Raw genomic sequence first — 63,465 nt, forward strand, 5'->3', positions numbered from 1 at the left:
TTGTGGGGTAGGGTAAGTGTTGTTTTTTAATTGGAGGGATAATGGTTAGGTGTCTATTTTTGTTTGGGTAGGTTGTTAGGATGAGATGTAAAGGGATTAAGATAGGATAGAATTTGTTAGGGAGTTTGTTATTATTATTTTTGTATTTTGTGAGGGTATAATAACATGGATGAGGGTACACGGTAGGATAAAGTAAAAATGGGTAAAAGTGAATAAAATTGAACTTTAAGAGGACAAAATCACGTGTCTACATCATGCCCCTTTTGGATGTAAACACATGGTGTTTTCATACAAAGCAGTAGACCACGAGACGGAATTTTGTCCTGACCTTTATTTAAAAGCACGGAGCAAGAGGAAGGAGGAAAATCAGGTCTTGACTTAGGACATCCTACCTACCCAAATTATCAGGGGATCAAGTGACAAGTATCTCAAAGGATTGGAAGGAGATAGACTATACCGAGTTGGAGAGTCGAGTGAGGTTCTATCGAAGTTCCGGTCCACGGCTCTGTCATTACATCAAAAAATGAAAATTACAAGTTAAAACATAAATGAAATTACAAAATCCTATCTCTACAGCTTCTGTTGGCTCTTGACTTGACTTTTATCACCCTATTCTTCAGGCAGGCTCCTGACTTGCAATTTCTTTCAGCTTGTTGCTTGGCTTTCAATTGCTTCGCTTTGTTGCTTGACTTTTCGTTTCTTCACCCTACTCTCCAGGCGTGCTCCTGACTTGCTATTTCATCACTTTGTTGCTTGACTTTTTATTTCTTCACCCTATTCTCGAGGTGGACTCTTGAAACCCAAAATTAAAACTAGAACGAAAATTATCCCGAAGAAAAATTATAGTAAGGTAGTATTTCATTTTTGAAAGCGTTGTCCCATTTTTCAGGAGGGTCCTGAACATAAGGTAAAATCTCGTTTTTCAAGAGGGTCCTGATCAAAAGGTAAAGTCCCATTTTTCAGGAGGGTCCTGAACATAAGGTAGAATCCCATTTTCCAGGAGGGTCCTGAGCATAAAGTAGAATCCCATTTTCCAGGAGGGTCCTAAACATAAAGTAAAATCTCATTTTTCAGGAGAGTCCTGATCAGAAGGTAAAGTCCCAATTTTCAGGAGGGTCCTGAACATAAAGTAAAATCCCATTTTTCAGGAGGGTCCTGATCAGAAGGTAAAGTCCCATTTTTCAGGAGGGTCCTGAGCATAAAGTAGAATCTCATTTTCCAGGAGGGTCCTGAACTGTAACACCCCGTATTCAAGTACATGTATTGGCGTATTCAAGTATGTGTATTGGTCTTATTTATATGGAATTAATTTTATTTTATTTTATTTATACCGGAATTTGCCCGTCGATGGTTCCATACGAAGGTTATTGAATAAGATTTCCAACGATATAAAGATTTCCAAAAACGGATAGGTTTCGGATATAATCGAGCACGTTCGAAACTATAAAATGGTGGCCGGGATAGTGGGAATAGTAAATGTGCAGGAAAATTTCCTGCACACAAACTACTGAGGCCAGCCAATTTTTTGGGTCAACTTTGAACGATCATAACTCCCTTAATATAATGAAATGGGAGAGCTGCGACCTATGAAAAGAAAGATCTTTGAGTATTCTTTCCAATGCAATTGGTTTCATCCAAATCCAACGTCTGAGTAAGGAGTTATACTCGTTTTACTTCAGCCTCTCAAAACAGATTTTTAGGGTCAACTTCAAATGATCATAACTCCTTGTACAGGACAAACTGGGTGGCCTACTTTATATGAAATGAAAGCCCTTTGAATTATATTTCCAACGATACCAATTTCACCCAAATATAATATCGAAGCAAAGATTTATGGTCGATCTACTTTAACTTATCAAAACAGTTTACCAAAGGACAGATTTGACATTATTTAAATTTTAAAGGCACTTTGGTCATTCCCTATGATATTATGGACGGGAATATGTGTATATATACATGTATTTGAGTTCAAAAACTCATCTTCATCATCAATCATTGAGAAAGAACAAACCCTAGCCAAATTTGACCTTTAAATTACTTTTGATTCAACTATGGAAATTTCAAAGTAATTCGATAGCTGCGTTTGTCATCTCGAGAGCTTCGAACGGCACCTATTATTTGTGCAAACAGGATTTCATAATCAAGAGGTGAATTCTAAGGTATGAATATTGTTTGCCTTTGTTCTCTTCCATATGTATATGTGGGATAGAGGATTATATGTATTGGTTGTCATTGAAAGGTGATGAAAATAGGGTTATGGACTATTTTGCATGGTTTGGTTGTATTGAATTGTGGAAGGTGGATATGGTAATTGAGTTATGGAAGGTGGATATGGTGATATACTATTGAATTGATGATTATTTATGTCTATGACTCAATTTGGTTTAATGGATTGGTTGGAAGGATAAATGAATCCAAACTTGATATTGGAGGATGTTGTATGAATATGCATGGCATGTGAATGTAATTGGAGTATAAGAGGGTTAAAGTGACACCCTTTAGGGTGTAATTAAGGCTTATTACTTAACCACTAGTTTGGTGAATTCAAATAATTGAATTGTGACGTTTGGTCGCTAATACTAGATTGCTATATATGTTCATTGTAGATAAGTAATCCAAAAAGACGAGAAGTCCATTTGGGACTAGTATTGAAGGTTGACAGTCAGGTATGTAAAGCATACTCTATACCATATCTTTGGCATGAAAGTGAATAATTGTTCTATTAAGAAAGTTTCCAAATTTATTCAGCAACATGTGATCCATAATGATTTTGTATGATGTCCTACGTTACCAATGAACTTGTTTCCACCCTACAAGATGTCAAGACATTCCAATACTTACTTGTTTTCCAAATCTTACATATTTATTGCACTAATGAATGTCAGAAGGTATCCGGTTACTCGAACAAGATCCATGTGCTATTAATGACTCCAAAACGTTTCATTGATATACCAATAAGTCCCTACTTCATTGTTATGGAATTGATGACTCCAAAACACTTTATTGATGTGCCAATGAGTTCTTACTTCATTGTTATTGCATTGATGGTCTATTCTTATTGATGTATCATTGTTTCAAAGTATCAAACATGTGGTGGCGACCGAAATAACAATCTCAAAGATTAATTAAACTAAGTGATGGGAGTTCTCTCTTATCGGGTGGTATCCCAGGGCCATAAGCCTATCATGGGTCGATCCCTATTTATGTGTTTATGGGTGGTATCCCAGGGGCATAAGCCTAGCATGGGTCGATCCCAGTTGATATGTACTAGAGGCAGCCTAATGGTCACAGTACAATACAGTAATGATTACAAAGATGATAAGAACGAAGGTAAAGTGATTGAATAAATACAATGTACAGGTTGTCACAAGTTCTAGTAAGTGTGGTCCACTCCTATTACGATTTATTCACTTGTTTCTGATTTCTATTGAGCTCCTATATCATATGTGATTATCTACAGCTTTACATACTCAGTACATATTTCGTACTGACGTCCCCCACGGGGGACCTGCATTTCATGCTGCAGGCACAAGTACCTCAGCTTATATACCGCACAAGTAGAAGCCAGGATACCCAGCTGCTTTTGGTGAGCTCCAGTTTGCTTCGGGGCTTTTCGTGTCATATCCAACCACTTTTGGTATTGTATAGAAGTTAGTTATATGAAGGGGTGTGTCCCGACCTTAGTTAAAATCTATGTATTGTCTAGAGGCTTTGTAGACCTAATGTACAGTCAAGGTGGTGTTTTGTTAATAGACGTAATGGCTCCAACGGCCAAGTATTGTATATACATATATATGTGTGCTCGAGCTTATACAGGTGATTATTTCCTTTTATATGCGACATGATGCTGTCCAAATTTTGGGTTGTCATAGAGGTATGCATGGGAAGTATAAAGTTATGAGCTGGTTCTCCCGGGCCTCCTCGGTTACGAGTGCCAGTCCGCCCCAATAGGATTTGAGGCGTGACATGAACATAAATTAAAATCCCATTTTTCAGGAGGGTCCTGAACATAAAGTAAAATCCCATTTTTCAGGAGGGTCCTGATCAGAAGGTAAAGTCCCATTTTTCAGGAGGGTCTTGAACATAAAGTAGAAACTCATTTTCCAGGAGGGTCCTGAACAGAAAGTAAAATCCCACGGATGTTCATTTCCAATGGTAGCTGAATTAAGTGAAGCGAATTTGCCCCTATTTCAACAAAGAAAATTTGTCAGTGAAAAACTTAGTGGTGGCTTGCAGCTCTTGGCTTCTCAGGTATCTGCCCCAGCACTCGTTCCTTTCATCTTTGTTCCAAATCACTAACACTTGCCCTGTCTTTCCACATTATTGACCCGGATCCAGATTGAGGAAAATGAATTCTGACTCAAACAATGGGTTTCTATTTTACCATGCCTCTGAGGTGCACCCTTTTCCCAAATCTGAATGTTTTCACGAATCCAACAGCCTGTCGTTTGACAGACTTCCTTTGTTTCGTGTTGAATTACGATCATTTTTCTTTCCTGTGCTATTCCTTGGCTTTTCCTCATATAATTGGAAAGACTGGTAGTAAATTTTGAAATCTTTTCTCGCTTGTTTTGACACAGACTTGACTTAAAATGTAAAGAAATGATGGTGACTTTTATTTTGATAAATTACAATAAAAAGACAAAAAGCATGAATATGTAAATGAAAGAAAAGGGCAATGTTCCATATTCAAAAAAAAAAAACTTATCTGAATACGGCAACCAACTCCAATGAGTATGACATGCATTTTGGATTCAGCTGCCTGATCTTCCTATCCAAACTCCCCATTAGTTGTTGAGTTCGTGTCTTTGCCGCTGAGCCGCTTCTTCAAATCCATTGGACTCATACATCACATTAGATTGATGATATCTTAAAAGACTTTCGCCAACAAATCTCTTTCTTTCTCTTGAACTCTCCATCGCCTTACGGTGCCTATGAGGGTTTTCACCAATAAGACTCTCTCCTTTTTATTTCTCTCCACTCACCATCGCCTGATGGTGCCTACGAAGGTTTTCACCAATAAGAATATCTCATTTTCATTTCTCTCAACTCACCATCGCCTTATGGTGCCTGCGACGGTTTTCACCAATAAGACTCTCTCATTTTGTATTTCTTTCCTGATCTCTTCTGCTGAGGGAGACAAGTGGTATCTCGCAATGTATCATCATATACATCGCATGCTTGGCCTTAACATTATCAACAATTGATCTGAAGGACTTTCTTTGGATGTAACTTGGCTTTTGGATAAGGTTAGAAAAGGATGGCAAGAGGTTCAAACGACACTTGAAGTGGGGGTGGGACTTACAACTTTTGGAATCGACTCAAACAACACATTAACTCATGCCCCAGTTTTGTTGACTGGGTGAATCTTAAATCTTTATTTGGTTGGACCGAGCCCGAAATAGGGCAGCCTACGTATCTCACTCCTGAGAGAGGAGAATCAGGTCGCACGTAGTTCCATCATCTTGTTCTTTGTTTTGATTGGATTTTTTTCTTTTTATTTTCGAACTCTTTCTTTTATTCTTATTTTCTTGACTTTTATCTTTAACTCTATTTTGATTCCAAAAGAGGGATATGAAAGAAAATTAAAATAAAGCTCAAACGGGTAAACAAAGGATGACACAATGTTTGGATAAAAGAATAAAATGTCTTCATCATATCAATCTTAAAAATGCAAGTACTAAACATGCAATAAAATCAACAAAGGATAAAATATCATACATATCTTTTGACTGCATCAGCATTGATAGCCATTTCTGCCGTTTTGCCTTCAGTATCTGTCAAATATAAGGCTCCATTGGGCAACACTTTCTTCATAACGAAGGGACCCTGCCAGTTAGGGGAGAACTTGCCTTTCGCTTTAACCTGGTGAGGAAGGATACGTCTCAATACCAACTGACCGACTTTAAAATTCCTGGGATGGACCTTTTTGTTATACGCTCGAGCCATCCTCCTTCTATACAACTGGCTATGACACACAGACGTTTGTCTTTTTTTCTCAATCAAACTTAAATATTCCAGTCGGGTTTTGACCCATTCGTCATCATCAATCTCTGCTTCTACAATGACTCGAAGAGAGGGAATTTCAACTTCTGTAGGGATGACTGCTTCTGTTCCATACACCAATAAATATGGAGTTGCCCCTGTTGAAGTGCGAACAGTGATGCGATAACCTAGCAATGCAAACGGCAACTTTTCATGCCACTGTCTAGACCTTTGTACCATTTTTCATAGTATCTTTTTTATATTCTTATTGGCGGCTTCTACAACACCATTGGCCTTTGGGCGATATGGAGTAGAATTTTGATGTGCGATCTTAAACTGTTGACATACTTCTTGCATCAAATGGCTATTGAGATTGGCAGCATTGTCTGTATTGATCATCTTAGGAATTCCAAATCTGCAAATGATATTGGCATGAACAAAATCTACCACAGCCTTCTTTGTCACTGACTTGAAAGTTACTGCTTGTACCCACTTTGTGAAATAATCAATGGCTACCAAAATGAATCTATGTCCATTTGATGCCTTCGGCTCAATCGGTCCAATCACATCCATTCCCCAAGCCACGAACGGCCATGGAGCGGCCATTGCATGCAACTCAACAGGAGGAGAACGTATCAGATCACCGTGCACCTGACATTGATGATACTTTCGAACAAATTAAATAGAATCCCTCTCCATAGTAAGCCAGTAATAACCTGCTCGAAGAATCTTCTTTGACCAAACATGACCGTTCATATGTGACCCGCATACTCCAGAGTGTATTTCAACCATGATTGCCGAGGCTTCTCTTGCATCTACACACCTCAAAAGTCCCAGATCTGGGGTTCTCTTATATAAGATTCTCTCACATAAGAAAAATCCACTAGCCAAACGCCTAATAGCCCTCTCTTGATCGTTGGTAGCATATGTTGGGTATTCTCCAGACTGCATGTATCGCTTGATATCCAAGAACCAAGGCTCTCCATCGAGCTCTTCTTCAACCGTATTACAGTAAGCATGCTGATCACGACTCTGTATATGCACTGGATCGATGTAGGCTTTATCAGAATGTTGGAGCATTGAAGACAGAGTGGCTAAAGCATCAGCAATTTCATTATGAATCCTTGGAATATGCCTAAATTTTACTAACACAAACCGTTGACATAGCTCCTGCAAGCATTGCCGATACGGGATGAGCTTCAAATCTCGCGTCTCCCAATCGCCTTGAATTTGATGGACGAGTAAATCCAAATCTCCCAACACCAATAATTCTTGGACTCCCATATCAACAGCTAACCTCAAACCAAGAATGCAGGCTTCATACTCTGCCATATTGTTAGTACAGTAGAATCGAAGTTGTGCTGTTACCGGGAAATGTTATCCCGATTCAGAGATAAGAACCGTACTTATTCCGACTCCTTTCATATTGACAGCTACATCAAAGAACAACTTCCAACCTGGATCAGCATCTATAACGACTTCATCGGCACACGACACTTCTTCGTCAGGAAAATATGTCTTCAATGGATCGTACTCTTCATCGATGGAATTCTCAGCAAGATGATCTGCCAAGTCTTGGGCTTTCATGGCGATTTGAGTCACATATACAATGTCGAACTAGGTAAGCAATATTTTCCACTTTGCCAATCGACTCGTCGGCATAGGCTTCTGAAAGATATACTTCAAAAGATCTATGCGGGAGATGAGATAAGTATTATAGGATGAGAGATAATACTTCAACTTCTGTGCTACCTAAGTTAGGGTACAACACGTCCTTTCAAGAAGAGTATACCTGGCCTCATATGTGGTGAACTTCTTGCTAAGATAATAAATAGCCTGCTTCTTTTTGCCCATGACATCATGTTGACCCAGGACACTACCAAAAGAATTGTCCATGACTGATAAATATAAGATCAAAGGCCTACCAGGCTTCGGGGGTACCAGCTCGGGCGTATTTGACAAATATCTTTTGATTCGATCGAACGCTTTCTGACATTCTTCAATCCATTTTACTGCAGCACTCTTTTTCAGCAACTTGAATATGGGCTCACAAGTGGTTGTGAGTTGAGCAATAAACCTGTTAATGTAGTTCAATCTACCAAGCAAACTCATCACCTCCGTACTATTCTTGGGTGGGGGCAAATCCTGAATGGCTTTGATTTTCGAGGGATCCAATTCAATTCCCCGACGGCTGACTACAAACCCCAGCAGCTTTCCAGACGGAACTCCAAATACACATTTTGTCAGGTTGAGTTTGAGATTATACCTGGGAAGCCTTTCAAAGAACTTTCTTAAATCTTTAACATGGTCGGCCAGACTTTTTGACTTAATAATCACATCATCCACGTATACCTCAATCTATTTATGTATCATATCATGAAACATAGTGGTCATGACTCTCATGTATGTTGCTCCAGCATTCTTCAAATCGAACGACATCACTCGATAACAATAGGTCCCCCATGGTGTGATAAAAGACGTCTTCTTTGCGTCTTCATCATCCATAATGATCTGGTGATATCCGGTATAGCGATCCACAAAAGAGGCAACCTCGTGTTTAGCACAGTTGTCTAATAAAATATGGATGTTGGGCAGTGGAAAATCATCTTTCGGACTTGCTCTGTTCAAATCACGGTAATCAACACACACTTGAATTTTGCCATCTTTCTTTGGTATGGGAACAACATTGGATAACCACATGGGATAACGAGCCACTCGAATTACTTTGGCTTCAAGTTATTTCATGATTTCCTCTTTGATTTTAATACTTACATCAGTTTTAAACTTCCTCAACTTCTGTTTGACAGGAGGGAACGCGGGATCAGTTGGTAATTTGTGAGCCACTAATTCAGTGCTCAAACCAGGCATATCATCATAAGACCATGCAAAAATATCCTTATAATCAATTACTGCTTGAATCATTCCATCTTTTAGCTGTGGCAAAGCATGTACACTGATTTTAGTTTCCCTAACATCTTCTTGATCCCCTAGATTTATTGGCTCAGTCTCATTCAAATTAGGATTCGGTTTGTCTTCAAACTATTCCAACTCTTTGCTTATTTCTTCTAGTGCTTCTTCTTCATCGTATTCCCCATCCTGCTTCATTACATCTTGATTAGTTTGGATTTTAAGATTAGGCTGAAACTTCCGCATGCATGTCATGTCATAGAATCAGCATAAAGAGAACTGTGTAAAAAAGAAAAACAAAATATATTAGACACGAAACAAAAGGGACATTGCATTTCATTAAATAAAAAGATAGAAGGGTTTAAACATAGATGCCAACATAACATAAACAAACTAAAATCCGAATTACAACCCTGAAATAACTCGGATAAATAGAAAGAAAAACAAAATAAACTACCAAAACTCCCTCCTGACGGGGAGAGGAGTGACTTCCCAATTATTGAGCCGGACAGCTGGACCTATGGATTGCACATCTGCCATACTGGTACCTTCTCCTGCTTCGACCATATCAACTTCAATAAAAAGGTTCTGGGAGTTATCAACCAATTCAACTTCAAATTCCACATGCTTCGTGACACCGCTCTTAACAAATGATTCACTGAGTAGTGGCATTGGGCGAGGGAATGACCATGTTTCCTTTTTCCTTCCCTTGGCTTTCTTCAGATCTTCATCCGTAGGCTCAAATCCCAGACCAAACGTGCCCATGTTCTCACTCGGACATATGGGATGAACTATACCGTGCAGAGACGCTCCCAAACCCTTTACTGGCTCAAATCCATATTTCCAAAGTTCACTCACCATCATGATAGAAGCGGAAGACAATTGCGGTCTTGGTATAACCTGCTATTCAAGGATACAATTCACTGGCACTATATAAAAAATTTGATAGACGAATGTCTCCTCTACGTTATTTGCTAAAATAAGAGACAAAGGAGAATCTTCGCCGACGGACAAATCTCCTTCACTACGAATAACCACTTCTTGCTTGTCATGCTCAAACTTAATCATTTGGTGCAGTGTAGATGCAACCGCCTTGGCCTTGTGGATCCACGGCCTTCCCAACAACAGATTGTAAGAGGAGTCTATATTTAATACTTAAAACTCTATGGCAAACTCGACAGGCCCAATGATCAATATTAGTTCTATTTCGCCAATGGAGTTTGATTTTGCACCATCGAAAGCCCTAACACATACATTGTTGGGCCTGATCCTCTCAGCACCAATATTCAACTTTTGCAAAGTAGAAATAGAACAGATATTTGCACCTGAACCTCCGTCAATCATAACATGAGTGACGTAGAACTCTTCGCACTTCATTGTAATGTAAAGGCCCCGGTTATGCCCTGTACCTTCAACAGGCAATTCATCATCAGAAAAGCTGATCCGATTCACCTCAAAGATTTTTCCAACCATTTTCTCAAGATGATTTACCGTAATCTCCCTAGGAACATATGCTTCATTTAATACCGTCAGTAAAATATCACGATCCTCCTTGGAGTGCAAAAACAAAGATAAGAGGGAAATTTGAGCAGGGGTTTTCTTCAACTGGTCTATTATTGAATACTCTGGCAATTTCGTCTTTTTCAAAAATTCTTCGGCTTCTTCTTGGGTGATAGGCTTTTTGATAGATGACGGTCCACTCACGATTGGCTTGGACTTTCTTAAAATTTCAGGCACGAAGCATCTTCCTGACCGAGTCAAACCCCTTACCTCATCTACATCTTTCACTACTTCTTTCCCGTGATAGGTCATCATAGTCCGTCCATAATTCCAGGAAACCTTTTTCATATCAACTATCAGAGGTTAGGTCACCAGTTTGAGAATAATAGGCGTTGCTAGTATTCCTTTCACAGTCAAGATGGGCTGACTCAGAGCTCCTACCACTGTCAACTTAGGTTTATCCTGACTTAAATCAACATACCTTCTGGCACCTTGTACCGTGATCAAGGGTTTCTTTGTGCTTTCTTGGGCTTTATCTTCTCTCATTCCTTCCTGGCTCAATGACATTGCTTTCAAAGACTCTGCTACATTCACGAATTTCTCCTCAATGGTCTGTATCTTGACAAAAGGCTTATAACACCTTGAAGACTCCTTCACATCATATATCAATTCTAACATATTGACTTCAGCATGGGTTGGCAGTGGATTCTGGTTAATGTTTGGACCCTCCGGGGCCTGGACCAGCATTTGATTGGTGTCAATTAAATCTTGGACAAATCTCTTTAAATGCCAGCATTTCTCGATATCATGGCCTGGCATATCAGAACAGTACGCACACCTTAAAGAATAATCGAGATTCCTCAGCGGTGGATTTGAAAGCCTTTCTTGAATTGGGCTTCAGACCTTCAACTTTCTTAACCTATCAAACAAGCTAGCATATGACTCCCCAAGAGGTGCGAATTAATTTTTGACCGCCTTCTCTTTCTTATACTCAGGCCTAGATTGAAAACCGGGTCTGGAGGGGTTTTGGTAATTTGGTGGAGCGAAGGGGCAATTTTATGAAGCTTGCGCGCGCCACTGCGAGTAAGAAGGGGTTGGGGCATATGGCTGCGCGTTGTATATTGGGTACGGGGGTGGTGGAATGGAATATAAAGGGTTTTGTGGAGGGTAGTAATGGTGGGGAGGAATATATAGAGCTTGGGTGTAGACTTGGGCTTGGGATTGGGGATAGGGGCAAGGTGGTCTTTTAGGATAGGAATGGGTTCCAGCTACGACAGTCGCCACATCCTCTTTCTTTTTTTTACCTCCAAATGCGCCAGATCCACCTTGAATCACTTGTGTGGTGGCTTTTAATGCGGCAAAACTCACTATTCGGACGATCTTGATTCTGTCCTCTATCATCTTCCCCATTTTGAGGACTTCAATAAAAGATTTTCCTATTACCGGAAGTAAGTGTTGAAAATAGGTCTCATCCTGTGCCTGAATGAAAACTTCTACCAACTTTCTTTCTTTAATTGGAGGCTTTACCCTAGCGGCCTGTTCACGCCATCTTATCGCGTATTCCCTAAAATCTTCAGTGCTCTTTTTCTTTATGTTGACCAAGGATTTTTCGTCCGAAATCAGGTCGATGTTATACTGAAAATGTTGAACAAATTCAGAAGCTAAGTCATCCCAGCTGTTCCATTTATCGATATCTCGATCGATAAACCATTCTGAGGCCAGATCAGAAAGACTCTCGCTAAAGAAGACCATGAGCAACTTTTCCCTTCCTTCTGTAACCCTCAACTGGTTGCAATAACGTCTCAAGTGTGCCACGGGATCATCGTGTCCTGCATACTTCTCGAATTTGGGCAGTTTAAAACCGAGGGGAAGGTTGATGTCTAGGAACATGCAAAGATCTTTATAGGAAACACTCCTATAATCTCCGATTCCTTGCAAATTCCTCATAGCCTGTTCTAAACTTTTCAATTTTCGGGCTACGATATCTTATTCCTCTGTTGCGACAGGTTTCTCCGTATCAAATGGAAATACAGGTGGCTGAGTGTACCCATACGATTTATTCATTTGCAAAGTAGGCTCCGGGGCATAATACTGACTATCTGAAACCTTCAGTACTGGCTCACTGGCAGACCTAGGAAGCCTCATTGTGGGACGCACAACATATATGGGAGTTTCATGTGGTGGCGGAGCCACGAATACCGGTATGATCGATGGCGCTGGCTAAGTAGCGGGTCTTGATTGGGGAGCTGCCAAGGGCACCCCAGAACTGCCTGGATAATAATGTCGCGGAGTGAATCTTGGCGCGTGCTCAGGTGACTCAGCAGGAGCAGAGAATTGCGCCTGAGAGAGCGGTGGGCAATTAGAGATATTCCCAAGACCTTCAGGGAGCGGAGGAGGAGGCATTCCAGTACCCCATGCCCGGTGCAAATCTATCAATTGTTGCCTGAGCCTTACTACCTCATCATTGTATTCTGAACTTTCTTCCCTGTGATCCTGATCCGGGTCAATGAGCGAATTTTCAATCTCCCTGCTAGCCATGGTGAGCTTTGCTTTGGATCTAGTGAAGTATGGGTGACTAGCCAGAGTGCTGCAAACCTACCACTGTTATCTGAAAGAACATGCTCATCAAAGACGACATCCGTTGGGATTAGGGCACACAACAAGCATGGGAATCACATTGGTAAAATTGTCCTAAATTCATGTTCATTTCTACCAGTTTTTGAGGGTAGCGAGGTCATTTCAACATCATTCCGATTTTTATCTACACTTTTTTTTTCGTATCCATCTCTATTTCTTCCACTTCTCTCGTTATCTATCTTTATTTTATCATTCTTTATGGCTTTTGTTTTTTTTCTTTAAAAGAGGAAAAATAATGAAAAACAACGAAACAAAATGATTAGATCGAACCCAAAAGTAGGTTGCCTACGTATATGTTGTACATGAATCAGATCTTGCGTAGTTCGGGCAGCTTATGCATAAACATCACACAATTGAAGGTTTTTTTTCACGAAAAACGAAAACAAGTAAATAAAAGAAAGACGTAACATCCTAACATTTCGATGAAAGACAGCAAAACACACAACGAATTCAGGACCACTTTGAAACTAAACAACAAATACAAAACAACATTCTAAGCCCCTAACGACATGCGTGCAATAAAGACCCGAATATCAAAAACAACTTGACTCCGACTTAACACAGACACCAACCTACAATGACAGAAACATAAAAGACTCAAAACAACATAAAGATAAGACATGCTCTTTCAAACTGGTGCTCTGTGTGACGTCCCCGGCTGAGATGAACCCATCTGTGAAGTCCCCACTTTTCCACTCAGACTTTACAACATATCCTGTAACGACGTTTTGATACCCAGAAATAAATTTCTTGCCCGTATCCCCGCCTCTTGGAGAGTATACCCTCAAAGGTTTCTCTGACACCCATCCACAGTTGTGATCAAACGTGACAACTGAACTCTCAAAAACTCCACCTTGGCGCCCGGATCTTCCTGCTCATCATCCTCTACCATGATTGCTTCTCGTATTCGCCCTCTAAGTTGGGCTGGTAAGGGTCTACTAATGCCACGAGGCAGAGATTGTAGCCAAATTTCATAGTTTCGAGTGCATCCTGGATCTTTCTCGAAAGTATCAACACCTAGCTTTATCGCGTTATTCCAGAATTGCTCATATTTGCTTTCCCCCACGGCTTGGTCTTTAAAGTACTCTACATCCTTTAGAAGGTCCATTATTGGGGGGACGTCTTGCATCCTACCCAACTGACGTATCACCCTTTTTGGACTGTAAGGCCTAGTACAGTTAAGTCCTATCAAAACTAGAAAGAGTTGCATTTGAGATCCAATCAAGATTTTCTTAGGATGAAACCACATATAGCACCAAAGAATGTTGTTCGGAGTTCTTGATTCGAGAAATTCGATCCAAGAATTGACTCCAATAGGAAAAGAAAATTTGTCAAAACGCATTCTTTCTTGCATGGCTTGCACTCGATCATTCAGGCAACGGTCGATCACATCTTCTCTAATCAAAGAAGGCGTATGCAAGTGCTCCATCATCCACAATTGCAATATCAGATTACTCCCCTCAAAAAATCATACCCCTCCTTTCACTTCAGTTAAAGCCTTATATATTTCTGTTAAGATCATTGGTACAATGATAACCTCATCTTTTTTCTTGAATAAAGCTATCACTACTAATTGTAGACGAGTATTGATACACCTGTCATCTAACGGGAACACTAAGATACCCAACAAAGTCAGACAGAAAACCTCAAGATGACGTTGTTCCCAGATTTTTTTGGTAGTACAGAATTCATCCCAAAAGCAGTCGAAACCCTCTAAAGACCCAAATCTAGCAAACAAATAGTCCAAGGAAATCCAAGATTGTTTGAGACATCCCAGATGCTTGTTATCTTTTAATCCACAGAGTCGAAGGAATTTCTTACGAGTATGATTGCGGGCTAAAATCATCTGTTGACCCATGTAAGTCAACCAAAACAAACGAGACACTTCTGCCAGGGTAGGAGTCAATTCACAACTTCCGAACCTAAACACCAAATTATTTGGATCCCAGAAAGTCAACACAGCTTCTATTACATCCGGACGAGGCGTGAGATCCATAAGTGCTACAAGATTGCCTAACACTTTCCTCACTTCGTGCTTTTCAGAGTAATTGAACGTGCCCCACCACTTGATCAACTTTTTGGGTACCTTGACAACCATAAGGACTCTAGACTTTGTGGACAGACCCATCCTGTAGTAGCAGATAAGAAATTATCTCAAAATTTGATAAGAGCAAAAGGTTCCCAACCAATGGGAATTTGATGCGGACATACGTCGATGGGACAGACCGCTTCATGACTCCAAATCGCCGAACAGTAACGCTGAGTAAAATCAGCCTACTTGGCTAATAACTCTAGGTTACGGGGTAAAAGACCTAGCCTAAGGCTAAGACGAAGGCCAAAATAAAGGTTACCGGACCCACTGAGGGTTGCCTACGTATCCCGCCCCGAGGGACGAGAATCAGGTATGCGTAGTTCGTCCAGATTTGACACTTAACAATTAGCTAATAGATTGACCCTAACTTAAGAGACAGCCAAAAAACGAACGAATGAAAACTTTTTGGATTTTCAACGAGACATTTCAACTAAGACTGACACCACCAATTATGAAAAAATCTTTTTGGTATTTTGTTTTTGACAAATAAGTAGAAAAGGCAAACAAAACCCTCTTTTTTTTTTCAATCTTTTTGAGTTTCGGATCGTGAAGAACAAAAGCCATAAAGAACTCTAAAATAAACTACGACACTCCTTTTGATTCATTTTTTTCGACTCACTTTTTTTCTTTTTCTTTTTTTCACACTTTACTTCTAACACATGTTTTCCCCAAATCGGTCCGTCAAATGACCACGTTACTCTCAAAGATGCAACATTTAGCACGTAGGGATGCTTTAAAGGTGAGTCTCCTACAAAGGACCGTGTGGGCCCCGCCAGGTCTCAATATGATGCACATAAGAATGACGTAAAGGCTGACCTACGTTTGTGGTTTACTAATAAGGCCGTTCGAGGGAGCATATGTCGATAGTGGCTGCTTTGCTTTCCACCTTCTCCATACATCCAACGGCTCCTCCCCCTAATATAAAGGTGACTCAACTAGAGTTCGTGCGCAAGACGTGCGCTCCGAGACTTGTTGCAGAAAGAATGATTCGGGTTATGCACATGATGTCAAATATAAAAACGGTAACACATAAGATAAATACTGTAAACAAAGAGCACGACAATACACAAAAGTGAAAACACAAACAAAAATCACAAACAACGCTTATACACTTGTAATGCCAAACAAAGCTGATACGACTCCAAAAAAAAAGCTCGAATTCTGAAACTTCCCCAGCAGAGTCGCCAGAGCTGTCACACCCCTTTTTTTCGCACTCCGAAAAGATTCTTTTTAAAGTTCAAAAGGGTTTTATTATTTAAGTGACAAGAAATGAAAATTTATTTCGGAAAAAAGATTATTTACATTTTTTATTCAGAGTCGCCACTTGGCATAATCTGGTGTGCCAAGTCACCATTGGAAAATCCTTTTCAAAATCATTTGACTCTTTAAACTGGTTTGCGAACAGAGACTCCGGCTAAGGAATTCTATTGACCGAGGGGAAGGTGTTAGGCACTCCTCAATCCCGTGGTTCAACCATGGTCTCTTGGTAGAGTGTATCGACTATTTTGACACTACGAAATGTATAAACCACACAAAAGCACGCAAAACAATCAAACGATAATCAAAACAAAACAATCCAAAATGTAATGTCCAGTCCAATTATACATTCCGGAGTATAAAAAAATGCAAAAATATAAACCTATGCTAAATTAATTCTAAACTAATGCTCTACCCGACACCTCGGTCCTTCATCACGAACGTCCTCCGAGTACATGATACCTCGGGGCATTCCCCGGTGAATAAATATATACAGATACTTCGGGGCATTTCCCGGCCAAATTATACAATTGAATTAAATGCGACAAAACAAAACCATTCCAACATATATTTCAAACATGTCATCAATCCACCATGCCTAAATTTGCCTACCCGAACCTACCATGTGCATATCCATTCTCGACTAAAGACATAATTCTATCACGTTTCATATCAACAATAAATCAAAATTAATCCGAATCTAAACTTTTCGTCAATTTTCAATTTCAGGTCCAACCAAACAATTCACATTACTTCATTAGTTTGCAATTCCAATCCCCCCACATTCATACATGACAGTTTTTAAAACACGAGCACAATTATCCATCCATATCATCATTGATTTCATACTAACGACTACTTATTCAGATAAGGCAGCACCAATCACCAAAATGTCCAATCAATAAACAATGCACTATCACAACATCCACCTACTAAATACCATAACAAGAAAATCAAAAGGGCAAGGATTAGAAATGGACCTTCGACGAAATGACTTCGTGATAATATGTGTTAAAGAAATCCGCACTCGAAACCTCGAATAGAAACCTCAACAGGAAAAATAATCCAACTCGGTATCGTAGAACTGAGACCCGAAACTGACCATAATAAATCAACGGAGTCCTGACAATATCCTTTGAAGAGACGATTTCGTGACAATAATGTTTAAGAAAAACCCGGACTCGTAACCTCGAACGAAACCTCCCACACCGAAACCGCCCTAACAATCCCAACAGAGAAACTGAAGTCGATAACCGAGCTCCGATGAGCTAATAGTGACAAAATCGACGAAGACAAACTGATTCCGAACAGATCTCGTACAAACTTCAAAGAAAAATAAGAAAATTCAAAGATCTTAAGACTGAATCGAGTAAATCGACAAAGACGACTGATTCTGGCGTCGAGGTTGCAATGAAAAGATCAAGCAGGAGTTGGCCGTTTATCTTATTCTGTAGCCGAATTCCGTCAAACGAGTCTCATATTCTCGTTGTCTTACTTACTCTGTGTGTATGTTTATCTATGAATAATGAGTGTGTGTGTGAGATTAGTGAGCATTAGTAAGGGTCGATTTCTTCCCAAGGAAGAAGATGATCCTTGTATCTTTATATCGGTGTTATATTCTTGAAAAAGCCCCCCCAAAAATCCCTTTTTTTTGTTGTATATATGCCTATGGAATTGTGTGTTTGTGGGGTAGGGTAGGTGTTGTTTTTTAATTGGAGGGATAATGGTTAGATGTCTATTTTTGTTTGGATAGGTTGTTAGGATGAGATGTAAAGGGATTAGGATAGGATAGAATTTGTTAGGGAGTTTGTTATTATTATTTTTGTATTTTGTGAGGATATAATAACATGGATGAGGGTACACGGTAGGATAAAGTAAAAATGGGTAAAAGCGAATAAAACTGAACTTTAAGAGGACAAAATCACATGTCTACAACCTCCCATCGGCAACAAATACCAAGGTAAATCTGTTCACCAATGTTAGGACAAATGAGAAGAAATCACCTAACCTAGTATTTTTATTTCTGTGGAGATTTGAACCTAGGACCTTATAACTCTCAACTCATTTCATTGACCACTAAACCAGGAATGAAATTTTAAAGTAGGATGGAAATAGAAAGGATGTAGCATACACTTTCGTAAAAGTAGAATGGAACAAAGTTCTTGTTGGTTACTTAGTTAAGACAGCATGGGGTCGTTTAATTTAGTTACCGGGATTAGTTAAGAATATAATCTCAGTATGCAATTCGGTATTATTTTTATGGTGCATTTGATTGGAAAGCTTTGCGGAGATAAAAGCAGTAAATTCATCTTTCTATTTTATTTACAAGACAACACGGATGAAAAATAGTACTTAGTAAATTCAGATATTATGAACTATATGTATCTTATTTTTAACACAATTAATGAATTAAATATTCGTCATTCGGTGATTACTAAATTTTATATTTTAATTTATTATTTATCACGTTATAATTTTCTGCATAACTTTGTTGACCCCTCAGCTCACATTATAACTTATTATCGTTCAGAATTGTTACACAGTGGGGGATATAATCATGGAGATGGGCGGCTCAGCTTTAATGGAAATCATGATGAAATTTGCCTTAATTAGTACATGGCTGAGATCTCTATATTCATTTAACCAACCTGGAACCTTATCATACAATTCTTTTCTTCCCAAGTGGTCCATTAGTTTGGTACACCACATCATGTCTAATGATTTCTCCCATTAATTAATTAATTAATTAACATTAATACAATAAACAAAAAGCAATAGATTTACAAAAAAAAAAAAAAATGTAACGTAGAGTAAGCAGTGGCGGAAACACCTTTATCCAAGATGTGTCAGTTGAAATCGTTCATTAAAAAATTATATTGTATGAATAGAAAGATAATTTTTCTTAGACGTTCATACATTAATTGATTTTTATATTTTAATTACCTATGAAAATACTAGATTCTCCACTAAGAATAAGCATGATGCTGCTTGATTAATCCACACAGAGAATTGAGATAGGGGATATTATGTATACACGTGCTATTGTCAATTAATTAATCCACACTTAGGCTGTCTAATTAGAATGCTTTTTACTCTTCAAAATTCCAACCTAAATTCATTATTATTTTAATTAATCTGAATCTAAACTTTATAACTACGCTAAGGAAGTCCTAGTTGTCCGACCAAAAAATATTCTGTTTTGTCGTTTTTTAATATTTGATTGGAAGACATTCTCATAGTGACATTACCTAACAAACCGACCCCGTTTGATTTGTACTAAAAATATCATCTAATATATCTAATTTAATTAACATCTGGAGAATTTTAATTATGTGCTTGATTAGACTTCTTTTCCTTTTAACCACTATCGTTTTATTACGTGCATGTGGTTTTCCTATTTAGAATGATTTAATTTCATTTTTTTTTTTGTATATTCATCTATCCTTTTTTTAAAAAATAAAATAAAATCGTTGATGGTGATGAACCTCACAGACGCACACACTATGATAACAAATTAAACTAAGCCCATTTTTCCAGTTCCTACTATATATATATTTTTTTCAATAATAATAGTTCTTTACAAAATGCTGTTTTTACTCTTTTGGATGCTGAAGCGTGGACTGTAGACATGGAAAATTTACAGGGTTTTTGGGAGGCGACTCTGTTCAAAATCCTAAATCATGTCATTTGTAGGTAGTGGTGGAGCCAGAATTTTCACTAAGAGAGTTCAAATGCGAACATTGAAACTAATCAGAGGGGGTTCGGTATCTAATATATACATAAAAAAGAATTTTAACCACGTATATATTGTATAATTTTTCGTCGAAGAGGGTTCTGCTGAACCCCCTATCCCAAGTGTAGCTCCGCCCCTGTTTATAGGGTAACATATTCGGACAGTATCGCACAAAATTATGGTTTATTCATAAGAAGATCGTCCTATCTTCGAGAAATACACTACTAACGACTCTTGAATCATGGAGAAAATTGAGAGAGAAAAATCAAGGGAGAAACATAATTGCACTCATATTCTTTATCAATAAAATTCTTCTTTCTTCATATTTTATTTATAATTGCACTTTATTTTTCTATCACTACAAAATTTGTTTCAATGACAACAACAACCAAACTTGTAAAATAAAAAGTAAATTTAGGTTTATGGAGGTCAAAAACATGAAAAAACAATATTAATCTTGATGAAGAGACGTGAACTCTGTGCGCTCTACTGTTTCTTAATTTAATATTCAGCAGTCAATATAAATCGATTATGAAAGTTTAGAATCCGTGCGTACATCGTCGCCTCTCACTTTTTTGAGTTACAGTTATAACGACATTTTATTATAACGACGTTATATTCTATTTCTCTATAACAATATTCTATTTATATCAATAGTGAAATTCATTATAGCAGTATACTTTTTTTTTGTAAAATTATCCCTCTATAACAATCATTTCGAATTTTCACGATTTCTTCCTAGGTTTTAATTACTTTGTTATATTTCGAATCCACTTAATAAAAATTTCTAATTCTGTCATTGTATATGAGAAGCCATATATTCCTCTCTCTTAATATATATATATATATATATATACTAGAAATGAACATAAAAAAAACATATTTGACACTACCGCTGACTTCTATGACTGGATATTGTTGCAGCCAATACATTCATCATCATAACATGGAAAATAATGACCAGAATGTCGTAACACAGGCTTGATGTTTAAGAAAAGACATTACATATATGTATACTATATATTTAGTTTAAAGCCACAACATTCAAAAATCCCTCAATTTTCTCTGGTTGTTTATTGCTTAATCAAACTAAGACACTTAAAATGAAACGGACGGTATGCCTTTTTCTTTTTTTTTTTTATACATACGTATTTTCTATAATTTTATGTCATCCTATTTCCTAAAATTCTACATAACTATATGTCTAGATCTCAACCATTTACCTATAGCATCACAAGTTGACAAGGTGGAGTCAATATCAAACCGACCATTACCTTTCATTCACTAAAATAATGATACGAACTTGACTGAAAAAAACAATTTGGTCTATGTAATTTAAGGGAATATAAGAGTACCAAGGACGGTGGTACCCTTTTGTATACATCTTCTTGGATAATGCATGTATAGTTTTGTTGGCTTCTCTTTACTTTTTTTTCCTTTTAATTGATAGTAATTGACCATATCAACAACTCAATAATCCATATATATCACACATGGCCATTTTTCTATATAAATTTAGTATATGGAATAGCACATCTATCTCTCTTACCAAACTCCCACTATCGACGGTACATATTCTTCCACACACGTACGCTCTTCAAACTTAATTTTTTTGAAATATTTGAGAATCTAGATTGTCGAATATTATTTTTGAATATTCATACAACATATGTAAATTAAATATTATGTTTATAAGTATATTTATTTTAAATATGTTTAATGAAATTTTTTACTTCAAATCCACTAGTATATAATTGTGATGGAATTATCATCTTGTGAAAAGAACACACGAATTTTCAATAGCTTGCGGACTAGATAACATGAGAAGTGACAATTTAACTTACCAAAGTATATATGACATTTGAGTAGCACTAAACACAATTAAATTAGAGGATTAGTTCTTTTACGATTGCAATGAGAAAAAAAGAAAGAGAAGAAGATGATGAAGTAATTGTGATGAAAAGTTATTATATGAGTTTTTTTTTTTTGAAACAACTAGAATGTTTTCAATTACCTTCTAAGTTAGTTAGGAACTTATAACTTATAAATATTTTTGTAGTTCCTCCGGTGTATACATTTACGGAAAAAGCTTAAAAATATCTCTGAATTATTCAAAATAATTCAAAAATGCCCTTTGTTAGATTTTTGGCTCAAAAATACCCCTCCGTTAAATATTTGGCTCAAAAATACCCCTCCCTCTAACGGAATTCGGAAAAGAATCAAAAATAACTTGAACTATCTGAAATGAATCAAAAATACCTTTCTATTAAATATTTAGCTCAAAAATACCCCTCCCTTAACGAAATTAAATTATTTTGATTATTTTATTAATTTATATAAAGTTCATCATTTAATTTAGATTTTGGTAATTTCTTTAAGTGAAAATTTATATTTCGTTAATTTATATTTCGTTAATTTCTTTAAAGATTAAAAAGATGTAAAGTGAAAAATACCTTTTTAGAATAAATGTATGTTTATTTTCCAAATCAAATTCAACCAATTTATATTATAATTCAAATACTTTTTTCATTATCTTATTTTTAAAATTAAAAAAATACTTTTATGTAAAAAAATTAAAGTATTAGGGTTAAAATGTTAAAGTTAGGGTTTAATTTCGTTAAGGGGAGGAGTATTTTTGAGCCAAATATTTAACAGAGGGGTATTTAACGAAATTAAATTATTTCGATTATTTCGGTAATTTATATAAAGTTCATCATTTAATTTATATTTCGGTACTTTCTTTAAGTGAAAATTTATATTTCGTTAATTTCTTTAAAGATTAAAAAGATGTAAAGTGAAAATATCTTTTTAGAATAAATGTATGTTTATTTTTCAAATCAAATTCAACCAATTTATATTCTAATTCAAATACTTTTTTTCATTATCTTATTTTAAAATTAAAAAAATATTTTTATGTAAAAAAATTAAATTATTAGGGTTAAAAAGTTAAAGTTAGGGTTTAATTCAATCGAAATAATTTAATTTCGTTAAGGGGAGAAGTATTTTTGAGCCAAATATTTAACAGAGGGGTATTTAACGAAATTAAATTATTTCGATTATTTCGTTAATTTATATAAAGTTCATCATTTAATTTTTATTTCGTTAATTTCTTTAAGTGAAAAATTATATTTCATTAATTTCTGTAAAGATTTAAAAGATGTAAAGTGAAAATATCTTCTTAGAATAAATGTATGTTTATTTTTCAAATCAAATTCAACCAATTTATATTATAATTTAAATACTTTTTTTCATTATCTTATTTTTAAAATTAAAAAAATACTTTTATGTAAAAAAAAATTAAAGTATTAGGGTTAAACTGTACTTTTATATAAAAAAATTAAAGTATTAGGGTTAAAAAGTTAATGTTATGGTTTAATTCAATCGAAATAATTTAATTTCGTTAAGGGAAGGGGTATTTTTGAGCCAAATATTTAACAGATGGGCATTTTTGAGTCATTTCAGATAGTTCAGGGGTATTTTTGATCCTTTTCCGAATTCTGTTAGAGGGAGGGGTATTTTTGAGTCATTTCAGATAGTTCGGGGGTATTTTTTATCCTTTTCCGAATTCCGTTAGAGGGAGGGGTATTTTTGAGCAAAATATTTAACGGAAGAGTATTTTTGTGCCAAAAATCTAACGAGGGACATTTTTTAGCTATTTCAGATAATTCAGGGATATTTTTGAGCCTTTTTTATGCATTTAAGGCTATCCGGACAGATATCTTAGGAACTAGTTTTAGTAGACAAACAAGGTCTTGTAATATCAATTCTGGGGGCAGAAGCCCAAGCACTGTTTTTGTTGATCCTGGATGATCTAGGCTCCTGTAATAAGCTTAAATTTCTTTTATGCAATTTCAGTTTACAAAAAAAAAAAAAAAAGTTAGCTAACATAATAACGTAACAATATAGGTTTTAGTTCCGTACAGTGATGGTGTATAATTTTTTTTTTGATTATCAGTGTAATTTGATTTGCTATAACTTATACATTATTTCTATCATTTATCCTAGGATCCTTATTTAATTCTTATTAGATAGAATTATCTTGTTTTAGTTTAGTTGTATTAATATTAAGCATAGATCTTAAACGCTAACGACAAATTAAACTTGATCATGGAAAAAAGAGTAAAATTCAATTTAATAGAAATAAATAATTATATGATGAAAGAATACAATAATGGAAGGGATGTTATAGATTGTCTGCTAAAAGGAAACCTAAGTGTCATAATTTAATATAATTGACACCAAAAACTGCACCCCACAAGCCACAAGTATCAATCAAAACCCTCTCTATCTTGGACCATATATACAACTACTGCTCTCAAGTGATATACATATATACCTAGAAATTAAGTAAATTTTAGATCTTATTGTATTGTATTTTAATATTACAGATAGATTGATAGACCCCCATAGACCACCCATTTCACAAGTGTATACACACTTTCATATTTTTTTTTAAAGTGTGAATCTTAGATAGCTAAACATTCTCATTTCTTATCACCTTCCTCATAGATAATATTCTTTTCTCTCAAAGAAAATTCACCATATAATAACATTCCATTCTCTTCATCTTCATTTATCTTCTTGCATCAACATCCAAAGGAATTGCAAAATTACTTAGCATTATATTTGTTGATAATTTTTTTTGGATCATTTTGTTTATCAATTATGGGGTTGAGTACTAAGTTGGTTTCAATTGATGATGATGGTCTAGATGATTGGACTTGTAGCAGCCAGAATTCTCTACCGGAACCACCGTTGATAAGGCGGCAACCGCCATCGAAACCGGAGCCATTGAAATGTCCAAGGTGTGACTCAATCAACACAAAATTTTGTTACTACAACAATTACAACAAGTCACAACCTCGACATTATTGTAAAGGTTGTAAAAGGCATTGGACCGAAGGTGGCACCCTTCGTAATGTCCCGGTAGGCGGTGGCCGAAAAAACAAGCGAATGAGGATGACTACTGGTCTCGTTGATCATATAACTGGAAGAAAACGTGTCACCTTAGAGGAGATGAACGATCAGAGGTGTCCTTTAATCAGCACGACCATCACTAATACTACTACAAGTTCCATGCCAAGTACTATTATTAGTAATATGGATGAAGATATCAAAAATATTCCTTCATTAGCATCATCGTCACTACCATATGACATATTTTCAAGTTTAAAGTTGTCATCAATTCCTCAAGATGGGAACACACATTTTTCACTAATTCCCAATTCTAGTACTACTCAATTATCTTCAAATGTGTATTGTAATTATGATTACATGGGGAAGTTTGATAGTACAATGGAGGAGTCAACAATAACTACAGTCATGCCAATTACAAGCAGCAGTGATCTATTTTCTCAGCCATGGAAAGTTCCAGAAACAAGCAATGACTTTATTATTGAAAATATGTCAAGTAATTATTGGAATTGGAATGAATTCGACACGTTGAGTACTGCAGCTGATCTCAATATACAATGGGATGATTTGGAGATCAAACCATAATTAAGGAGATTAATTAAGGGAAATTAAGTGTCAATTTTATTAGAAGAGTTTCTGTAAATTGATCAGTTCAAGGCTTTGTTTAATGTAAATTTAATTTCGTGCTGGGCTATAATGTTCAAGTTTTTTGTTACTTAGCTTGTATTAATGTTACCATTAACCTTTTTTTTAACCTTATTTTTAAATGACGAAGGTTAAAATATCTTTTACATCGTTAGTAAATTAATTTTACCTAATCACGGGAGTCTCAATTAAAAGATCACAGGTTTAATTGTTGACATTGCAAATTCTTTTGTTAATTCTATTAGCAAATCTGCGTTTCCTATAAATGAAGAAAAGGAACTTTGAATTTTTAACTTATTTGGAACGTCCTCATAGGTGAAAGAGATAAAGCGAAGGATTGAAGTGTGAGCCTTGCTCGTTCTATGTTTCTCTATTTATAAGGGGGAGTTACAACATATATCTATATAACAGATAAGTACAAGAATAAATACAAAATAGAATTCTACTAAAATTAGTATATAAGAAGATAACTCCAACACCCATGATCTCATCCGGACATTTACATTTTAATTGTTTCGAATGATTACTTATATTTACATTATCTTTTAACTGATTAATCGATATATAGTGTACTATTTTTCTGTTTCTCTTTTGAATGTGAATTGAATGAGCAAATCTAACAAGTACTATACAAAGGTTGGGTAGGTTTATTTTTTTTCTCCATGCATATGGATTATTGATAGGAAAGGGTGGTGAATATTGAGAGGTACACAATAACATAGAAGATATTGATGGGGTCTTATTCCAGCTAGCTAGTGGTGGTATGATTTAGATATGATGGAATGGAAGATTCTTTTTTGTGGATATATATATATATATATATATATATATATATATATATATATATATATATATATATATATATATATATATATGTCTAATCTGTTTTGATCAATAATTCTTTTCCTCTCTACATCTGTCTAATTGCATGGGGACTCATTCCTTCTTGCTCCCTACTTTTACTAGCATATTTTCTTTTCTTTGTTGAATATTAACAGCTTGTGCGTTATGACTAGTCCCACATATACATTTGGTCATAGGTGGGAAGAGCTTTCCACCAAAAGAAAAAAAAAAAAGAAGTATAGTGAATGTGAATAATTTATTTTCTTATATACGCATATATATACATTTATGCTCCACGTCAAAAATATATATCTTTGTGGTCACGGGTTGCTTTAAAATGGTAAATAAAAACCCTTCAAGATGATGATGACCTGCAATATTATGTCAAGCATATGGACAAGGACTTGGATATATATACATATATGTGTGTGTTTAATAGATAGATAGATATGTCCAGCTTGCTAATGGTTAAAGTTGGCAACTTTGCCTTGACTAGAAGGCCTTGATATATACTTGGAAATAAACTAAGAACAGAAAGCTGCCCAATGAGTGAAGGACACAAAAAAGGTGACAAATTCAGCAGAGTTAAGAGGCACGTCACTTGTTCGAACTCTTAAGCAAACAAAAAACCTGGTAATTAAGTGGAGAAGGATAGAGGGAGAAACTCATTATCAAGAGTTACAAACCCGCGTCAGGTCGTCTCGGAGATTTATTTTTGGCAAGAAAAATGAATGTGTTAGTACAGAATGGTAAGTGGCAAAAGGAACATAAGGTGAACATTGGCATTTTTCCCCATCAGGCCCTAGAAAAACTTTGTTCAACATAATAACAGAACTTACGATATAGCAGTCATACCTATCTAAGTCGCAACATATAATCAGAATGTCTAATTCTATCGAAGTCAGATCACCAACCCAACAGGGTTAAGTATACCACAAAACTAATACCACATTCACAAATTCCCACAAAACTAATACCACATTCACAAATTCTGCACATCAAGGTCAATGCAAGAGTTTAGCAAGTGTACAACCAAAACCTCCTACTCCTCGATAGGTTCATCTGAACGCGTTCATCCTTATGCCACCATCCATTCTTGGAGGAATGGATCCTTCATCGGCTTTGGAGTAGCTGACATAGAAAAGCTCAGAGACAATGCCAGTGAAAACAATAAAAGCAGCGCCAGCACCAAAGACTCCCTTTCTCAAAACCTCACATGAAGGAGGATGTTGTGCCAAGTAAGTCCTATACTTTGTATGATAGGCATTCCTAACGGAGGCCGCCAGTAAGCACACTTCAGCAATAAAGAATGTGACCCTGAAAGGTCCATACACAAACATGGTTAGAAAAATCAAATTTGTTTTTCACATATTTGACAAGATTCTTACATACATCAGCAAAATCATTATTTTCGAATTCTGGCTAGTGGAGAGCAAACACCAAAATGCAGCTCATGAACTATGTTTAAGGAGAAACATACCAGCAGGTGATGAATAAGACAATAGCCCATGCTCTTGATTTTCCAGGCCGCAGTGCCCTCCCACAGCATAAACATCGACTTGCCAACATTATGAGGAGCTGGCTAGCTAAAAGGAATAAGAATGAACCCACGCCCAAACCAGTTGCAATATCTGATTCATACACACAGTGATTATACTCTGCATCTCTGTTGATAGTCGCCTGAAATAAAGAAAACAAAAATTAAGTAAAATGTATACTATTACTAAATATTCTCGATTATAGAACACCTCAATCTTATAGCCAAAGAGTTAAGTCAGAAATGCCTTCATATTAAACCAAACCTACACATTAGTGCAGTTCTTGATTTCTATGAATTACTTCTTCTCACTGCTGTGAGATCTCATAAAGTTTCCAGTTAGGCTCCCATCTTGGTTGGCTCCTACAGTGACAATAACCATTCTTGCATGAAACTTGTTGAAGTTTGAGACCATCTCATCTAAAAGCTTACGTTGTTGGAGAGAGCTTAAGCTTAAGCTGACTTTGTTAATACATCCCCTCACGTGCAGGATTCATTCATTTTATGGGCCAAGCATCTGGAAATTTGTTTATTAACGGATGATGTTGATATTCAATACTCTGATACCATGTGAGAAAGCACGAGAAAATATTATTAAGATGTGTAGACTACATTATTATACAAAGCCTATTTATAGATATTACACTACAACCTTTTCCATAGACCACTATATACAATCCTATTCAAACAAAACCGATGATCCATATCCGTTGTGAAAATTCCACAGATAAAGTCTAAGCTACTACAGTACGTGTCACTTGGTAATGTCCGCATACTAGCAGAACTACTCTGTCATGATTAAGTCCTATCTGTTCTAACCTTGCAAGCTAACGAGGACTTTGATAACACCCATATCATGTAAATCCTCACACGCTCAGAAAATTTCCAGTCTGCTGACACAGAATAAGTCAACTCGAGGGTAAACAACCCACAAATTGGGGTTGATTTAATACAGACTTAATAAAAGAAGATTGTAGTTGCAGAGACTCTCCAACTCCCAACACATACACAAAATGATTCAAGGGAAGAAGAGAAGATTCTAAGAAAGATGTAATATACCATAAAGGTAGTAATTAAACAGATTACAATTATATAATCTGCAAGAAAGTTGATGCATAGTATCTTATATGGCAAGGTCAAAATGTACTTCTAGGAAAAATATCTCTTTTCACACTTACTAATCAAGTCACCTGTTTGTATGGCGACGTGACTGGACAAGTTACCTTTCCTTTTCATTTTCCAAATCTCAAAAAATAGTTAGTTCACTTATGGGATCTCAAAGAGCCATCGAAACAACCCCTTAGATCATCTGAATTAAGGTTATAATTAGCACTTCTTCTGAGTTAGGACCAACCTACACCCGAGAAGTTGGATAGGAAAATTATCTCTGGCCACTATAGCAATTTCGTCCACGTGTTTTTACAACAGTGTAACTGCGCTGCATAATGCTTCGAAGTTCTAACTTCAAATATTTGATTGACATAGTGAAAGGCACCTAAGTCACCAAGTCCTTCACTCAGACAACAATATTGACCCGATACCATAAGAAGCCTCAGCATATGCAAACTAATCTACAGATGTGAGACTCTGGTACAATCAGACGCAGGGAATTAGTAGGAACCAATGTGCACTTAGCAAACATAAAACATAATGGAGGCAAGGCTCCAGTTTAGCACTGTTGAGATGAACGCATAGTTGTTGGTGTTGTTAGTCTTATATATTACGTCCGGGTAGGTACAAGTTGAAAATTTACTAAACCTTTATTTGTAGAGCACCTCTACTAAAAGAAGGTAAGATTTTTCATATGGTCTCTCAACTCCCAGTTATTATCTCAGATAGTTTACCTTTCTTCTGGATTCCAATTTTCTTAAACAGAGAAAGTGACTTTCCTAGTTGAGTGATCATCTGAAAATATCAACTCCCACAAATTAAAAGGGACTCAATATAGGAGAATACATAGAGGACCCATATGGCCAAACCCAAGAAAGAAACAAGACTATAATTTGACAGACAACAACAAGCAGTAGGCCAGTAGAGGGGCATGACCCTACTTGTTCAAAATCTAAAAGAAACCCCTTCAACCTCTCATCTAGACATTCCTTCCCTTCTAGAAAAAAATATCACCTCAACAAGCTATAAACTACTATGTATACTAGCACTTAATCTAACTATCTTCAAACTGGGCTACCCTTGCTTGTGTTAGTCCATAAAATATTTTCTGTTACTACTACTAATTATTCAATTTTTCAACATACCAACCCAAAACAAAAGAGTAGTACTCCATATAATATAATATGAAAGAATAATAAATGAAAGAAAGAGCAAAAAGAACTGACAGTAGCCCTTCTTTGTTCAGCAGCAATAGCAAGTCCAAAAGCAATCAGATCAAGCACAAAAACCACTACCAGTAACACTGTTGAAGCCATCTTGCTGTGTACCAACTTTATACTTTTTCCTCTCTACAACCAAATTCAAACCCAAACAAAATATATTTATACCAAAAAAAGAAAACAAAGAAGTTAGATGCGTATACGTAGAGTTAGAAATTAAAGCATATCATAATATTTGAATTTAAGGAGTACTTGGTAAGGAAGCAAAAGGTGCAAAGCTATGGAAGGAGTCTTCTTGGAAGCTGTCCAAATTACAATTTACTTTGGTTCTTTTTCTGCTTTATTTTATATCTATTTATAGAAAGCTAGCTTTGTTGACTCTTTATTGTAACAAAGAAGGAAAAAGCCGTATATGGAACATGGGTATTGGCTATAATATTCCTTCCAATGTAGGAAAAAAAATAAAAAGATATGTTTCTCTACTAGAGCACTTAATCTCAATATAAAATGTTGTAAGAAGATAGATATAAGTATAGCGATTAATGAGCGATATACAAGTACGATAAACATAATATGCTAAAAGTAAAAGAAGTATATATAGATAATTTTAAATGATATTATTTGACCTCTTCTATTATCAACTCCGCTTGCCATTTGCCAAGCCATCACTGCGTAAACGATTTATACATCATTATTTTTTAATAACAGATAATTGAACCAAAACAGTCCCTACTGGTAGATACTGTCGTGCAATTTAACTTATGATTCAAATTAGTTACTAGTCTTATCAAATTATAAACTCATTATAGTCTAATTTATATTTTAAAAAATTGTAATGCTAATGCATACATCTTAAATTCATAAAAGCATAAATAGTGCTGTTTTTTTTTTATGAGTTTAATTGTAGAAAGCTGCACTTCTCTTTAATGGTAAAAAGAAGCTACAGTTTTCCAAAGTGGTCACGTGTAACGTAAAAGAAAATTGAAGTGGTCACGAGTGTCCCACCAGGAGCAAATCTTATAACACGTTATGAAAAACATGAAAAAGTTTTAAGAAATTAGTAGACAATCTCTTAACCAGATTTTGCACAAACAGAAATTCAATTTACTCATGAACGCGGGATGTGTTCAGTACAAGTTAGTTCTGGTTGAAATAAATAGAACCATAGAAACAAGAAACTACACGAAAGATACTAACATGAAAGGACAAGCAATACAACGCTCAAAAAAAACTTCTGGGGCACCAATAATACTATCCTTTGAATTGTGCTCCACTAAGGAGCCTTAATCAAATGTATATAAGGAGACTTCAGCATTTAAGTGCCATCATACAGCTTACAGCACTATCATCTATCTTGCTGGATCCTAGCTATCAATTGAGGAATGACATACTAGATCACGATTTCGGAAACACACGAGAGCCTCTCAATTAAGTTAGACCAATTCAAATCGGTAGATATCTCTACAAAAATATACAGCTAACCTACCAGAAAAAACCATTTTGGTACACCTTGGAGCATTACATTATCTCCAAAATCTCAAGAACACAATCTCTGCCCCATAAAATTGAGAGGTGAACTTTCCTTGCTTTCCACTTCAAATCAGGCATGAGCTGACGACTGCAATGTATCTGTCCAAGGTGTTCTTCAGCAAACACAAAGCATCTTACGATGCAAGTTCCCTGGGAATGCCCGACGAATCACACCAGACCAAAAAACATCATGAAGCTGACATTTAGAATTCCATAGATCCACTCTTCAGCCTCTCCATCCGTGCCTGGAGCCCTGAAAGGGCCTTCTCGTCCATGGGAAGAACCCCACTTTGAATGGTATCTTCAATGCTAGAATGTCCAGTGACAGGAGCTTGATTTGACGCCACATGACTGATGTTACCATTCATGGACATTAGTGGTCTATTACTTGGGTCCGCATTCCCTGTGGTTGTAGCTAATGACATACTTTTCATTCTTTCACGGATCGCGTCTAATGTTCCACAAGTAACTGCAACAGAAAAAACCACTTAACTGACATTTGTATTGTCAAAAATGCCAAAAGAAAAAGGAAAACACAAAGGCGAGAATAGAAAGAGCTTGGCTCATGTGTACCTCCAGAAGGCAATCTATCATTTCTCTGTTCCCCCAATTGTTGCCGTAACTCCAAATGTTCTGATGATAACCCTCTTGAGGGAAGGGAGTTACCACCTCTGTCATCTTCACCATACGACGGTGGCAAACTAAAGTGTGATGGTTCAACTTTATTGTTAACAGATTTTGCATCATTCAATGGGTTTGTATTTACAGGAGATAAAGCGCCAAATTTGGGAGAAGACAGGTTTAGAGAAGACGGGGGAGGAGTTGGCATGGGTACACTAGAAGGCGTCCTTCCAGCCGCAGCATTCTTTTCCATCTGCAATTTCATGACACAACAATTATTTCAGGACTAGTAACTATGAATCTAGTCAATGTGTAGTAAAAAGAGATCCACAATGCACACCTGGGCTAGACCGTCTCTAATATATGTTCGAAATGCCTCACTAGCATTTTGCAGCTGAGCAAATATATCAACCTAATACAGATTGGACAAAATGATATTACGAGGCGTTCAGCTTTAAAGGCAGGAAATAAGTTGACACTTAAAAGGATGAAGCATCGTGCCTTGGGATACAATTGTGTGATCCGGTATAACTCATAAAGTCCAATTGTGCAGGTTTGCTTGTCACCGATCTTCTTAAATATGGCAGCAAGTTCTTGCTGTCAAACACACAACAGAACGCTACCTTTTTATTTACAAGTATGATGCAACAAGATTATAATCAAAGGAAAGAAAAGGAAAGTTCACATTTGAATGAAAAAAAAGCTAGAAAAAAAAAATGTCACACGCATTATACCTTCAACTGAGCATCTGCATTATGTGTTGCTGGTGCTGGATTATTTGCTGCAGAATCACCCCAGTGAGTTTGGCCAGGTACTGATGGAGTCAACATCCTTGCAGCTGCCAAGGTCTGAAATATTAAGATTATTAACATCAATTGGAAGCTCCACATTAATTACTAGTGCAGAAAAGGCAACATATAGAAGTTAAAAATTGCATAACCTGAAGGTTAAGATCAATGTAGGCAAGAATAATGGGTGGCGGTTGCATGTCTATCGGCACCATGGACAGATGACCTTTTATGGCAGTACCACGAAGCTTGACAAGTTCGTGCAGCACAGTTTTCACCATTCGTAAAGGTTTATCATCGGCTCCCGCTCTTTCAGTATTTCATGAGACAAGGATTAGCTGAGTAACATAATGAAGTGCATACCAAAAAACAAAACCTGAAATCTAATAAAAAATACCTCCTCCTGATCTCTTCCATTCCTAGTTCTTGCAGGTAAATGTGAATACTCTGAAGGATGCGATCAAGGTCAACATCATATATGGTGCTTTGAAGAACCTATAAAATGTGTAAGCAAGGGTTAGTGGATTGGATTGCAATCCACTCTTACGAATATGAGTAAACAATAGATTGGGTATGGATTGGGTAAAATGGTCCTACCCACTCCAATGGATTGGGTATGCTATGGATTTGATATAGTAACTTTGGTGCAAACAATTAGGTGAAGTATCATTTGACAAGTAGGATTAATTGCCTATAAAGCTTAATTATGAACTTCGATAAGTTCTAACAATGCAAACTGGGACTCAAAACAATTTTAAATTAGTAACCCATAACTGATTTTGTTAATCACCTTTTCTACTATTACTTTATTAATTTTATGTCTTAACTATTAGTTACACACGCTTTTTATGCTCCGTCCAAAATGTGCTCATTGAAAACTATTTTCAATATATACAAGTCGGAAATATGATATAGACGAAAATAGCCAAAAAAAGGAATCACGTGTTTCTAGAATTAAAGTTCTTATATCTTTATTGAAAACTATTTTCAATAGATTTTCGTCGGAAATCTGATATAGAAAAAATTTCCCGTAAAAAAGACGTCCTACTAATAAATTTTCGACAGATTTGAGAGCAATTTTGTGTTGGCTTATCCTTTATTGTCCATATTCTTATGGGTTAAAAATAGACTGAAGCCCATAGTTACCTGACTAACATAAGTGATCAAACTCATTAAAATGTGGGTTAAATGGGCTGAGTTTAAAAATATGAGCTGAAATTGTCGGCACTAGTTAATTGCCACAACATCAACCTTCATGAAAGAAACATGTAGACTACTACTATCGCAACATGGGAGCGCTTGAACAGATTTTGCATTCAGAAACTTACCAAACCACATCAAACAAAGAGAGAGAAAAAGAGGCAGATAAACATATTTGGATTAAAAAAAAAAAATGTAGATACTACTAAAGAATTCCTAGTTTTCACAACCTAAAATTCCCAGGACAGCAGTAACGAAAAGCAAAAAAAAATACCTTTGTAAGTTTTATAAGACATTTGACAACCAAATCAGAGAACTTCTGATTTCTGATGACGAGAGATTCATTTGTTGCGGGAGATGGCCACCTTGATGGGTCCAAAGGCCGTAATAGATTAATCAGCACCACGAAGGATGACGTTCGGTCAGCATTGTCCTATATCAGTGACCAAAGATAGATAGAAAACAATCAGGACAAGTCAGCTAAAACGAAGGTAAACTGCATTCCTTTTTATGCAATTTCACAATCAGAACTACCAAGATTTTTAGCATCAGAACGTTCAATGCTTTCAAGAGCTGGCTGCCGTCATCCATGCGGGGTACTCGCTCATCAAGAAGCCAAAGCAAAAGTTCAGTAATGAGGATATCTAGGGTACTCTCCTTCACGGCATGAGAAAGTGTTTTATTCTGAAATGTCTGCAAACAAGGAAACAGACGGAAATCGAGATATTTCCCATATGTGCTAGGACCAACAATTATTCCAACACTTGATGATCATACATACAAGGAAAAACATTGGTGCAAAATTAATAAAATTGGAAAACCACATACCTGCATGAGTGTGTTAAGAACATATTTGCAAGATCTTGAAGATGCACCCATAAGACTGAAGTCAAAAGTTTTTGCTACCTGTAGTAAATCTAGAACATGAAGCAATTTGAAGCATTACAGACAACAATGAATTACTTACAAAAAGAATCAATAATATCGTGCCTTATTTGCTAAGCAGGAAACAAGCCTATCAGCATCTTTGACAATTTCATCCATGGCACTGCCTTCAGGATCGTTGGTTGCTAGGGCCAACAAATGGCACACAACTTTCATTCCTTCAACAGACTGCAACAAGAGAAAGGATATTATCCAAGAAACAAAAAAGAAACAAATCATCAGCATCAGAAGATAATATACTTCAGCAGTCTAATTAGGAACCTAATTTCTATATTTCAATGGGGACAAAAACCATTCATATTCGTAAGCAAAAACACAATTATTGAGGATCATGTAAACTTTTTGGCAATCATTTGGATCACCCAACATGCTTAAGGCTGGGGAAAACATCTCAGGTGAAAATGTTTTCTTGGAAACTAAATGGATTTCTTACTTATTTTCGGATGTTTGGTAAGTAACAGAAATATTGTTTCAAAAGCATTTACAAAAATCTAGAAACATTATGAAGGGTGGGTTGGGTTAGGCAGTGGAGGTGGGAACTAAGGGGTGAGTCGGTGATGATGGGGAGGAGTGGAACGCTACTTATGGAACTTGTATTCCCTACTTTCCCAGAGGAAGTGTATTACAAAACTTTTGACTAACCAAGCATGGACAAATTGGAAACATCTTCATGCCAAACACACCCTTAATGTAGTCTTGTTTGGAGAATGGTCATTTTATTCAGTTGGTGGTATATGGAGTAATTAAGCTTATATTATAATCCTAAATTGCTTTAAACATAGAGTATGACAAGGGATTAGAATAAAGTTAGTCCATGAAAATGACAAGGGAAAACAACCTGCTCAGGAGAATCATATGATATAATATCCAGAGCTTCGTTCCAGTCTGAGGGACCAATTGTACCAGAAACTGGCCGTAAATTCATATTTCTTTCCATGGGAAGCTCTGTACTGTTATAAATATCCCTGGAAAGAATTGAGAAAGCAAATACAAGGAAAAAAATTTAGCGACCCATATACAGATTGGTAAGAGAGATAATACAAGGATCTCTCAATCACCTAGTCAAGATTGGGCCAGCTATCGACCGTGAAACTTCACCGCTCGGCTCAGCCAGATCAGTTCTAAAAATCAGAAAACCAAAATTTCCAATGTCAAAGAAGATGAGTAGCAAATAATTTGAGCTCAGCCTAGGTTCCAAACGCAGCACAAATGCACAAATAGATGTGGTTATTCTACCTTGGACATATGAAAAGAAGTACTATTTTTTTTAAATTGGTAATTGAAATATAAAAGAAGTTTTTTTTTTTTTTTGAAAAGAAGTATTTTTTATTGAAATAAAATGTAAGACAAATTAGAACTCAACCAAAGACCTCAAAGTACTTTTTATTGAAATAAAATGTAAGACAAATTAGAACTCAACCAAAGACCTCAAAGTACTACATAACTATCCAGGTCCTGGAGAGTTGATTATCATATAGGTTGGATTTGCAATCCTGGGGAAAGAGGTAACTCAATACCCTCCAAAAGATGTTTCTTGTCTAGATGAAACGATAAAATTGAATGTACCCTCCAAAAGATGTTTCTTGCCTAGATGAAACTTTATAAATTGGAAGTACAGGGTGACTGTACCAAGAAACAAGAAGATCTAAATATAGCAAACAAATAGATACCCGTTATCCCTCACTGAACGCCTTAAAGCAGCCCTAGCTTCCCCAGGTTTGCCCTCTCTTCTTTTGTCCATCTCTCTAGCCTGGAAGAAATTAGTATGAAAATGCTGTGAGAAAGGCAAGGGAAGAAAGTATTCAAGACAATATAGCAAAAATAATAGCAGAAGCATTTAGCAACCTTCCACTTAAATCTATCATCTAACATGCTTCTCTGCGCCTCTGTCAGTTTTCCAAGATATTTCCAAATGTCATCACCTGAAAGACATTTAATCAGAACCTTACTACATCCAATCTACTATGTCATTCATTCAGTTCACTGGAAAAACATATTTCAGAAGACAAAAACACACATAACCAAGGGCTCATGGAATCTAAAACTGGAAGTCAGCTTAACTCAACCTTATACTAGCAATCATAAACTAAAGAGCCCCATAGAACACAAACACTCACCAAGAATCTTATAGCCAGTAGCCAGAGTATTCAAAGCAGCTTTCCTAGTTTCACCATCTCGTTCTGCTGTTAAACTTGCAACAACTTGCAAGGATTTTAATTGGCCACCAATCTGTCAGCAGGAAGGAGAGAAGAGGATTTAGCAACCTCTAAAGATGATAAGATCAATAACTCAGAAATTTACCTCAGCTTCATGATTATCCAGTAAGTAGCCAACAAGGTCAGCACATTCTATACGAGTTCTATTGCTCCTTGATCGTAAACCTTCCAAAATATAAGGAAAAGTCTTTGCAGCAGAATACGCTTGGATGATTTGCTTAGTTAGCTCTCGCATTTTTTCTCGCACTTTTTCAATGTTATGGCCAGACTGTGAAAAGATTGAAAAGACACATATGAGACAGGACAGTGTCACTACGAAAAACAGGAGGCAATTTGTTGGTTAAAAAAGAGGAGATGCTACATGAATAAAGCACATCGGTTCCGGGCCTAAATATCCATTTATGAGTTAATATAGTACCAATAACAGTTCTTGCGATTACGATCTATCTAATCAAGCGATTCCAAGAAGTGAGCATAATAACTTTACTGACACTACCAAAAATGCAGTTAAAGAAAACGAGAAAGTAATTTCATACAACAGTAAAAACTAAACATCTAACACACCCTGTCATCTTAAGGCAAAGCATATCAGAAAAGGCAGTTTGCCCAATTTACAGTCAAATATGTTTATACGTACACATCAGAGATTAAACACAATAGGAAAGGCCCAAATTGGAAACGCTGCAAGAAATCACAAATGAATATGCAAAACTAAGGAGAGACCATATACACCAATAAGATTCAAAGAACAAGCATAAAGAACATTTCAACAATTTTAAGTAAAGTAGATCATTGGACAAGTACCTTCTCGACCAAGCATGGAAGGAAAATGGCAGCTTCAGCTTCAGTCATTGTGTATCCCTCGTTCCTTAACATCTCAAAAAGTTCAGGCAGAAATTCCAGAACCTGTGAAAGATAATCACAGTACGTACTGAAATGACTTCATGGAAGAAAGCAGCCGAGCTAAAATAACACGACAGCATTAAGGAAAAAGACAAATAAAAGGAATAGGAACAAACCTTTAATATGCAGGAAGTGTTTGATTCGCAGAACCTCAGGACAAACCATCTCAGTACTACATCAAGAACTTCAATTAATTCCTTCCCAATTGATGGAAGTGCCTGAAATGTGCAAAAGAAATATGGTTGATGATAGTTTATTCCACAATTACTTTGATTTAATAATAAAAGCACCTTTTGCAGCATCTCTATTCCGTCAACTTGTTTCTTGAAGTCTGTACTGAGAAGCCTCCGATGCAAATCCTCTCTGAAGTACTTCATCAGGTCAGCCTGCAATTAAAGATTAATGAGATTCACCAGTAAAATGAAAATTAGAATTATTATAGTTTGATGAAATAAATCGTCCAGAACCTCAAGATCTTGTATCTGTTCCAACCGCGGCTCTTCAAACTTAAATCTGCGCACAATTATTCTCTCTCTGTCACCCTGTAAGTGTATTTGGCCAATAGCATCACTGAACAAAACGGAATAGATAACACAAGTATAGTAGGCATTTGGCCATAGGTTTCAAATATTTTCACTCTCTTTTAGAATTTTATGGAGTTGGAAAGTTGAAGATGGAGCTGTGTTTGACCATACTTTTAGCAAAGAATATTTGAATAATGGTCATGCTTGAACACAGTTAGATATAACTTCAGAAGTGGAAAGTGAGTCGGAAAACATGTTATAAGCTGTTTTCCGAGTTTGAAATACAACTTCTTGGATTTGGAATTATCATGGCAAAAGACAGATTCAAATAAAGTGAAAATTATTCAGGAAAAAAGTGAAAAAAATTTGGCCAAACGGGTCCATAATATTTCATGAATATAGATATACCTTGTTTGAGTCCTTGACATTTATCAAAGCTTGTGACTGGATACTAATGTCCTGAACAGACATTAGAGTCTCTTGCCGTGAGCTCCTTGCAGGAATAACTCTCTAGAGAAACAAATTAAATGAAACAAAATCAATACTCCAGTTTGTTTCCTGCCTTCAGCCATTCAACCATATAGAAACATACCGAAGCCCCAGCTCTGTTTCCATGCCTAGAAGCACGATCAGCAGGACCAGTGGATTTTCCTACCTTCGACCCCACCTTCGATGTCGTCCCAGTGGAAGTTGTTCTTCCCAGATCAAAGGTTTCTGATAAGCAATAATAATTATTGCAATCACGCAAGCGAAAGATGAAATGATATATTTTTTATAGAGATACCACCACAAGTAGATAACAAAGAAAACGTAAAGTTAGAACATAGCGTTCTGTGTACCTTGAAGTACCCCATATGGTCTCAATCGTTCAACAACAATAGCTAAAGCAGGTCCTTGAATATCTTTCAAGTTCTTGCTCACCTATATCAGAGAGTGGCGCAATAAAAAAGAAAGAGAGGTCAAGCAAATGATTGGTTGACAAGCAGAAGGAACTACAACTATTTAAAGCTCAAATACCATCTCCTGCCCACACACTCTAACAAGCTCTCCAAAGCATGCTTCTGCTGCTTTCCGAACATCAGCTGATTTGTCCTAACATAAAGAAAGGAATCACATTAGTGTACCGTGTAGACAATTAGGTCCAGTAAAAGGAGGCAGAGATTATATGCCAGATGCTAAACGATTAGCGCAAGAGCCATCAATTTACCGTCATAGCAGCAGCTACTGGCTTTAGAAGATGTACAACATCAGGAAATTCTTTCAATCCAGCTAGTTGTTTGGATAACCAATCAAAGAGATCTTTGCGGCCCTCCGCACCAAGTTTCGCATCAATTAGCGCAGTAGTAATGTAAGGCACCTAAATAACATGATCGTCAAAGGGTGAACAGTGCTAACCAAAACTAAAACATAGCACAGAACTTGAGAGGTGGAAACCATTTTATCAAGATGAACAGCAGCAAGCCAAGAATCTAATGTATTCAAAGTGCACTCTCTCATGTGTTTTTTATTGTCACCAAGACATTTCAGTATGTCCAACAGAATCCCCTAAAATGAAAAACATTATTGGATAATCAATAACATGAAAAAAAACAGACAACAAAATTTAGGTTCTGAACAATTTGAACCTTGCTCGACTTCTCAACTGCTGGTCCCATAGCGGAAGCAACACCAGCAAAAGTTGACAAAGTTGCCATGATTAAATTCTTGTTGCTGTCATATAGACGACCTCTAAGAGCACCAAACAACTCTCCTACACAGTTAAGAAGGAAAAATGAAGTGACATTAAAATGCACACCAGTACTATTGCAAGATAATCACTCATAGCACAGAAAGAACACCATACCAGTTCCAGTAGGCTGGATGCGCTTATTGGCTTCTTCCAATATCTTATTTACAGCTTCAATTGATTCTAAGCGAGCCTGGAATTCAATACAAATAATGACAGCAGTACTATTAAGACACCAATTGCTGATAACATCAATGACATTTGAAGTACCTTCCAGTCAGAACTTTCCAATCCCTTGAGCAAAGCAGGAGTTATCTTTCCACTAATGTCTTCGCGTGGAAGACCATCAAGCCCACCGCTTGACAAAGAAGGGGTATCTAATGCCTTCACAGTCTTCTTTGGGACTGCCGATGCACCCTACAAACATGGAGATGAAGTTAAAGCCACAAGTAACAAGGACAAGAAATGTTGAAGCCAATCAAATATACCTCAAATGGATTTTTTTCATACTCTGCATCAAGTGCACTAATAAGAGCAGGTTTCACATCTGACAAGAACCCTTTGATATCTGTAAATAGAATATGTACATTTCAGCCCCAGCAATAATCTAAAAGGTATGTAAGAATTTCCAAGAAGACAGCTCACCTGGACCGACAAACTTGTGTAAAGTGCCAATAAGTTTGATGGTTGCATTCCTTGTGGCGGCGGCACTGGATTGTAAGCCAGTATCTTTGCAGAAATCAATTAAATCCTATACGAATAATACCCATTTTCAAAGATTAAGCCACTCTAAATTGTTAATCAATCTTGAGTGAAATCATAATTTTATAAGCTCACGATACCTTTAGTTTAAGAAGTGAAACACCAAAGTCATCGACAGCAGTGACCATCCACAATATGCCTTCACTAAGAACCTTAGGGTTCTTGTGCTCTTTCATAATTTTATAAAGCTAAAACAAAGCAGATACCCAAAGTAATAGCTGAGTAACATGCATTAGATAAGTTGTTCTTCAACAACATCATCCAAAAACATTATTTCATAACATGAAGGAAAAAAATTCAAAAAAAAAAAAAAGGTTTATGTACAAACTTTACTTACTCTCTCAAAAATAAACCCTGGGCCCACAGCTTCACAAAATGTAGTTAGACATTTCATGGCCTGAGCACGAGTCTTAATGTCAGCAACCCTTTCACTTACACCTGACAAAAATGACTTCCAACTTAAAATCAGCCAAAAAAATTGCATGGTAGGATGCAGCAACTAAGTAGGAGAAAAGGCAAAAAATGGAAGAGACCTTGAATGCAAAGGACAACACATTTCTTTGGGTATTTTGATGCAGTTGAAGCAATGTGGTTAATTACATCAATAACCTGCTGCTGGACCTGCACTTCGATATATATTGACAAGAACCAAGAAAGTGTGTGACTTTCCAAATCTATCATCACCAAGTTCAATTCAGGTAAAAGAGAAAAACCTGGACATTCTTTTCACTCCAACCAGGAACAGCACAGAGCAAACGGACCAAAATCTCGACTGAAGGGTCAAGCTGTTGTAGCGCCTCAACCTGTTCTTTGAAAGAATTAATAGCTGCAAAAATAGTAGAGAAATATTATCAACTTTCAAACCAAAACGAAACAGACAGAGTTGTAAAAGAATACACCGAATTACAATCATAAAATGTTTCCACATCAGGCCAGAAAGCAAGAAAACTGCAGGGGCTAATATAGGAAACCAGCACATTAAACAAACAAAAAGAAATGCAACTATAATAAGTAAAATGAGGCAACACTCGAGAAACTGAAAGTTCACGGAAGAGGATCCACATCTTAAATGGATGCATGCTAACAACTATGGGGGCACATACATATTTTATAGCACAAATTTTTAAAGAAGGTTAAAGGAACCGGATCAAATGTCACTTTGTAAGGGTTAAATAACGACAGGTGGCATGCCATTCACCTTGTTTCAAAGAACTGAGAGGACACAAAAACAAGCAGTGACAACAATATTACCAACGATCCTAGTGCAACAACAGATAATGAATCTAAGAAAATCAAATCTACAAAATACAGATGGTTGTCTGCATCAGGTCCACATACATTATCCCATTCTAGGGTAAAGAGAAAGTGGGATTTAGGCAATTGTAAGTGCAGATTTCCATCTACTTCTGTCTTCCTTTTTTTGGGAGGGGTGTGTGAGTACATGTGTTTGTGTGCCTGTGTGTGTTTAAGCATCCAGAGTTTCATATTTTATAAGCACACAAGGACAAAAAGACCAACAACAACAACAACAACAACAACAAACCCAGTGTATTCCCACTTAGTGGGGTCTGGGGGGGTAAGATGTACGCAGTCCATACCTCTACCTCTGATGAAGTAGAAAGGCTGTTTCCGAAAGACCCCCGGCTCAAGGCACAAGATATCACACAAACACATAGTAAAGCACAGAAGCAGATGACATAACATAAATACGGCACCCATAAGGAATATAAAACAGAGGAAAGCAGAGGAAAGCACACAGATTCGTAATAAGCATGGAACACTGAATACGGAATCATAACGGGAATAAAAAATAAAAAAAAAACCCCCACCAAGTAATTCCCTACACTAGCGACCCAATCTGGCCCTACTCTTCTGCCGTAATTCGCGTCTTCCAGACCTTCCTATCTAGGGTCATGTCCTCGGTGAGCTGTAACTGTAACAAGGACAAAAAGACCAAAAAGAAAAAAGAAAAAGAACCTTCAAGCCGCTCTTTCCACACAGCACTCTTCAACTGAGTAATCGTCTCTGTCTGTATAAGGGACCCTAACTTACTTTCAATGTCTTCAAGACTCATCTCTGCTGGCTGCTCATATATCAAAATTAACTTATTAATCATGTGTGCTATTCACAGTATGAAGAATGATGAAAGGATTCTATGCCAAAAGTTAGTGAACAAAATAACAGCCATCACCTCAACATCTTCAACTTCAACAGGCTTAGATGCTTTTAACTGAGAAGGTCCATCACCCTTCTTACTTGTACCAGATTTTGCAGATGTCCCCTTCTTACTAGGAGGCTGAGAATCATATGAGAAAAGTGAGGAAGAAAAAAGAGAAAAAGGAAGATAAATGTGGTAGAAAAAAAATGCAAAACCCACTGCGGCTTGGACAGGTTTCTTTCCACTCAGCATGCTTGCCGCAGACCTCTTAATAAGTGATCCACTTGAAGCCTACAAGAAAAATGAGCAAGATATCTTTTTGGTTCAAAAGGAAATATTTTGTAAAATACTACGCTATTTTACAAAATGGTGTACTATTGTTTGCAATTCGGTACCAATTAACCTATTACACGCTGATATTAAATATGAGCAAGTCTGATATGCTTAAAACTGAAGAAAACAGACTAAAAGTAATCTGAAAATTAACCAAAAAAAGATATCAACAAAAAAATCAACCTAAGACTGACATGGACAGATCATTTCAAAATATTGAATTACCCTAAAATCTATAAAAGAAAGACAAAAGAAAACAAAACAAATAATGTTGGATCAGCTAGAATACAACTCTAATGACAACAAAAAGAGTGTCTAAACAGCTCCAAGTAGGAACAAAAAAAAGTTGTACCAATGAATGTTACAAATGCAGTTACATCAAGCTGTTGTTAGATATAATAAGACAAATTAACTGGGAAATATATTCATGAGTGAGGTAAAATAAAAGAAAGTTTGTCTACATTCACTTCAAAAAAACTCAAATATAGCTAAACAGAATACTTTAAATAGAATTGATCAGTATATTAGAAGAAAGATAGTCACCTGAGTGGAAGACACAACTCCTGATGATGGGACTGCACCTGGCAGTTTTGTACAATTGAGAATAATAATATAGAACATGTCAGCAATAAATAGATAATCCAGCATATACAATGGGAAACTTGAAAAAGCAAAGGAATTTCAAACCAGAGATGAATGTGGCAGGAGGACCACCATCAGAGCCCCCAATCATTTCAGATAACTTCTTCTTTCTAACATCATCTAATTTCTCCAACGACTTTTCCAGAGGTCTCATGCCAACCGACTGATCCAGAACGAAAAACATAGCAACACTTGTCAATAAAGCAGTTGAGTGAACTCGACAAATAGAGAGAACAAATCCCGGACATAAGTACCTTGGCCACAGCTGCCAAGGCTGAAAAGGCAGCATCTCTAACATCTGGAGTTCCATCATTCAGGCTCTGTAAGACATAATAGTAACAATAATAATAAACCAGAACTTAGCCTCCATACAAAAGGAGCAAATATAGGCAAGTAGTAAATAATCTAAGAGAGAGTGAGTTACTATCAGGGAATGAAAAAGAGCTATGTCGGTGCAAGATGTGTAGGCCCACCTCAATATTCAAATATGGAGCTAAAAAAATCCTACGTTAATAACACTTCCAATCACAAGGAAGAAGATATAGGGAAGACTTGATGAAACTAACTAACACACATCCACCAATCAGATAATGGATAAGATCAATGTCCTTATAACAGTAACTATCCAAACATAAGACTTCTTTTTTGTTTTTTTGGTTAAAAGGGTAATTGTAATTGAAAATAAAACAGCATCTTTTCTGTTTAAAAAAAAAAGGACGGAAAAAGAAACATACTCCGCGATCGAACTAAATCTGACCATTGCCTCTAAATGGCTAGGCTACCTGCTCTGAAATTTTCCAATTAACAAAAATTTACTAATTCGTGTTATTTGGGAACTGAATATGCTCTTTTACAAACATTAACTATATTTCCATTCATTTCAACTACTGTTTAAACATATTAAAGTTGGAAGCCAGATACAAAGTTTCCACCTTTCACGGGGCCCTAGGGAGAGCTAGACCACATTGGGTCTATTGTACCAGGCTAATAAAGAACTCATATTTTCATTGCATGCCAAAAAACATCCTAGGTCATTCTATCTACAAAAAGATATCTATCAGAGAATTCTGTATCAAGGAAAACAATGTATAGCCGAATCTCATCAAAGTCACTAAACGTTTTTGGTCTTCACAAAAATTTGTGACAAACCACAATCCTTTCAACTAAAATTTAGAATAAGGCAAATGTAAAACACCGCAGAATACCAGCATATACAAGTGTACTCCCCTAAAACAAAGTTAAATACTTCCTCAGCTCCAATTTATGTCATGTTGTTTGATTGGGCCAAGAGTTTAAATAAGACAAAAAAAAATTGAACTTGTGGTCTAATGACATAGATATTAGTGTGGCTATAACTCATCTCACTAAGAGTAAAATGGAAAGTTTAAAGTTAAATTGTTTCTAAATATAAAATGCCATCCTTCTTTATGGGATAGAATAGAACGGAAAAGGTAACAAAAGGGGATGGAGGAAGTGGTTGAATTTGAGTGTGCACAATACAGACGTTAAAATGTCAAAAGAAAAACGACAACTGTCAGAAACAAAGTACATGGCAACTATCGAACTAACCTCCATGCAAATGGGAACATATTCCTTATGCACTTTTAGAATAACAGCCTTGTTGCTTGTCTCAATGCAAAAAGTCACCCAATTTAAAGACAGAGATCGCACTAGGGGAACTTTATTTTTCGTCGCAGTCTTGACATCTACAAAAAACATATAAACAAATTAGGTTTTTTGTTTCCAATACAGCATTTCACTTTAGTGAAATCAATTTACAAGGCAAAGAACAAACACATAAGACACCTCCATCAAAAAAACACAAAGTATTTAACCAACATGGAGATATAAAAGTAAAATATTACGAAGGACACCTTTCAAATAACAGCATAATATTAAAAATTATGTAGTCAGAAAATATCCTATCAACTTTCAAACAATATATACTATTAGTTTTCACTGGTTGAAAAGTCTCTGCTTAAAGGAAGTGGTCAAATGATTTGAGATAGGAAAAGCAAAAAACCTGAACATTGTTCAGTCAAATTGTGGACAAATCTAGAAGCTGCCAATAAATTGAATGACATATGTCAAAGGAACTAATATTGTAAATCTTGCACACATAAAACATGAAAGTCTTCCGGTATAAATTCAATAAAGTTCTTTCAAAGGAACTAAAAAGTCGGGGAATCATATAGAGAAGGGGATAAATTCATCACTATTGACATATAGAAGCAGCACATTGACTGCAAAGTTTCCACAAGTTAAATTTAAACTAGCAGTTCCAGCATCAAAAAATTTAGCAACAAATAAAGATGGCTAATCAGAATTTAAAATGGGAACCTGCCTTCAACAATATCAGCAAGATTTAAGCACCCTGATTTGTGCATCGCCTGTAGTGTTTGAGTAAGTGCATCCGTCAAAGTTGGTTTTTTCTCCTTCAGTTTTTCCTATAAAGAAAAATGGAAAAGGAAAAGAGAAAATATAATAAATAGGCTAAACAAATATCTAGGAACATACTACAGGGAATGGTTAAACACATGATTTACTAATAAATGCAACGTGTTACAATTATGGGCTTCTCGCCATCTCCAATAAGGTCCATGATGAGTGTTTTTTTCTCCCTCCTCACTTGGCATTCAAATCCAAATACAGGAGAAAAAAATCAAAAAAGGAGAGGGATAATAGGATCTTGAAACAAAATATCACACAGTAATGCGTGTCAATGCTGCAAACACCTCCAGATCGACAGCGGAGAATTGCATCATCCTACAAGATCCTGTTTCCTTCGTGATTAAAATTACGACAACTGAAGACTTTGTAGTCTGTAGATCAAATTAATAAAGAGCAGGCTGCTGCATTGCCCAGGTTAATTTTCCTAAATTGGAGAAACAAGACACCTTTGAAGGTTTCTTGTTTCTCCTGGATTGTTGCTTAGGAGGCTTGTCTCACACAATCAAATCTTCAAAAGAGGGGGTTTCAGCTGTGCAGCAGATGTTCGCAGTGTGAAGAGCATCGGAAGAAATATGACGCCTTATCCTCAATGTGGTATGGACTGCGTACATCTTACCCCCCAGACCCCACTATGTGGGAATACACTGGGTTTGTTATTGTTGTATTGATCCTCAATGTAGGGTCAATAGCCAGTAGTGGAACATGATTCTGATAATTCTTGGCATGAGTTGGACCATGCCAAAATCCATTATTGAGCTCTTGCAAGGTTGGAACAGACAGGGACTTAAGTAAGAACAACTTTAATCCTAATGTAAGTATGAAATAGTTCAACCCAAAAGAGATTATTCTATGTAGAAATGAATGGTAGTCATAAGCTTCCATATGGAGTGAAGAAAGTGAATGGAGGCTGACCAGTCCCCAGCGACCTGTCTTCTAATTGCAATCTCAGCAAGGGACAGGATGCACGCCTCAAATTTTCAAACAACGGAACTAACTTAAGGTCCACGAAAGAGCAAGTTCAGAAAGACAAATAAGAGAACCTACTTCTGACAAAAATAGAGACATACATGCGCTAAGTATACAACAACGAAAGATGCTCATCTTAAGGCCAAATGCTTACCAGTAATGTCGGCAACAAGAAGCGAGAGCTTCCTGAAAAATGTGTTCTCAGCCCCCTAGCAAGATTGCCAAGTGCCTGGATGGCTTCAACTGCCACGGCAATATTTACATCTGTGATGAGCTGTAAAGACACAAGACAACAGTCACAATACCGAAAGACGGTGCACGATCAAATATGCAATGTAAAAATAAATAAACAAGAGCTAATATAAGCCATCAATATAATGCCACAAGCATACAATTCTTACAAAAAGAAATTACTGAAATCAAGTAGAAACTTGAGATAAGATGCAACAATGTGGTCAAAACACAGAAATACCCAAAAATAGACTAACAGTTCCACATAAGCTAAAAAGTAAGAATATAAAAGTAAAAGCAAACAAAACACCGTTCACCCTGCCCCAGCATAAGCTTCAATTCACCTCGTTGATGTGAAAACAGACATCCATGAACATATTGTACAGAGCCCATGCCAGTACAAACTCAACTTGAACCATTTAATGTGAGAAGAGATCAGAGTTGAACATCAGAAATAAAGTAATAGATGTGAGATGAACATCAGAAATAAAGTAAAGGTGCTCGACCTAAGCTTGAAGACTAGCTCATGGTTGGACCATGGAAGTTGGAACTAACTCAACCCAAAAGCTAGTTCATGAGGTGAGGAATGCCCAAGACAATATAAGGAGACAACAACCCATTTCTTCCAACAATGTGGGACACTTAACAAACACCACTGGTTGATTTCACCTCCAGTGATTGCTATCTGTTGTCCTCTTTAAATCCATATTTTCTTGAGATTATGATTATGCCATAGTGTATGAAGAGTCACATAAGTATTAGACAAGCACTCAGCAATGTTATTCTTCATAAACATATCATACTTTACTGTACTTCCCAAGCAACAAGAAATAACTACTGGGCAATAATCAAATCTAGAACCATTGACAGCTAGCAATCACAACGTCTGCATCAGCTAAACGATCAACTTCTTTAGCCAAGGAGAATAAAACAAACCTTCTTGAGTGTCCTGCAAATTTCGGCGAAATCACCAGGTGCGATTTTCTTTGTAGATGCAAGCTTAGTTAGCTCTGCAACAGCCTCTTTACGTTCTGACCACTTGGCTGCTTTCTACACAAAATCAATTGAAAGATAAATTAATGAATGAATGTGTATATCGCTCGTAAAGAAATTTGTCACATCAGTAACAGGATACGACAAAACTTTAAGCATAAAATCCTAACAGTGCAATAAAATGAGAGGAAACACCAACCACTCCTTCCCAAAATCCTGTCTTCTCCAGAGGGGTCAAAATGTCAACAGGATCCACAAGGTCATACTCATCTATCTCCTGAGGAACTGAAAGAAGAGGGTGAGTCAAGGAGGATAATTCAGACTGTAAAGAAAATTCTCACATTGATAAAAATAATTAAAACATCAAATTAGTGCGATTAGCTGCAATTCCCAGGTTTTATTAACTTATATATTATAAGCACTTTGTTTCCATATGATAACATTACTACATTCTAGTGCTTAAATCAAGGAGCAAAACAGCAACTAAGGAAAACAGAATAGTGATATGGATCACTTTAAAGAAGAGGGAGGAGATGCATTACTGGGGAGGAGACAAATCTTCAACTGTTACACTGTGAATGGCTTTCTTTTACATATATATAAAAGATTTTTTGGTGATCTCTCACCATTTGCCTAAGTTTTGTGGGCAAAGTTACACAACACTTGTGTTGGTGAATAGTCGTTTCACTGAATCACCAAGATGGTGTAGTATGATATTTACAAAGGTCATAATGCTAGGAAACACATTAGGTGCCTCCCAAAGAATCTAGTCAACTGTCTACACAAGTTGAATTTCCATTTTGCACCAAAAATACAAAAGAAATAACGAGAACTTTTGACTCTCAAAATTTGATACCCAACCCCATCAAAAGTTCTCTTATGTCTTTCCCTCTATGGAACCAAACTTACAAAAAGGACCGGCCCTCCATAACTACCCATGCAACAAGTGTAATGTCACATATATGACCATCCATTCTCAATGTTCACAATTCAAGGATCTTTTTCTCAACCAAAAGAAAAAACAAAAAAGATTGCCAACATAATAGATGAAGCAAAAGCCAAGGTGGAGATTGCAGAAGATTGGCAGCGAAAGTAAGGCATCTTGGAGAAGAATAGCAATCTATTTGTCTTATTTGGCATAAAAGAATTATGAGATCGTCACAGAATACCAAGCGTGATTATTAACAAGATCCTTTTTTTCCAGGTATAAATAGAGAATTCCCCTTTGTGTAGAGAGCTGCACTGACTTGATATATAATTGTGGTTGAGCCACATACCCCAATTATACATATTTTAGACTAGCTTTATGTGCTAGAAAACTTTTGACTAATCTGCAAAATATTGACTCAAATGGAAAAGGAATCTTCAGTTAAGTTACATACTATCCGCAGCAGATTCATCAGATGGGCCAGAAGCAGCTGCCTCAGAAACTGCTTCCTGCTCTGGCTCTTTGTCCTGCTCAGATCTGATAAAAAACAAAAAATGAAAGTTTAAAGACAATGTTGCTAATCCTCTTCACCAAAAAAAAAATGATGTTAATCATTGTGATGTTAATCAGGTATGCAGACATAAATATGCATGAATAAAGTGGTCCTGGCTGAAAATATTATAGGTGATCCCACATGGCAACTCACATCTTTAGCATGAAAATTATTCATTCAACATCATACCTAACGCGGTAAAACCAGCACATTTAACTAGAATGTTTATTAACAGGTACATGTTTAGCAAGTTAAAAAAGAAACTTGCAGGAAACTGTCAAATCTGGTTAAATTCTGACTCAAATGTTACGTTCTTCCATCAACAAAGAGTGTGCATTTCACTTATCAATACTGCATGTGTACTTTCATATTCCACAGAATAGGTTGTACAGCGAGCAGCAAATAAGACAAGTTAGATAGTTGGATACTGTAATAGTTACGGTACGTACAGTACCACCAATTTCTAGTAGTACTAAGAAGCCGTTTGGCCATAAAAAAGATTCCCTTTTTCTGGAAAATTTTTGCACTTTATTTAAGTTGTGGTGTTGGCCATGAAAATTTCAAAAATTATTCCGGAATTGTTTTCTGAAAAGTGAAAACAGCTTTTTGTTGTTTTCACTATTTTCCAACTCCAATTCCAACTTTTATTATTATTACATATAACCCCAATTTTTTAAATTTTTACACAAAACCGTCATAATGTTTAAATGTTTTAAGTGTTTAGACACCAATGCAATTAATGATGATTTTTTCCATAATTGCTGATTGAACAGTGATTAATACCAAAATATCATCATCTTTCGGCTAAGATAGCATCTAAGACATTTTTGCATTATCTTTCTTCAATTTTGTTTCAACTCTATCTTTCTTCAATTTTTATATTTTTGCATTATCTTTCTTCAATTTTTGCATTTCGGCATTTCATTAATGCAAACTTGATTCAAGTAATGGAAGTGTCTATATATAATAATCAGATTTGATTGTATGCTGGTAGGTAAATTAGTAGTTGGGTGATTTTGATAGTTTTTAAAAGTTGAGGGCATAAAATCATATTTAAAAAAGATTTTTCAAAAGTCTAAAAAAATCTTTCAAAAAGACATGGCCAAACACAACTCCAACTCCAATTTCAACTCTAACTTCAAAAATTTTTAGTTTTCATGGCCAAATGGCTACTAAATAACACTGTAACAGACAGCAAAAGTGAAGCAACAATAAGATCGACACATCTATATAATTCCAAAAGTAGGGTACTCGTAACATTTACATCAAAAACGAAACCCCAGTCATCTCTTCTTAGAACCCTAACAAGGATTTTGGAATCTGTAGTTATACAAATAATCCAACCTTATTTGAAATGAAAGATAGCAAAGACGCCATTTTTTCAACCCAAACTTTCACATGCCTGTTTCATCAAAGTCCACAGGCATTTCTCCATTTCCCAGAATCTTACTTTTATAATCTCCGTGTGCAATCCCTACCCAAACTTCATAATGACCTATCACATTTTCTCAAATAATCTGTACCATGTAGTAGCTACTATCCATGCCTCATTCAAAGAAGAATATATCAATTTCAACTTTAGCATGGTCAACTTCCAAAGTTCCAATGCAGCTTGCAATTAGACACCAAATACAGCAAATAGAATCCACCAGAGACATCAAGCTCCGAGTAAAGACAACAAATATCAGACTGAAATAATATCCATCAACCTATTATAGGTTATAAAGAATTACCCCCAATGAGATTCCAACTTGCCAGAAAAATGTCTAACAAAACAACAACAACAAAAAACCCAGGGAATACCACATAGTGGGGTCTAGTGAGGGTAGAGTGTACGCAGTCCATACCACTACCTCAGAGATGAAGAGGAGAGGATGTTTCCGATAGACCCTCGTCGCAAACAATACACTACAAACTCACAATCGGAGACTACATTTCACCGGGAATATTCAACTTTGGTCAATAACTTACTGCCAAGATTTTCTTGACCCGGGGTTCAAAATCCTAACATTGCTTGAGCTAAACAATACACTACAAAACAACAAGTTAGAAACTACATCTCATCAGATATTCAACTTTAGTCAATACCTTTACTGCCAAGATTTTCTTGATCAGGGTTCAAAATTCAAACTTTGTTTGAGCTAAACAATACACTACAAAATCACAAGTAGAAACTACATTTCAACATATATTCAACTTTGGTTAAATACCTTACTGCCAAGATTTTCTAGATCCTGGGTTCAAAATCCAAAGTTTTGTTGAATTAAACATCAATACACAACAAAATCACAAGTAGAAACTACATTTCAACGGATATTCAACTATGGCCAAGATTTTCTTGACCCCAGTTTCAAAATCCAAACTTTACTTGAGTTGACCATCAATACACTACAAAATCAGTTAGAAACTACATTTCATCGGATATTCAACTATGAACAATACTTTACTACCACGATTTTCTTGACTCCAGGTTAAAAATCCAAACATTACTCAAACTAAACATCAATGCACTACAAAATCACAAGAAGAAACTACATTTCAACGGATATTCAACTATGGTCAATACTTTACTATCAAGATCTTATCAACCCCAAATTCAAAATCCAAACATTACTCAAAAGTAAACATCAATGCAGCAGGCAATGACACAACCAGAATTTTCACAAAGGAGCTTCAAAATTAGAAGTAACCAAACAAAGAAACCAAAGGGGATTCAACATCAACTATATTTACATTCAGACAGTCATTTTCTGTCAGACCCTTGGACCTACCTAGCTCCCCCCTAAAATGCAGGATCAAATCACAAGTAAAAACTATAAGCCAATGGATATTCAACAATGATAACACTTTAACCAACACCTTATCAACCCCCAAATTCAAAATCCAATAATCACTAAAAACTAAACATCAACACAAGCACAGACGGAACCAGAACTTTCACTAAGGGGATTAAATATTAGAAAAAGTAAACACACAAAACACCAAAGAGGATTCAACATCATATATATTTACTTAAAAACTAATTTAAACCACAAATAAACAGTATAATTATGCAGACAATGACGGAGCCAAGATTTTTACCAGGGGCTTTAACATTAAAAGAAGTGAACAACAAAGAGGTCAAATGGGACTCAACATAAATTATAGTCACATAAAAACGTCTAATAAAAGCATTGACAAATTTTAGCCGCTGATCCATCAGCTGTGTATTCATTTTTATATAAAAAAATGTTGAAGAGAGATCAACGTGGATACACCTATTGAGTTTTGGAATCTGGTAATCCATTTTGAAACATTTGTTACTAACTAATTCTTACATGCATGCCTCTTTATAGACAATACAATGAGAGCCTATTTTGGCTTTTTGTTCTTGTTGTTGCATTAAACAGCCCACAAAAGAGGACCACTGCTACATAATTCAAGATGGACTCTAAGACATTTTCTTCCAAACCACCTACTACTATTTGGAGACCTGAGCTAGTAGCTAATCCCAAAACCTAGCTTAAAAGGAGAGGATTTCTCAAAACCATAAAAAAGAGTCCAATTTCCTCATCCTACGGTTCCCACTTTTGTGGGACTAGGTCTTTATAGTTATAAACCATATAGTTAAGTGCAGTCGGTCTCTTTATCAAGTGACTATCGCCTAATTGTTTTATATTTGTCTTCAGAAAAAGACAACTAACAGAAATGAGAGCTTATTAAGATCACCTTAGTTTTAATTGTTCTTGTTGCAGAGATATGTAGTTATCTTTATGTCTGCGTCTGTTTGTGGGGTTCTTTTTTTTTGTAAAAGGTGTGGCCTAGTAGTCAATGAAGTGGGTTGAGGACCATGAGGTCTCAGGTTCAAATCCAGAAGAGACAAAAATCACTAAGTGATTTCTTCTCATTTTTCGTTGCTTTGGTTGACAAAGTTATGTGGTACCGGTTGTTGATTAGAGTCGCAAGTATCCCGTGAAATAAGTCGAGGTGCACGAAAGTTGGCTCAAACTCCACGGTTATTAAAAAAAAATAACCTGCTAATTAAGCTCTTTCGATGCAACAAGCAATCACAACATAAATACAGCATGAGCATCATAGTCATCAAGATCCCACTAAAGAGAAGAATATCAATCAGCAATGAACATCCATCTAACTAAAATAATGCACAAAGTAACACCATTGTCTGTCTCCAACTTATCAGCTAGCAACCAGCAAAATAAAGCTAAATTATAATATTAAAAAATTTAAATTTTTGATCAGCTATGCAGTAATTTCTACATGAATATCATAGAAAATCATCATGATATCCACCCATTGACTATTGAAATAAGGCAATCTATTTTCAAGCATTTATGCAAAACTATGTTCAAGTGACCTCGATGAAGACAAGATGCGGGAAGCAAGGATGGGATGATTCAGGCATGTGATGAGGAAATGCACGGATGCCCCAGTGCGGAGGAGTGAGAGGTTAGCTATGGATGGATTCAGGAGAGGTAGAGGTAGATCAAAAAATTATTTAGAGAGGTGATTAGACAAGACATCACACACTTGTTGTTGCTACCGAGGACATGATCTTAGATAGGAAGGTGGAAGGTATGGAGGAAATGAATTAGAGTAGAAGGTTAGCAGTAGGTAGGAGTGTGTCCATACTAGCAGGTAGGAATGCATTTTCTTGTTGCCTTTACTAGTAGTCGAAGGACCACTCATGTAGTTTCTTGTTCTTCAATTTCAGTTACAATCTATTGTTTCATGTAGTTCGAGTGGAGTATTATTTTGTTGTAGCATTGTTCTTCTACTCTATCATGTTTGATACTATCTCTCGTCTCTTTTTACTTTCATTACATCTTTTTTAGCCTTTTTTTGTCTTGAGTCAGGGGTCTATCGGAACCAGCATCCCTCTGTAATTAAGGTCGAACTGCACTCTACCCTACCAAGACCCCACTTTGTGAGACCACACAGGGTGTGTTATTGTATTTTTTATAAACAATAAATGAGAGCTGGTATATCTTAAATTGTTTTAGACGTTTGGCCATGAACACTAAATATTGTTCACTTTATTATTTGGAATTTATAAAGTTGGAGTTGGAGTTGCATCCAAGGGTGTGGCCTAGTAGACAATGAAGTGGTTAAAGGACCATGAGGTCTCAAATTCAAACACCAGTGGAGACAAGAAAACACCAAGTGATTTCTTCCAATCTATCTTAGCTTTGGTAGACTAGGTGGACAAAATTACCTTGTACTTGTTGCGGAAGGAGGTGACAGGTATCTCGTGGAATTAGTAGAGGCGCGCACAAGTTGGCCCAGACACCACAGTTATCCGAAAAAAGAAAAAAGTTGGAGTTGGAATTGTGTTTGGCCATACTTTTTGCTAAGAATATTTAGAATTCAAATGTACTTTTTTCTAAATATAATTTTGTTTCCTAATTTCTAAAAATTAGCAACTTCAAGTTTTGGGTGAAACTGAAAGTGAAAAAGATAAAAAGAGGGTTTTAGGGGTTGTATTTGGAATTTTCATGGTCAAACGTTGATTTTCAAATAAAGTGAAAAAAGTTCTGGAAAAAAAATGAATAATTCTCATGGACAAACAGGTCCTCTATTTGCATGCTCTTAATTGAGCTTTCACGGCTTTCTTTAATAATTCAAGGTGGAATTCCTAGGCATTTCCTTTCAATTTCACCAACTACAGCTGAAGCAATCAGGAAACTTGAGCAAGCTGCTTCTTCATGGTCTTTATTTTTAGCGAATCATATAGTTAGGTACAATTTCCTTATCAAGTGCCACTCACCTAATTAATTTACCTTTGTCATCAAAAATTGTGCCTCGTTAGAATATGTGTATTTTAAATCTGTGCTCTTGATAAGCTTACACAGTGTTTTCGTGTTACTGTGTCATGCAGCCCTACTAAAATGGGGATCATTCCTAGATAATTCAAGGTGGAATTGCTAGACCATCTTTCTTCCACCTGATATGTTACAAGAACCTACACAGAAGAACTAAGCACACAGATCCTTCAAGGTCTTTATATTGTTGCAATCATATAGGTGGGGCGCAATCTGTCTCTTAATCAATCACATGTCACCTAAATGGTTGACCTTAGTCCTCAAATAGATAACCAAGACAGGACTCCATCCCACACAAACATAGAAATGAATCAGAAGAACCATGACTTCAGCACAAACAACGCACCTTTCGGCTAAAAATTGAATAAACAGATACTATATGAGAAAAAAGAGAAAAACTAACAAAATTTGTCCAATTGGAGAAAATACCTTATTTTGCGTGTTGGCTTAGCAGTCCCCGAAACATTGACAAGCTCAGCTTCCAATTCTTTTTTCTGAAGGAAAACAAAAAGACAGAGAAAGGTAAGAAGAAGCTTCATCCAAACATACCATAAAAACACCAGAAATTTCCTAGGTAGCAGTATACCATTGTATCACGCATTTTCTCAAACAATATAGATTTCACAGGATCTTTTCCAATCCAGCGGCAGAGTTCCAGTGTCAGCCCTTTAGATGAAGCACGGACATTCTGATCTTGATGGTCAAACAGTTCAGGGAGCATCTTCAAGATTCTTTTTGGTGGAACAATCTTTGTCCCAAATTCACTATTCATATTGGCAAGTGTCATAACCCAACTAGGAACTAAGAAGACTGAGCTAACATGTGAAGACAGACATTCACAAACCTCAAAGCCTGAAACATGACATCGATCGCAGGAACCACAGCTTTGGCAACTTTATTTTTAATTGCTTTCTCCATGGCATCCTAAACCATAAACTATATCTATGAGAAAGGCAATTAAGAAAATGTATAACAGGGGGGAAGCCCGGAACAAAATCAAGAAATGCACAAAAAGAATGCAAAAATACAATTATTATTCAAGTGGGGAGAAGATAAAATCAATATAAAGCATCTGACACAAAGGCTGTTCAATCATCTGAAGAAAATTGTTCCAACACAATATCTTGTCATTAGCCAATTATTGTCGCTTGCAAGTTTCTCACCAATTTCTGAGAGCCTTCCAAATTAAGATAACGTGAACCGCATAATAAACACAATTAGGACTTTAATCAATCTGTTTGATGATTAACGAACTAATTTAGTTCTCAAAAAAAAAAATAGTTCTCAAAAAGATGACAACAACATACCCAGTGTAATCCCAAAAGAACAGATGGCATCAGCCCTATCACCAGTTTTGAAGGAGAAAAGGAACAAAACAATGTGCTTAGCGCTAGATTCATTCCCACAGGAAATATCCTATAGCGAATTAGCAATCATAAATTAACTACTAAATTTTGCCTAAAGTATTCACAAGCGCTAACTATTTAATTGCCTAAGAATAAGTGCTTAACAACAAGTGAAAAACTTTCGCCTGCTTAGAAATGGATTCGAACCACTGACAGAAGTATTTTCAGTCCATTGCTCTAACCAGCTGAGCTACCTGAACCACTTTCCTTAAGTCTGCTTTCTTCACTGAATAGCTCCCCCAATCACAAACCACCAATCTAATTCGACCACCTCTGCAGTATACCTTTCTTCTTGTTACCATCGCTTTGATATTTCAACGTGACATTCGCAACTTACTAAATAATATTGTTCACACCATACACATTAAATTTAAAATATTTCCATGGAAGCCTTCTAACTCTATTCTTTAACCACCAGATATGTTACAGTCATACAACTTGAGTCAAGACTAATAAAATGACAACACATTTTAAATTTCTAACAATAAATAGCACAAAGTACAAATAAAATGCAACGGAACTCTCATGCAAAGAGGTAATTATATTGCCAAATAACTTTTCCAGCCAAGTAATGAAAAGGTGATTTGTCTGGCAAGAAACGAAACTCAAATAAGTTCCAGTGGTATACAAAACAACAGCATCAATGTTGCATGAAGGAAACAATGACAAAATTTAAAGAAAAAGAATAGCTATCTGAAAGAATTTTTAATGGACAAAACATTTACTTCCATCTTGTTTGCTAGTCTACTTCACTCTCAAAGACGCGTAGAAGTTAGCAAAGGTACAGAAGACCCTAAAAGGTGCTCGATTTAAACAAGAGTAACTGCTGAGTACATAATAAGCATTTGAGAAATGCACAGCACTGTTGATTAACACATACCAAAAATGACTCAACAGCCTCCAACTCTACCCAAAGCAAAAACACCATTTGCGCCTTCTCCACTGTCTTCGGCCTTCCCGTCAAGCATTTAGCCACTATTGCATCACATACTTCTTTCGCATATCTACTCCTCACCCAAAAACCACAACCAACACAATTAACCAACACAACAACCACAATTAAACAGAATTAACTAAAATTAATTAACTAAACCTTTACCTCCCAGCATCAGCATCAGCAGCTTTCAAATAACAAATCAATGCATCAAGTGCCTTATCCTGAACTGGCGCATTTGAATCCGCTACCGCCTTCCTAAAAAAGGGACCTAAAAATCCCCAAAAAATAATCACATAAATTCAAATTCAAAATTCAAACATAAAAATCTATGAACAATACAATCCACATTACATAAACAAAACACACAGATCGCTATAAAAGAGATCGTGCGCAACATAATCCAGATCTAACGAAATCAAAACCCTAACACTCACCAAATTCACGTAACCTCGGGTCCTTGGGATCAGTAATGGAGTCACAAACCGCAGCAAGGTCAATATTAGCGTCATTTCGAACCTTCCAGTTCTTATGCGTTAACCGTTCATCCCACGGCAATTTCTTAGCCTCTTTCAACAACTTCTCATCTTCCGACATTGTAACAACTTATATCGTTCTGTTTGCAAAAAATGTATATGAATTCCTCTCCGATCGGAGAAGAGGCTGCCGGAGGAAGAGGAAGCGGTGACTTTTGGTTATTCGTTTGTCGTTTTGGGCTCTCGGCCGAGTGCCGGCGAGTTTGGGAAGATATGGGTTGTAATTGAGTGCGATAATACCTTTTATCTTTCTCGTTTCAAAAAATACACAGAGTGGGGGTAAGAGAGATGAGAGAGAAGAGAGGGAGGGTGCTAATTTATGTTTTACGCTTCAATATGAAAAAGGACCACCCTCGGTGGAAGGAGCGTGAAATAGTGACCAATAACACTATTTTGCACTAATATTATAATTATATAATAGTATTAAATTGAATATGAAATTCAAATAATAGCTTTTTGTGAAAAGAAAAAAAAAATATGATTTCTATTTGGGTGTCAGTATGCGCGTTGCATTTTTATTCTATTCCTATTTATATTGAAAAACTCTCCTTGAATCATATTTTAAATCTCAAACTTGTTTAAAATGAAGGAATATTACTCGAACATAATTATTAAATGAATATTTTAATCGGATCCCAAAAAATTAGTGCTTCCAACAAATTATTATATTATGAGAGGAAAATTTTAAACTCTTCTTGTTGGAGTTTGTTGAAATACAATTGCAAAAAGCTTAGTGGGCGTTTTGGCCATAAAAAATAAAATTTTTGAAGTTGAGTTGTGTTTGTCCATGAATATAATTGAATTTGTCTTTGAATTTTTGTGAGAGAACGAAGATGAAAAAGTGAAACAATTATTTTTTAATTTTAAAATACAACTTTGAAATTCGTATGGCCAAATATCATCTTAAGTTGTATTTGGCGTAAAGTAAAATAAATTTGAAGAAAAAGTAAAAAAGAAATCATGACCAAACGGGCCATTAGTTCATTTATTTTTAATCAAGTTCTAAATTGTTTATATTATTTTAGAATTAATGGTAAAAATAGTATGCATAAAAGAGGTTATGATATTGTTAGCATCATATCAATTAATTGTAAACTGATTGTTTGAGAACTTTTGGTTAAATAAATTAATATTGTATCACAGTCTAAATTAAATGGATGCATATAGTCAAGCCTAAAAATTAAATAAAATAATAACAATACTACAATTATTTAAATACAATTAGTCAAAAAATTATTAAAAGAGTATTTTGATGATTCAAATTCAAACGAGTATAGTAAGAGGGGCGCGTGGGGGAGATTAAGGTTTGATTTGTTGTGGTTGAGCGGTGTATTTTGAAGAGGGAGTTATGGTGGGACCCAGAGAAGAGAGCTTTGTAAAAAAATTGGAATTCAAAATGAGCAGCAGTTTATTTATAAGGGAAATATTCCAGTGCTAAAGAGCCTCATTGTACATATGTACAACTCAATTCATTTATAGACCGCAATCATAATTTTAAAACGTTTTGATCTGATGGCTATTAATCCAACTAGATAACTTTTATAAAGTCTGATGATTTTTATAAAGTTTGTGATTAAGGGATTAAATCTTTATTTTCCACAAGGCTTAAAACGGCTATTTTATTGGTATTTTTATACAAATGATCAGTCAATTTATTTATTTAGTAAAAATGTAAAGTACATTACATATATTTATTATTGTCAATTTTAAATTTATTTGATTACGTGTATAACTATTTGAATTAATTGTTCTATTTTTATTTACTTATTAATGATGTGGCGGGGCAAATATTCCCTGCTACACACCATACAAAAGAGCACCTGGTCTCTCGTAGTTAGTTTGCTGAGGAGTCATTTTTGTCTTTTTTGTTTTCCATATTGTTTAATTTGAATTGTACCTTCATAGTCCATTCTTTATTGTATTTTTAATCTCTAGATTGTGACAACAGGTGTGGCCAAAAGAAACTTCTCTCTCATGATCTCATTTCGTGGTCTTTTGGGCCATTTTGAATGAAACATAAAAGAAATCACAGGAGAAAAGTTTAAATTTTTCACAGAGATAAAAATATTACTATATGATTTCTTTTACTTTTTTTATATTCTTCGTGAAATTACATTAGACATATTGTCATTGTTGATGTTATTTTATCAAATAGTTAAGTTTTTTTAAACTAATTTTTTATTATAAATAGTTTTTTTATTTAAAAAGCGTAGGAGTAAAGTCGACATACATCTTAACTCGTCAGATTTTATTTGTGAAATTACATTAGACATGTTGTTGTTTTATCGAGTGGTTAAGCTTCTTTGAGCTGAGAAATTATTAGAAACATTCTATTTATGCAAAAAAATATACGTATATTTGTGTACATTCTATCTTCATACTACAATTTTGAAATCACATTAAGTATGTTGTTATTGTATTCTTCATAGACAAAGTCACGTGGCTCTATGAGGTAAAAAATACAATAATAATATATCTGGTGTAGTTGTACAAGTGTCGTTTGATAAGAATGGTGTGTCTACAATCTTATCCTTACCTTGTAAAAATTTAGATCTTATTTTAAATAGACTCGGGACCTAAGTACTGCATATATAAGAAAAATAGCATGAAAGAAAATAAACTAATGAAAATGCCATGCTGGAAAAAAAAAATAGTAATAGTGATAACAGATGTTACGACAATATAAGCAATAGATAATTAAAAAAAGTAGATAAGTACAAAAAAAAAAAATGAAGAATAAGATACAATGATAATAGTAATACTAATACTGATAGAGAAATTTAGGCAATGCTTAATTATTACTAGCCTTCGGTCATAATTCTTGATCTTCATACCCTCGTGCCTAGGATCATGTCTTCGACAAGTTACATGTGTGTCATGTTATGTGTAATCACCTTTCTCCAATTTTTTTGTCCTCCCTCTACTTTTTCCCTAGACACATCATAGTTAACCTTCGCATCTTCTCATTAGGGCATTTGAGTATTTTTTAGCCTCGCGTACGAATCATCTCAATTTCGCTTCACTTGTGTTATTTATCATGAAGGTCACTCTCACCTTATCCAGAATATCCTCGTTCCTAATTCTCTCTCTCGCCTAATATATGTCCACGCATCTATTGCAGCAGCTTCATTTTTGTTACTTTTATTATTTGGATGTGTGGCTTTTAGACTGTCCAACACTCTGCTCCAAATAACATAGTACTATAACCACTACTTTATAAACACGTATCTTTAAATCTTGGTAGTGCACTCATCACATAAGATCGCGTTGGATCAATCCTACATTTCATCTAGCCCTCTCCAATACAAGGTGTAAATCCTCGACGATCTCATTATTACCGTAAATTACGAATATAAAATACTTGAAACTTTATTTTGTAGAGATAACTCGAGTATCAATCCTTTTTTTTATATCCATCTCGTGAGTTATGTCATTGAGCTTGAACTTTTGTTCTTTATCTTAAACATGATCAACATAAACTTTTTAGATTCTAAAGTTTGTCTCAAATCATTCAATCCAAGCATTAGCGTGATAAGAGAATGACAATTGAATCTTCTTTTTTGTAATATAGTATAGAGGAGAAAAACTCTATCCATGTAATGCATCTTGCCATTAAAACTAACAAATTTAAACTGCATGTTTGTTGTCATTCTTTCGGAATATTAATTTTTTCTAACAAATGTAAAGAGATATTTCATTTTAATAAATTACATAATTTCTCAAATATACTTATGATATGCATTGGTTCTTTCACTAGTTTTAATTAATTACATATATTTTTGTTAAAAATATTTTCTCTCCACTCTAATTGATATATTACAAAATTCAGCAACCGTAACTTTTTCGCTAAACTTTCTACTTTTACTGTCCATATGTTAATCATTTTTTCTGATAAAAATCACATTTTTTATTGATAAACG

At 35.9% G+C, this 63,465-nt stretch overlaps 3 protein-coding genes across 3 annotated transcripts; 1 reads left to right on the top strand and 2 right to left on the bottom strand.

Moving 5' to 3' along the window:
• Positions 1–24,440: 24,440 nt before the first annotated feature.
• LOC107861226 (dof zinc finger protein DOF1.4) lies at positions 24,441–25,744 on the top strand. The gene has a single exon (XM_016706584.2). The coding sequence runs from the start codon at positions 24,777–24,779 to the stop codon at positions 25,608–25,610; it is 834 nt and encodes a 277-aa protein (XP_016562070.2). The 5' UTR covers positions 24,441–24,776; the 3' UTR covers positions 25,611–25,744.
• A 1,537-nt stretch (positions 25,745–27,281) lies between these two features.
• On the bottom strand, positions 27,282–30,945 carry LOC107859404. The gene is made up of 4 exons (XM_016704405.2): positions 30,633–30,945; positions 30,387–30,509; positions 27,994–28,193; positions 27,282–27,830 (listed from the first exon to the last, which is right to left on the bottom strand). The coding sequence occupies exons 2-4, from the start codon at positions 30,474–30,476 to the stop codon at positions 27,572–27,574; spliced, it is 549 nt and encodes a 182-aa protein (XP_016559891.1). The 5' UTR covers positions 30,477–30,509; positions 30,633–30,945; the 3' UTR covers positions 27,282–27,571.
• A 670-nt stretch (positions 30,946–31,615) lies between these two features.
• Positions 31,616–59,854, bottom strand: LOC107859403 (protein MOR1). The gene is made up of 54 exons (XM_047406955.1): positions 59,447–59,854; positions 59,175–59,280; positions 58,956–59,079; positions 57,514–57,593; positions 57,256–57,433; positions 57,099–57,163; positions 50,752–50,834; positions 49,569–49,654; positions 49,313–49,426; positions 48,300–48,419; positions 47,073–47,175; positions 46,298–46,434; positions 44,983–45,048; positions 44,774–44,891; positions 44,630–44,667; positions 43,973–44,044; positions 43,787–43,891; positions 43,573–43,678; positions 42,309–42,421; positions 42,129–42,216; positions 41,933–42,033; positions 41,676–41,783; positions 41,479–41,584; positions 41,322–41,401; positions 41,104–41,250; positions 40,951–41,026; positions 40,733–40,857; positions 40,542–40,652; positions 40,315–40,464; positions 40,125–40,199; positions 39,947–40,028; positions 39,700–39,821; positions 39,516–39,617; positions 39,051–39,125; positions 38,874–38,969; positions 38,700–38,801; positions 38,485–38,586; positions 37,766–37,948; positions 37,582–37,693; positions 37,310–37,386; positions 37,135–37,214; positions 36,523–36,585; positions 36,303–36,429; positions 35,510–35,632; positions 35,348–35,425; positions 35,054–35,212; positions 34,794–34,952; positions 33,717–33,814; positions 33,472–33,628; positions 33,266–33,379; positions 33,033–33,128; positions 32,872–32,943; positions 32,484–32,784; positions 31,616–32,379 (listed from the first exon to the last, which is right to left on the bottom strand). The coding sequence occupies exons 1-54, from the start codon at positions 59,604–59,606 to the stop codon at positions 32,114–32,116; spliced, it is 6,087 nt and encodes a 2,028-aa protein (XP_047262911.1). The 5' UTR covers positions 59,607–59,854; the 3' UTR covers positions 31,616–32,113.
• Positions 59,855–63,465: the final 3,611 nt, after the last annotated feature.

This window comes from Capsicum annuum, chromosome 2 (genome assembly GCF_002878395.1).
Source record: "Capsicum annuum cultivar UCD-10X-F1 chromosome 2, UCD10Xv1.1, whole genome shotgun sequence".
NCBI lineage: Eukaryota > Viridiplantae > Streptophyta > Magnoliopsida > Solanales > Solanaceae > Capsicum > Capsicum annuum.

Coding starts and splice junctions, on each gene's coding strand:
- LOC107861226 (XM_016706584.2), top strand. CDS start 24,777: ATGGGGTTGAGTACTAAGTTGGTTTCAATTGATGATGATGGTCTAGAT.
- LOC107859404 (XM_016704405.2), bottom strand. CDS start 30,476: ATGGCTTCAACAGTGTTACTGGTAGTGGTTTTTGTGCTTGATCTGATT. Junction 28,194..30,386: donor CTGAACAAAGAAGGGCTACT/GTCAGTTCTTTT, acceptor TCTTTATTTCAG/GCGACTATCAACAGAGATGC. Junction 27,831..27,993: donor GTCTTATTCATCACCTGCTG/GTATGTTTCTCC, acceptor TGGACCTTTCAG/GGTCACATTCTTTATTGCTG.
- LOC107859403 (XM_047406955.1), bottom strand. CDS start 59,606: ATGTCGGAAGATGAGAAGTTGTTGAAAGAGGCTAAGAAATTGCCGTGG. Junction 48,420..49,312: donor TTTGCAGGACACTCAAGAAG/GTTTGTTTTATT, acceptor GTGTCTTTACAG/CTCATCACAGATGTAAATAT. Junction 40,465..40,541: donor CTGTTCATCTTGATAAAATG/GTTTCCACCTCT, acceptor CATGTTATTTAG/GTGCCTTACATTACTACTGC.